Raw genomic sequence first — 72,089 nt, 5'->3', positions numbered from 1 at the left:
TTCCCAGAGCGAAAGGGGCTAGGAAGCTGCCTAAAGGCCGCTCCACCCCCAGGAATGCCCCCCACACCGGCACGGGGTTTCCTTTCCAGTGTGGTGTAGTGGTTAAGAGTGGTGGTTTGGAGCAGTGAACTCTGATCTGGAGAACAGGGTTTGATTCCCCACTCCTACACATGAATCCAGATGGGTGACTTCAGGCTAGTCACATTCTCTCAGCCCCACCTACCTCACAAGGGTGTCTGTTGTGGAGAGGGAAGGTGATTGTGAGCTGGTTTGATTCTTCCTTAAGTGGTAGAGAAAGTCGGCCAATAAAAACCAACTCTTCTTCTTCCCTGCTGGTGTAGCTGCTTTGGTGGCGGGGCTGGCACAGTTCTGTGGCTCACCGGTGCTGGCGGTCCCCCTCCCCCGATTTTGCCTGTTATCATGGGATAAATGGGCACTTATGCTGGTGTGGGTTCACACTGGCTCCTAAGGAGCTTCAGCCTCCTTTCAGGAATGCAACCTTAACTTTCTGTGAGACCCTTGGGATTCCTTCAGCAAACATAGACTGTGTGTGGATTTCACTCTTGACTTGCAAACAAACCAGGATATGTGGAAGCAAAATCAGGACAATGCAAGTGTACTCTAGGGCTGGTATTAAGCCACCGTAGGCTCTCCATGGAAAGAATTAATGTGCTCTTTTGTTGACTGTAACCTTGTTTGAACTCAAGTGGATGAAAGCAGGATTTTATCCTCTGTTAGCGGCCCTTCATAACAATGAGACTCTGCATACCTGTTAATTGCTTTTTGAAAGCAACATGTTCATATTACCTGTAACCCAAGCCACAAATTTAAACGTTGTTTTCAAAAGAAGTTGTGTAATGGAACTCTTGTCATGCCAACCTCAGTCACATCAAATTCCTTTTAACCTACAATGATAAAAACATAAGAACATAAGAAAGGCCATGCTGGATCAGACTAAAGCCCATGAAGTCCAGCAGTCTGTTCACACAGTGGCCAACCAGGTGCCTCTAGGAAGCCCACAAACAAGACGACTGCAGCAGCATTGTCCTGCCTGTGTTCCACAGCAACTAATATAATAGGCATGCTCCTCTGATCCTGGAGAGAATAGGTAATGCATCATGACTAGTATCCATTTTGACTAGGAGCCATGGATAGCCCTCTCCTCCATGAACATGTCCACTCCCCTCTTAAAGCCTTCCAAGTTGGCAGCCATAACCTCATCCTGGAGCAGGGAGTTTCACAACTGAACTATGCCTCGCCATCTGCATCTATCATGTCTGCTGTACTTGCTCTGTGTTATGAGTGCTTCCATTTTGTCTGAACTTCTGATTGTCGCACAAGAGAGATAAAGGTAGAAGGGGAGTGCAGAAGTTTTGTCTTGCCTTAAGAGACAACTGACAGCTAATTGTAATTTTCCCCCTTCCCAACCTTGGTGAAGTGTCCTTTTACCACAACGGCATTTGGTCTTACTTAGATATGATGATTTCTGTCTTCTTGAGCATGCACAGGCCTTCAAAATATCATGACTAATGTACAGACAGAAACGGAGACCCAAAAAATGCATGCATGCCATGGGTTCAGCAAGGAATGGAATATTTACTTGTTTATTTTATTTCACTTATATCCCACCCTCCCCAGCAAAGAAGCCGGGCTCAGGGCAGGTCACACAAGTACAAATCGTACAGTAAAAACACAGTAAAATCAATAAAACCATGATTAAAAACCTGTCCCATAAACGAATAAATAAAGGAGTATAGCTTATATTAGATGGCACCCTTGGTGAAATATCCGCCCCAGTAGGGCCTGCCATATTCCAACCCTGATAAGAAAATAATTTTGAAAAAAGGGGTAGGGAGGTCAGCAGGTGGTGGAAAAGGAACCGTAGCTGCCCTCAACCATAGGCCTGGTGGAATAGCTCTGTCTTGCAGGCCCTGCAGAAACCCGTAAGGTCCCGCAGGGCCCTGGTCTCATTAGAGAGACTATTCCATCAGACCGGGGCCAAAGCAGAGAAAGCCCTGGACCTGCTCGAGCCAGCTGGATACTCCATGGGGCTCCATTAGCAAAGGCAGGGTGGTCTTCCCTACCGTGACACCTGCCTTTGATTTTGCGAAGGATGTTGAATGCTGAGCATGTAAAAAAAAAAGCTTCAACATGATAGTTGGAGTCCAGGCTACATAAACTTTGGATCTCTGACCACATGCACATGGTTGTGCAACCCCAGGCCCCTTAACATCCACACCCTTGAGTGTCGTGTGAGATGCTTCTTCATGCGGCAATCCCATGCTGCTGAGGAGACAGTGTAAATGAAGCAGCCACAGGGGTGGGGCCAATTGCAGGGTGCCTTCCACACATAATCAGCTGGGAGAGGGGTTGCTAACTGGGTGGAGAATGCCCAGGGACCTTGTGCTGCCCCATTCATATGATTGCTCCATTCATATACACTCTCCAGGGTAGGGTTGCCAACCTCCAGGTACTAGCAGGAGATCTTTTGCTATTACAACGGCTCTCCAGCCAATAGAGATCAGTTCACCTGGAGAAAATGGCCGCTTTGGCAATAGGACTCTATGGCATTTAAGTCCACCAAACCCCGCCCTCCTCAGGCCCTGCCCCAAAAACCTCCCACCAGTGGCGAAGAGGGACCTGGCAACCCTACTCCAGGGGCATGGGATTGCAGCATGGGGAAGTGGAACCCAATGACTGGATGCCCATACAAAGGGTGGGGGGAGGTTAGTCCATTTCAAGTGTGATCTACAAGCCACACTGGAGCATGCATACCTTTGTGACCAAATCCATCCTCCGCACAAACCATTGCCTTTCCTTATATCACCTGAACTGTTTAAAGGAAGTTGTTGGCAATGAACTGTCAGTTCAGCTAAGATAAATGGGTTAGAGCACTTATAACTATGCCACAAACTAGTCTGCGGGTATCCTTGCTTCTGTAGTGTTAGCCATTAATCTGACTACCCTGTGGCAGAACCGTGATTTGTTTCTTAATTTGCAAACCTGTTTGAGACAAGCTGCAGCTGAGACATAACCCGAAAAACATGCAGCACAGCAAACCCAAAACTGGTCAGATAAGACCAGATCACTCGATAAGACATACTAATGAGCGAAGGAGGCTGCTGCAGGCAGCTCAGACTATAATTATACTGATGTGATCTATGAATCTGACAAGGAGAGGAGATGTGCAAGGAATGCGAGAAGATGCAAGAAATGCATTCTGAGATTAAGCCTAGAGCTGCATGATACCAAAGTGCGCCCTTTGGCTCAGCTGTCTGAACTTCAGAATCGTTCTTAATGGATGCCAGTGACACGACATTTCAGTTTGTTCATACACGCCAATATGGGCTGCAATTCTACATTTTCTGTGGTGACCTTTTAAAAATCTCTCATGCCTGTTGCAGTTTTCCTTCCATTTTAGACTATGCAGGCAACATTTCAGTACAATCAATCAGTAACTTAAGAAGAAGGAGAAGAAGAGGAGGAGGAGTTGGTTTTCATTTGCTGACTTTCTCTACCTTTTTAAAAAAAGAGAATTAAACTGGCTTACAATCACCTTCCTTTCCTCTCCCCACAACAGACACCTTGTGTGGTAGGTGGGGCTGAGAGAGTTCGGAGAGAGCTGTGACTAGCCCAAGGTCATCCAGCTGGCTTCATGTGTTTGAGTGGGGAAGCAAATCCAGTTAACCAAATTAGAGTCCACCGCTCATGTGGAGGAGTGGGGAATAGGGCTGTGCATATAGATAAACCCGAGCCGAAAATAAACAACAACAAAAAGGCCTTTTTGGCTTCTTTCGGGTTTAATTTAACCCGAATATTAAAACTGGGAATAAAGCCGAAGTTGGATGAATCAGCTGAATAGGTATTCGGCTTTTTTTGCCTTTGGCTTTCCCCTATGGAAATTTTTTATGAGCTCTGCCTCTGGGGGAGGCATTTTTAGAGGCAGTGTTCCCAAATTTTCAGGGTAGACTCAAGGGACTCTCCTTGCATGAACCCCAAAGGTTGGTGAAGATTGGGTCATGGGGTCCAATTTTACGGGGTCCCAAAAGGGCGGGGCCCCCTCCTCCATAGAAAAGCATAGTAAAGTGCTTATGTGGCTCCATTTGTTGGACCAGGGTCAGTGCGGTCCAAACTATTGAGTTGTTCTACCATGATATAGGTCAGATGGGATACGACAGTGACCTGGACCTCTTTCTTTTCTCCTTGCAGCTCCTTACACCCCCCTTCCCCGAAAAACCTGCTCCTGGGATTCAGGTGCCCCTCGAGAACAGAGTGAGCTGCCGTACAGGGGGACACTGCTCCCGAGGAAAGTAGCAGAAAGCACACTTCCAGAGAGCATGAGATGATTTCTCCCAATACTGTTCTGCAGGTCCCCCCCCCTTCCGTCGCTGTTTGCAAAGGGCTGTAATTCTGAAGGAATAGCTTGCTGTGGGTGGTGTATGTGAGGGACTTTGCGCTGTCTCTTACCTCAGACTCCAGAATGGAACACGACTAGTGAGTCAGCAAGATAGAGGGGACAAGACACTGGGGCATCCTTTCTCTACTGCTCTGAACTGTCCCTCTGATGTGTAGACTGCTACTCTTAGGGAAACTGCCTTCCTCCCTGCTTCTTCCTCACCTCCTCACACAGGCACTCTTCTTAGGGTTGCCAGCTCCGGGTTGGGAAATACCTGGAGATGAGGGTGGGGTTTGGAGTGGGGAGGGACTTCAATTCCATAGAGTCCAGTTGCCAAAGCGGCCGTTTTCTCCAGGTGAACTGATCTCTATCGGCTGGAGATCAGTTATAATAGCAGTAGATCTCGAGCCACCACCTGGAGGTTGGCAACCCTAACTCTTCTCCATCTTGCCATCATGAGGGGAGGACTCAAGTCCTAGGTCTCCCTCCATCTTAGTCAGAATAGATAGGGAACTATATTTTACTCTATCTTATCCAGAAATGGATTTCCAACAATCAATGAAGTATATTAGTTGAATAGACAAAAGGCTCTGAGCAATTTTGTTCCCGGCACACACAGAGGTTTGGATGGGCTCCTCTGTGCACAACAGCCATTTTTGTACTCTGCTAAATTAACAAGGATTTGGGCATAACGAAGCCCTCAACAGTGGGATGCATTCACCTGCATAGAGCTGGATGAGAAATTAGGGAAGGATCTGTTCTTCAATCCCATTCTGTCCACAGTCTATCAAATCCAACCAGTTGCTGAATTATCCTGGTTTGCCATCCAGTTATTAATCAAAATAACAATCACACATAATTATTCACTAAAATTAACACTGAAGCAATGTTGACTCTAGCATACACTTTTCTTATATACATTTACTGTATTGGAAAAAGAAAAGTCGTGTCTCAAATTGCAAAGGAAAGGTACAATACTTAGGCTTTGTGTTGACTTGCAAGATCAGCCATCCCCATAGAGACACATTCATTCAAAAGCAGAATGGCAGGCTACCGGATTGATAGTCCTTTAAATTATTCAGACAGATAGAATGTTACAGTTACTAGTATCAATAATGAGGTTCTTTCCATCACACCTCATTCCAAACAGTACAAGCAAAGTTAACAATAGCTATTTGCTCATTTAAACCAGGGGTCCTCAAACTTCACAAACATGTACATTAAAAAAACAAACAAACAAACCTTCCTTTCCCCAGCATCTACCCAATATTCTTCTTTTCTAACTCAGAGGAGTCCAATCCATGTATTTGTTTGTGTGTTCTTTTAGCTCATCCTAGCCATTCATATTCAAGGAATAAATGGAAGAAGGATGAATGCATGCCCATGCTCCCCATGCCAGCACTGACACCCTCCTTGTGGCTGGGGCAAGTGCCCCTGCCAGAACTCCCCCCCAAGAGGAGGAGGAGGAGCAGAAGCAGGAGGAGAAGAAGACGTTTTTATATCCCAGTTTACGTTTAAGGAGTCTCAAAGCGGCTTACAAACACCTTCCCTTCCCCTCCCCACAACAGACATCTTGTGAGGTAAATGGGGCTGAGAGAGTTCTGAGAGAGCTGTGACTAGCCCAAGGTCACCCAGCTGGCTCCATGTGGAGGAGTGGGGACTCAAACGCGGTTCTCCAGATTAGAGTCCATCACTCTTAACCACTACACCATGCTGGCTGGTTGCACATACCTGGTTGCACATCTCTATATATTGTTGCAGCAGAGTCACCTTTGCATTAGCATTTGACATGGTCTGTGAGGACACAAATCCAGCGTTGTGCATCATCTTTCCCCATCCTTTCCCATTTAGGTGTTGAAGTTGCAGATGGACAGCAGAGGGCAACGGAGAGCTAAGTAAGACTAGGCCACCGCCAGCCTACTGCAGGATGAAGGATTAGCAATTGCTTGGTTTAAAATGAGAAGAGATCTGTGTGGGGAAGTGTGAGGGACAGAAGGCTGTCCTGCCCCTGAGAGGTAAAACAACCACTCAGCAATTTCACACCTGAGCCTATGGGAGTGCTGCCCTAGCATCCTTTCAGAGGGGGGATGGAAGGGGTGTGGGGGGCACAGGGTCTGGAAGTTGAGGGCTGCCTGAGCGAGAGGGCAGACAGTTGGAAGTTGGGAATCGTCTCAGCAAGGGAGCAGACAATTTTAAGTGTCGCTCTGCCTGGTAGTGTGGCAGAGTGGATTAGTTCCACCTCACGGAAAGGATAGAGCTGTGGGGTCTTTTCCTGATGGTAAGCAGACCCGGTAAATACAAGCTTTAAAGAGAATTCACGAAATAACCTATACATCAATTCTTGATTGTTTTATTAAACCTCCTGCTTCAATGATCTCTGTATTCTGGCTCAATACAAAACCTCACAATAGTGACTCAAAGCTTACCCTAAAAACATCACATTAACTGAGGGGGAGGCTTATATCTCAAAACTAACCAGGTGTCCCAAATTCATCAGGGAGGCTGTGTGTCCCCTTGGGTTCATGAAAGGACCTGTCACAGGAAGAAATGCCTGTAGTGGATACGCCACCCAGAACATTTCTACCTGGAAAGAACAGAAAGAAAGCAGAAGGAGCAGCAATTAAACATGATGCAGCAATTAAACAGTTTCCGGTGCCGAGGAGACAGCGGAGGGCATGACAAGAAGCAGAGGAAGGCGAAATGATGCACAAATCAATTAAGAGGAGAAGACGAAGCTAGCCCACAGCCATGGGAAGAAATGTTGGCTTTTTGGTGTTAAAGAAGCCTCATTTGCAACAGAAATGAGACATATGAGGGGAATACCTAGAACTACAAGGGGACTGAGGGAACATTGGACAGCATGAGAAGGAAATTTTTACAGTGATTTCCAGAACTGGTCTGATCTGAGCCTGTTGCTACTGGATGGGAGGAGTCTGGTTGTGTGACTGTATATATCCCTATATACATGCTGGATGGTAGAATGAATACAGTTCTTGATTGCATCATACTAGGTAATTAATCACTAGAACAGAATCTATGAAGTCTCAGGATTTGGATCTGAAGTCTAGCCCTCCTCAGCTATAGGATGCTCATTAATAGTGCAATCCTAAACAGAGTGACACTCTTCTGATCCCATTGCCTGTGATAGACCTTAGAAGAGTGTAAATCTGTTTAGGATTGGACTACAAATGTCCTGCCCTGACCTGGGAGGCCCAGGCTAGCCTGATGTTGTCAGATCTTAGATGCTAAGCAGGGTCAGCCCTGGATAGTATTTGGATGGGCAACCTCCAGGGAAGTTCAGGGTTGCTACACAGAGGCAGGCAATAGCAACCACCTCTGAAGGTCGCTATGCAGAGGCAAGCAATAGCAAACCACCTCTGAATGTATCTTGCCTTGAAAACCCTATGGGGTCGCCGTAAGTTAACTGTAACTTGATGGCACTTTCCACCACCACCACAAATGTCCTTAATTTACAAAAGCAACCTTTTCCTGTTACCTTTTGAAATGAGGGGTCTTCAAAACATGCTGATTTTAAGAGTGATAGTAAAGTCTCAGTCAGTATTTAAGAAAGATAACACTGATTCCTCCGAATCTTTACAAATACCAATAATCTTGGGAGTTCTGGGCCTCAGGCTCAAGGCCATTGGTTGCTCATTCACATGTGTAGTGTTATTTATAATCCAGGAAAACTCTTCTGATTATTTTTTCCCCATCAAGTCACAGCTGACTTATGGTGACCCTACGGAGTTTTCAAGGCAAGAGACTTTGGAGGTGGTTTGCCATTGCCTGCCGCCACATCACAACCCTGATATTCCTTGGAGGTTTCCAAATACTAGCTAGGGTCAGGGGAACCAGCTTCCAGGATCAGGTGACCAGCTTATACACAAAGACAATTAATTGAGCTGGTGTACATGTTGAAAAAGTTGTCCTGTCGTTGTACAAATCTGCTGTCACTGAGTTTCTCCAGATATGTGAGTTTCCCCTTTTTAGATAGTCAGCTATGTTGCAACACACAGTTCTGTCTGTTATTGAGAAAATCTTGGAGTTTTGTTTCAGAGCAAATCTTGGGTAATCAGAGATAGAATAAGATGAAGACGAAGAAGAAGAATTGGTTTTTATATCCCACTTTACTTTTAAGGAGAATCAAATTGGCTTCTACTTTTTCTTCATCTATGGAATCAGATTATTGGTCTCAGTCAGCCGTTTACGTATCCCACACGTCTGAAGTCAGAATTTGGCTCCTTGGATGGTTATCTCCCGAGAAGAGCCTGTGAGAAGGAAAACATAACATTCTTCAGATCTTCTGGGAAAGGTTGACAGAATAGGGACAATATACTGAGATCCAGTATCGTTGTAAAAAGGGCAGTGCAGCAAGACATGGTCTATGGTTTCCACTTTCCCTTTTCTGCATGGACAAAGTCGTTGTGAAAGAGGAATGCGGTGATATCTGCCATCCAGGAGGGCTGAAGGCAGAACATTGAAAAGTGCCAGGTATTCAAGCCCTCTTTCAAGCTCAAAGGTCCTTGACATTCATTCTTAAATTTTCAAGTGAGGTTACAACATTATGAAATGATTCGATTACCAGACCTTCTAAACCGCCCTAATTTTTTTTAAAAATAATTCAATTTATACCCACTCTTTCCCATATCAAGTTGAGATAAAGCCGTGCATCCTGCTAATATCCTTGTGTACCAACAGGGTACAGTAGAGCATTAAGAGTGGGCTATAGAAATCTCAGCACAAATTTCTGCTCTCATGAAGCACGTATGTTTTTGGGTCACCAAAAACGTATCCTTTTTCTCATGTTCTAAGAGGGGAATTTTTTGGAAAAGACTGCCAGTTTCCTTCCTTGTTGCTTTTGCTGTTGGTTGGAAAGTCTACCGTAAAAAGGCCTCACGAGGAGACGGGTATTCATGGTTATTAGTTAGAATGGATACTGGTCATGCTGCATACCTATTCTCTCTAGTATCAGAGGAGCATGCCTATTATTTTGGGTGCGGTGGAACACAGGCAGGATGGTGCTGCTGCACTCGCCTTGTTTGTGGCTTCCTAAAGGCACCTGGTTGGCCACTGTGTGAACAGACTGGTGGACTTGATGGGCCTTGGTCTGATCCAACAGGGCCTTTCTTATGTTCTTATGACTATGGCATATAATCTCAGATTCGGGCTCTTGTGTCAATGACCTACTGAAAACTATCAGGATTACAAATGAGCAGTGTTTTCATACAGCTCTCCAAACAGGACAGTTGACTTCTCTTTGGAAAGAGCCAACTGGTAGAGATTAAGGGATTACGATAAACAAACCGTCTGCGAGGCAGCTTTTAGTGTCTGGTCTTAGAGTTTACTATGGGTTGCCTTCAGCTGTGTGTTTTGTGTATTTTTCGGCTGTTGAGATAAAGCCGTGTGTCCTGCGAATATCCTTGTGTGCCAACATGGTACAGTAAGAGTGGGCTATAGAAATCTACGCACAAATTCCTGCTCACATGAAGCACACGAAGCTTTGGGGGGGGGGTCACCCACTAGTCTTTGTCACATGTTCTAAGAGGGGAATAACAAACAGGAGCAGGAAGGAATTGGGATCATGGCAGCCTATTGATTGGAATACTTTATACAGCCTACACATATACGAGTGAATGTGCAGCCTGCTCTCTCTACATGATTGGGAACCGTGAAAGAGCAGAACTGCTGGTCATATGTACAGAGGGTGTTCCAACGGATGCGCACATATTGGTATCACTGTTTGTCAATAAAGCAAATATTGCAAAGACTTCAGGGCTTTTTCATTTAAACCAAACCAAACCTAGATAAATTCTGCCTTTCCACCTGGACGTAAAGAAGGTACAGAAGACTTCCTGAAGGTTTTCATTGCTACGGATAATCTGCACATCTGCTTATTCGATCACCAGTCTGTCTCAAAACAGAAAAGAGCCAAGATAGGTCACAAAAAGCAGGTACTTAATTTGCAACGTAGGTAGCAAAAACAAAGTTGCAACACCTTAAAGACTAACAACATTTTATTCCAGCATAAGCGGTTGTGAGCCAGTGCCTATTTTTTTAGCTGCAGTTAGTAGACTTCCACTCTGCACTCATTTTTTTTGTCAAGGAGTCATGAAATGCAGGCGCCCCATGATGCAGTGTGGTAAGCTGCTGTACTGCAGTCAAAGCTCTGTTCACGACCCGAGTTCGATCCCGACAGAAGACAGGTTCAGGTTGCTGGCTCATGGTTGACTCAGCCTTCCATCCTTCCGAGGTCAGTAAAATGCGTACCTAGCTTGCTGGGGGGGGGGGGGATTAGGTGCTGTGGAACACAGGCAGGATGGTGCTGCTGCAGTCGTCTGGTTTGTGGCTTCCTAGAGGCACCTGGTTGGCCACTGTGTGAACAGACTGCTGGACGTGATGGGCCTTGGTCTGATCCAGCAGGGCCATTCTTATGTAAAGCGTAGATGACTGGGGAAGGCTGTGGCAACCCACCCCATAAAGAAAAAGAGTTGGTTTTTATATGCCAACTTTCTCTACCACTTAAGGAAGAATCAAACCAGCTTACAATCGCCTTCCCTTCCCCTCCCCACAACAGACACCCTCTGTGGTAGTTGGGGCTGAGAGAGCTCAGCTGTTACTAGCCCAAGGTCACCCAGCTAGCTTAATGTGTAGGAGTGGGGAAACCAACCCAGTTCACCAGATTAGTGTCTGCCACTCAAGTGGAGGAGTGGGGAATCAAACCCAGTTCTCCAGATTAGACCCCATCGCTCCAAACCACTGCTCTTAACCACTACACCCTGCAGACTGTCATGTCTGTTTAGTAAATGTTGTGATATGACATTACCCCATGGGTCAGTATTGACCTGGTGCTTTTACAGGGTACTACCTTTACCAAGGGAAACGTGAGAGTTGAGGCCAGTAGCACTTCAAAGATCTACTAGATTTCCAGGGTATGATAAGCTTTCAAGAGCCAAGTACGTAAAATCCAACCACAAAAAGATGCAGAGACCTTCACTAGTTTATGATACGCTAATTAACACCTGCAATGGGTGGGAAGTTCCGGGTTATGCTGCAGCAGAGTATTATTAACCTACATGACAGTACATGGCTTGAGGGCCATAAATGAATGAGTCAATTCATGTAGCTTAATAAATGTGAGGCCTTGACCTGTATAGCCCAGTCTAGCTCGATGTCATCAGATCTTGGATACTAACCAGGGTCAGTCCTGTTTAGTATTTGCATGGGAGACCACCAAGGAAGTCCAGGGTCTCTAGGCAGAGGTAGGCAATGGCAAAACACCTCTGAATGTCTCCTGCCTTGAAAACCCTATGGGGTCACCATAAGTCAAAAAAGTACATGCGAGAGCATCAGTTAACTGTCCAGCTAACTGTCCAGCTCTGGGAGCCAATGGGGTGTAGTGGTTAAGAGCGGTGGACTCTGATCTGGAGAATTGGGTTTGATTCCCCACTCCTCCACGAGTGGTGGATGCTAATCTGGTGAACTGCATCGGTTTCTTCACTCCTACCAGCTGGGTGACCTTGGGCTAGGGGAGGGGCCGTGGCTCAGTGGTAGAGCATCTGCTTGGCATGCAGAAGGTCCCAGGTTCAATCCCCAGCATCTTCAGTTAAAGGGACTAGGCAAGTGGGTGATGTGAAAGACCTCAGCCTGAGACCCTGGAGAGCTGCTGCCGGTCTGCGTAGACAATACTGACTTTGATGGACCAAGGGGCTGATTCAGTTGAAGGCAGCTCCATGTGTTCCAGCATTGAAGAGATACAAGTGCAAATCTCCATTCTACCATGAAGCTCACCGGGTAAACTTGGGTTAGTTCTTTTTGGCCTAATCTACTTCATATGAGGAGAAAGGCTCATGAGGCAGATCATGAGAGGGAGGGCTTCTTGGCCATCTTCTGGACATGGAATATGGGTCACTGGCAGTGCCGGATTTACGTATAAGCTAAACAAGCTATAGCTTAGGGCCCCACTCTCTTGGGGCCCCCAAAAAAATTTAAAGGAAAAAATATATAAGATAATATTTTGTTATGTGCAAATGGCTTTAGATACCTATTAGGCCCATAAATTACCATATAGCATATATTCAACACAAAAAACAGCGACAATTTGTTGTTGACAAAGGACAGCGGGACATATAAAGGGCCCCATTGCCTTCAATAGCTTGGGGCCTCATCAAACCTAAATCCGGCCCTGGTCACTGGGTGTGTGTGTGGGGGGAGGTAGTTATGAATTTCCTGCATTGTGCAGGGGGTTGGACTAGATGACCCTGGTAGCCCCTTCCAACTCTTATGATTCTATGCCCACGCATGCCATTCTGAGCTCTGTGAAAGAAGGGGTGAGGGTTAAAAAGGTGTGGGATGGGTAGACCGATGGGATGAGGTGTGTGTGTGTAAAGTGCTATCACGTTGCAGCCGACTTATGGCGACCCCTTTTTGGGGTTTTCACAGCAACAGACGAACAGAGGTGGCTTGCCAGTGCCTTCCTCTGCACAGCAACCCTGGACTTCCTTGGTGGCCTCCCATCCAAATACTAACCAGGGCTGACCCTGCTTAGCTTCTGAGATCTGACGAGATCAGGCTAGCCTGGGCCATCCAGGTCAGGGCATGGGATGAGGACCAAGCTAAAAATCGGGAGACGTTTCCTGGTGCAACTTCACCACCCAGCGTGGTTTCAATCATGACACCTCTCAAGGGAAGTATGATGGGAAGAGCCGAAAGCATCCTAGAGGAGCGACGCCGATTAGTCACGGGTTAACGTGCCGGCAGCCGGGAGGCCCTAATTGCACATAAAGATTAACGAGGCCCCGCCCCCCCGGTCCCTCATCCAATCGCTGAGAAGCTCAGCCACACGCCGCGTTCCATGCAAAGGAGGTGCTGTTTTGCCACCCTCTCCAGCCAACCCGGAGCTCGCAGCCAAGCGTCGGGCTTGGTGGGCGTGGTCTCGAGCGCTGCAACCGCTGCACGGAGCCGCTGGTCAAAACCGCGTCGGCGGTCTCGGCTCCGGAGGCCATTTATTCATGGAAGGTTTTGCCTTGGATTTGCCACTCTTTAGATGCACTTTCCCCCCATCCATATTCTCAAAACTCAACAATAAGCCGCCATGCAGAGTTTTGAGAATTCAGATGGGGGAACTGTGCATCTATAGAGTGACAAATCCATGGCAAAGCCTTCCATGAACACAGCCCAATGCAAAACCTTCCATGAATAAATGGCCACAGCCCAATGCAAAACCTTCCATGAATAAATGGCCTCTTCTGGGATCTGCTTCCGAAGCACCGGATCCTTGCAAAAGATTCCCGCCGCCGGTTCGCGTTCTGCGGCAGGCCGGGTCCGCGCTCGCTCTCCTCTTCGCTCTGCAAGAGAAGGGGGCGTGGCGCGAGCCGAACCGGCAGCCAGTCCGGGCGCTCGTTTTCCCCCCCTCCCGCTGACGTCACAATGCTTAGCCGCGTTCCCTGGAACCCGCAGCGGCAACAATCACAATAACAGACGCGCTCGCGCCCTGGGGCCGATCAGCTGGGCGCGAGCGGCCGGAGCCAGCGTTAAGGAGCAGCTGCTGCTGTCGGCCGCGTCGGAGGGGGAGAGGAGGCGCCCAGCGACCTAAGAGGGACTCGAAAATAGAAACGCTGCTTCCCAGAAGCAATGTCATCGAGCGAGGCGCCCGGGGTGCAAGAGGAGAATCTGCAGGGTAGGAGATCTTCATGGTTTTCATGGGGTGGGGTGGGGTGGGGAATGGTTACCTTTTGGGGTCTCTTTATCGGGCCTCTGTTGCAGGACTGCTCGTTCAAACTCGCGCTTACCTTTGCTACTCAGCAACTGGGGCTGGAGATCGCTTTTGTTTTGCGCGCCTGAGGATCTTCCCAACCCAGGTCCTGTTGTTGTTGTTTTCCCCATTGGTGGTTACAGTTATAGCATTTCTGGAGAAAAGGCAGTGGTCGAAACTGAGTGGTGAGAGATCAGTTGCCACGTCTTCGATCCGCCACTGCTCGCCAGCAAGCACTCTAGGCCCTGGCTTCACTGGGCTATTAATAACCTGGATTTTCTAGGAATTGGAGAAACCTGGGTTTCTTCTGCCTTCCACGGACAGCGGACCATTACTGGGAAACTCAGCTCCAGTATGGAAATTAAAACGAACAACAACCCTTTGCCTGGAATTCGATGTACACAACAGGCAGCTCTGAGGGGCAATATTGTCATTTTCATAGTCGCTTGTGTTCCCCATCTGTGCCCATTAAACCTCCTGCCTATGTGAGTCATCAGGACTTGTGCAACAGTTCTGGTGGTAAACAATAACCCTTGTAACTACCCTGGGATTTATAACGGGGGTATACCAAAACCAAGGAAGTAGACTGCGGCATAAAAAGGGGACTTTCCTCATTCATTTAATGAGATGATTATCGGGTCTTCACAATCAGATAAATATGATTGTTACAACGTGGTATCCAGTGCTGTGGTTTCGCCCGATCGTGCCTGTCGATTTCAAGCTGGCTGTGCAGTGAGCAGTTCAGATTTGTTTCTGGTATTCTCGTGTTAGCAAAATGTTGATTTTTTGCGTTGAACCTGAAAGCACTTTAGTTACCCAATCTCTTGATGTTGCCAAAAGATAATATGTCTGCTTCATTTAGGTTCAGTGAACATACACAGGCTGAAAGACACATAGAGCTGTTAGATACAGACTGGGTTGGTTCATTACCATGTGACCTGTCTGAAGGGGTAATTGGAAGGTTTGGGGGTTTCTTTATTTCTGTTGCAATCTATACTGTTTTGCTCTTGATAACATATCTTCCGTAGTCTTGTTTGGACTATCATTTCACCCACCTACTACAGCATAAAAGATTCTCCAAGAAAAGTTTAAGGGAAGTGAAACAGGCTCAGTTAATCTTGTGATTATAATGCAGAACTTGTGAAATCGATTGCAACATTTGCAACCAGAGATCTCACCTCAGCTGCTTATTTTGTATTTGTTAACCTTGTCTCTTAAATGCAGAGAAGGACTGGCAGAATCCTAGCTAGGTGGAAACAAGAAAGACTTGGGAAATGCACCTAAGCTTGTAGCTTACATTCTTTGCTACTCTCCATTTCATATATTCAGTCTGACTTTTAGGTGGCTTCTCTCCCCCCCCCCCCCCCCGCAAGACAACTATGCCTTTAAATATCTGGCATATCTGAAGTATGGCAAGGGAGTCCTTTGGAGGGGGCAGTGATAGGGAAACTGGCAGCCCTCTCCTTCTGCCTGACAGGGCGGTGCTGCTGCTGCTTTGTGAATAGCCTCCCTTTCGGTTGTTTTGCAAGAGGCATTTCATAACTCTTGGAGACTTTTATTTCTCAAAGTGACGCAGAGGGACTCTTGGTATCTGGGGATATTTATTTATGCATTGTTTGATGACATATGTAACTTGTACACCGTGTATTATCGTGAATCTAGTAATGAAGGTGTCACAGGCTGCTTAACAAGATTTCTCTGGCTCTCTGTGTATCTGTCTTACATTTCCTTTCTCACCCTGTCTCCTCTCCTTGCTTACTTTCCTCTGGGTTTTTTTCTGCTGCTAAGCATCCTGGGAATTGTAGTTCCAAGAGCTGAGCCACAGAACCGAGAGAAGGAACATCCTTGTAAAAATGCTTGTTTAAGTGGAAGCAGGCACTTAGAGGGTGGTCTGTGAGCTAGCAAATGGGCTGCTTTGTTAAGCAAGCTTGTTCCTGGTTAAGTCATAAAGCAAAAGGTCCCAAGAGATACAATAAGTCATATTAGTAGCACTCTCTCCCCAGTGTAACTTTTCAAATAGCAACAGCTTGCGGTACAAAAGTTCAGTATTTTTCTTCTCCCACAGAAATGGAAGAGGCCATTACTCACTTGCATTAATTCAGTTCGGCATCGTTAAACTTCTAATTGCCTGTTGCCTCACAGTCGGGCTTAGCTAAGGGCTAAACCACAACCTGGCTGCAAAATGAATCAGGTCACTAGAAATGACTTTCCAAACTCCACTATCCCTCGGGTCAAAGTTTCTGATGCTGTCACTAATGGACATGAATGAGTTGGCACCCAAAACAGAAACTGCATGAAGCTGGCCAGGGCTTGTGGTGCTTAAAAAAGAAGGGAGGGGGATCTTGTTGAAAAAGTTTTCCCACCCAGGAAGCCCTTCCTTCTTGGCAATATTGACGGTACTGTGGCGTTAGATGGTTTGGCTCACCTGGATCACTTTTCTCTCCTGTATAGGGTTGCCAACCTCCAGGTACTAGCTGGAGATCTCTTGCTATTACAACTGATCTCCAGCCGATCGAGATCAGTTTGTTGTGACCCAATTATCCGTAGAGTCCAATGAAGACAATGGGGAGGAGGTTAGTATAAAAGAACAACAGCTCTTTATCTGGTCAAGCAGAGAACTGGGTGGACAGACCCAATAGACAAAGTGGGAAGCTGCCACCCTGAACAAAGGAAAAGGAAAGCTTTTATACTTTATTCAAAGAGGTATACTTTATTCCCATGTAAGGAGGTAGATTCATAGGCCATATAAGGCAGAACAGTGAATGCACTACCAAAGAATGCAGAGTAAGCAGAGCGCCTTGTGGCAAGCGCAGGCTGCACGGGGAGGTGCAGATGCGCAGACGCACAGAGAATAGGATCTCTATTCAGCTGAGATAACGGACTCAAGGCCAGGGGAGATTTTATCTATTTCACTGAGGGGCCCGCCAGGGGCATATGCGATGGTGGTACAATCGTATAATGGCGATTGTGTTCCAGGGGGATATTTACAGGCACAACAAGTTCACCAGAAGAAAACGGCTGCTTTGGCCATTGGACTCTATGGCATTGAAGTCCCTCCCCAAACTCTGTCCTCCTCAGGCTCTGCCCCAAAAACCTCCCACTGGTGGTGAAGAGGGACCTAGCAACCCTACTCCTGTATTCTTCCCTTTGGGAAAGGAAGCCAGGTAGACCGAGACCTCCATAGACCTAGATTGTATTTATTTATTTATTTGTGAGAGGGAACAGGATAAAACTTGAAAATATGTGGGTTGCTTTCTTTAAATCAGAAGATTTCTTTAAAAAAAATAGAAGTGACAAATGGTTGCTGCAGTTTGTGGTTTGGACCTTTTTGTCCCTTGCTGGTGACTGTTACCTTAGAGCATTCATAATAATTGATCCCAGTGCAAAAAAAGGATGATGGATTTGGTTGTACAATGGCTGTCTTTGTCTGTGATTTAATCTGTTTAGATGTGCTCTGGACTGCAACTGTCATCTCCCTCAAGGTACTAGTAAAAACAGCCCAGAAATCAAAAACAGAATGACACATCGCTAGTGCATTGGTGCTACAAGATAAGATCATTCAGAACTCCCAAATCTGTGAAACTATTTCGGTGATCAGATTCAGTGATGAGATTCTTCACACAACACATAGTTAAACTGTGGCGCTCCCTGCCCCAGGATGTGGTGATGGCTGCCAACTTGGAAGGCTTTAAGAGGGGAGTGGACATGTTCTTGGAGGAGAGGGCTATCCATGGCTACTAGTCAAAATGGATACTAGTCATGATGCATACCTATTCTCTCCAGGATCAGAGGAGCATGCCTATTCTATTAGGTGCCGTGGAACACAGGCAGGACAATGCTGCTGCAGTCATCTTGTTTGTGGGCTTCCTAGAGGCACCTGGTTGGCCACTGTGTGAACAGACCGCTGGACTTGATGGGCCTTGGTCTGATCCAGCATGGCTTTTCTTATCTTATGTACTTATTGCCATAAGCATTCCTATACAGAAGCACGTCATATGTTGGAAAAGAACCCACAAGTAAGGTCACCGCATGAAAATCCACACACATTTCTTCTCCTATATGCAAGCGCCTTCCCTATAGGAATGTTGTAATGTGTGAAAGTTTCCATCTTGGTTGGCCTCCTTCCCTCCCCCCTCTTTCCTCTTACCCTGGCTTTTTAGCTTATTAATGTTTGGCTGGCACCCATCGCTGTAACTTAATGATTAAGGGGTGCAGCCAGAATTTTAAAATTTTAAGATGTTGAGATTTTTACTATGGTTGTGATGTGAGCTTCCCCAAGCCCAGCATTGCCAGGGAGGGGTGGGATAGAACTCAAAAATAGGTTTTAACCAGACATAAAGGGCCACATCATTCCAGTTTACTATTAGAGCAGAGTTTTAATATTAACTTGCAATAAGCTATGTCCTCTGCATGCTCCCTTCCTGGAATGCAAGAAGGAAGCAGTTTAGCTGGGCTTCAGAAGAGAATGTCAAGAAAATTGATGTGTTCCTTTTTAACACCCAGTTTTGCTGCTTCTTCTTTTGTCTGGTTCCCCTGAAACCCATGCCGAGCAGGTTCCTGGGTGGAACTCCACTTCAGCAGCAACGGGAATGGTAACGCTGCTCCGCCAGCCGCCCAGGAGCAAGTCCCGGCTTCAATTTCCATTTACAATGGCGACATGGAGAAGATTCTTCTCGATGCCCAGCACGAGTCTGGAAGAAGCAGTTCGCGAGAGAGCTCGCACTGTGACAGGTACCTATCCCGACATAGACAGCAATGGACATTTTTTTGATTAATTTTTTATTGTTGATATTGTACTGAATTAGAGGGTGACGAACCGGTTAGATTATGCAGTTGGTCCCTTTTAAATCAACATGCTGTCTTTTTATGAGAACCAAAACCATCTTGTAACTCTTGACGACACGCTTCCACCACCAGCTTCATTCCTATTTCATATAAACCTGGTTGGAACTGGTGATAGAGGTGAGCAAAGCTCCTTTTTCTGCATGCTACTCTCTGAACAGAACTCCTTTAAGTCTACTGTTGGCTCCTCGTGATCTACTGCTGTTGAAGCTAAGCAGGTGTAGACTTGGTCAGTGCCTGAAAGGGAGAGTTGCTCTGAGACTTCTAAAGGAAGAACAGGTTATGAGTGTAATCTGTGTTATAATGCACTAAGTAAATTTGAGATGAGGATGCCTCCAGCGGCGATTGACTCTGTGGCCCCCATGGGGAGTTTGGCTGGCAGTCAGAACAGACTCTTGACTGTCCGTGGCTCAGCTGTTCGTATCTGGGTTTTTGCCCTAAAGAAGGGCACGTCAAACAGAAGAGTCCAGAAAAGGAGGGATAGAAGCGAGGGGGCAGTAATAATCAGCCAAATCTGGGGCTTGCAGAAACAAGAAATGGGCGCAGGCCTAATTTCACATACTGAACACAATTCCCTGCTTCCCCTAGTTTTCAAAGCTCATTAACCTTTCTTCATCAACTAGATGTGGACCAGAACGAATGAGCTTTGGGGTCCCATCCAGAGCAGCTCTGTGTAGTGGAGTGGGTGGTTTCCTAACTGACATACAAACCTGGTCCAGTTTCTGAAGAATGGAAATGAAGTCATTGTTGCTGTTAGCAGTACAATCGTAGCTTCAACTTAGTGAGTGCTCTAAACCAAAGCTTCTTAAACTGGGTTGCGAATGTGGGGGTCGTGAAAAATTTGGCAACAGTATAAATTTCTTTATGGTTGATTATCAGTAAATGTTTGATTTGATCTATTTTATATACCTATATATCCCCTCCTCGCTACTATATGGTAGATTCCATCATACTCCCCCTCCATGAGACGCTGTCCCTGCTCAAGTGTCTCCATAGAGACAGTTTCTCATATATTATTTCATTGTGTTTGGTATGCCTCTGAAAGAAAGTGGTTAATTGAACCTTTTTTACAGCGATTTAACCTAACCGGAAGCCCCATACATCAATCTGAGGGCTTTTTATTAAGAGGACATAAATGTGGAGGTCTCACGTTCAGTAGCAAAAATTTTGCTTATCGCATTTACCAAATGTAAGGCAATCACAAACGATCTAGATCCCCCATCGACTGATAGTCACTGAGACCTTTGATGTACAAACTCTATGTATGGACTCTAACTGTCCTATAGAATGACGGTTATAAATGTTCAGGATACTTGTTGTGGATTTTATATATTCCTTTTAATCTTAAATGTGTCTGTATTTGTATATATCCTGTCTGGTCGTTGGCCGTTTTAATAAACTGTCTATACCTATATATCTGGCGTCATGTAAAAATTTCTCGGATGGAAAGTGGTCGCGAGTGGAAAAAAGTTTTAAGAAGCCCTGCTCTAAACCCATCATTCCCCTGCATCAGGGAGTGTGATGTGGGCTGCATTACTCGTGCATGTGGAGGTAATTCTTTCCAATTTGCTTGGAGAGCAGGGCTGTTGGCCTGATCTACCAATACATCATGACAGGTCTTTCTCTTTAACCTTTTTTAAATTCTATTATTATTATAGAATGTGAATAAGAACTAAGGATAAAAGACAAATATAACCGAGATTTCTACAAATGGAATAGATGGACTCATGCCAAAGAATCTTTTAGAGATAACACAGTAAACATATAATAGGAAACATATCATTTCTTGGATAGCGTTAAAAAACCCAACAGTAAATACAAGAGTAATCATTCTTTGATAAGATAAGCAATTAGATTATACCAAACGTCTTTGACATTTTTGGTTAACTCCATGTATCTTTCTTTACAAAGCCCTCCTCGTTCCCAAACGCCTCAGGACATTCTCAGAGCTTCTGAGGTAGAGAGCCGTGGCAGTGGAGAAAAGAATAGTTCTCAGGTAAAAGTTACCTTCATTGGTTTATCCAGCGCAAAACACACATTTGCCTTCCTTTAAGGAAGCACTTCTATTCCAGGAATCACATAAGCACAAGATGTTGAGCTATACCAGTTCAGACCATTGGCCTGTCTAGATCAATATTACCCAATCTGACAGGCAGTAGTTTTCCAGGGCTTCAGAAAGAGGGAGGGCCTTCCATACCTCCTGCTAGCTGGAAATGTTGGGGGACTGAACCTGCGACCTCGTGGCTGCAGAGCATGCTCTCTAACAGCGAGCTTCAGCTCCTTCCACAGTTCCTCCAACTGCTTTGCGTAGCGCTATGTACTGACTGGGAAATGCAGTTCTTTCCTTAGCTGATGGGCTCATCTTAACTTGGAGTGCTGCTGGGAATGTCATGGTGAGTGTCACAGATAACTGTTTGATAGTCCTTGTACATTGAAGATGATTGAAACCCACGCCTCTGCCATTTTGTGATCCTTTTATAAAGGTTTTTTTAAAAAAATTCTTTTGAAGTTGTGTGATCCCTACACTTCAGCATTTGTAACACTTGAAAAGGGTGAGACTTCTGGGGCTGGATTGGGACGAGAATTAAAGTGACCGCTAAGTGGAAAGTTTGGTTGTTTTTTTTAAAAAAAATTGTCCAGATGTGTCCTCACATTTTCAAGAGGGGCTGAGAAAACTGTTTGGGAAGGCGAGTGCATTTCCAGTGAAGGATTGGTTTTAGAGAGCGACCCTAAACAAGTGTACTCAGAATCTTGATCGGGTCTATTCATTGGGGCTTACTCTGTGGAAATTGTTCTTAGGATTGCACTGCGAAGAATTTAATTCTTATAATAACTTTTAGAACTCTGCAAGCATTCATATGAATACAGTTATTCACAGTGATGTTGTCGCTGAATGCCCTGCTACCTTGTTGAGTGCCATTCAGCTTTGGGCCCTTCAATGCCCTCCAAGAGGTCGAGATACTCCGTGGCTGTCCCTGGTCCCCACCCAGTGGTGCACTATTCTCTGGGGGCCTGAGGAGAAGAAGAGTTGATTTTATATGCCGACTTTCTCTGCCTTTTAAAGAGAATCAAACCGGCTTACAACCCTTCCTCTCCCCACAACAGACACCTTGTGAGGTAGGTGAGACAGAGAGTTCTGAGAGAGCTGTGACTAGCCCAAGGTCTCCCAGCTGGCTTCATGTGTAGGAGTGGGGAAACCAATCCAGTTTGCCAGATTAGAGTCTGCCACTCATAACCACTACACCACACAGGTGTAGAGTAGCAATTAACCACTCTTCTGTTTCCTGTCCTTGTAGCAATTCAGAACAAATATAGGATTTTGTAGCCCCAATTCTCAGTAGTGTAGCCCCATAATGGAGTTCATTTCTCTAGAGATGACATTGTTTGGAGATTGACGTTTTGTCAGAGGGGATGGGCGCAAAATGATTAGACTACCACTAAACCAATGAAAGTTAATAGAATCCCTATGCAAGAGTCAGTTGTCATTTTAATCTTTTGTACTTGGGTAAATTTATAAAATACATGAGTGACCTGTAAAAGGTTCACCTGCTAGGTTGGATTCAGTGAATCATGAAGAAATCAATTGTGGCTCTTTCCCACCTTCTCTTTCCTCCAGTAGCCTAATACCCCTGACAAGCTGGTGCTGGAAGGCACATGGACAAAACATCATGAGAATTGTGCACTGCTGTGAGGAAGGGAATCCAGCAACTTTGTTCCCGTTTTCTTCTTGCACTGATGGGGCCTCTTGCATCAGTGAGACGTGTCACCCGATTCCACTCTTCCCAGAAGTCATATTTTGTTTTTGGAGCTCCCGTGATGCTGACCATCAGCTTTTTGGAGACCTCAGAAGACTCCTTGGGGGGAAGGGGTGGGATGGGAAAGATCCATGGTGTGATCTGTAGGATCCAACCTACCTCCAATGCAAATAGTAGTTATTTATCTGATTGACAGCTCGCCATGCAGATGCGTCCCTAAACAGACTTCAGTGCCATTTGGAGAATTGTACCCCTAGTTTATCCAGATGGATCTGCTGAGACTCCTCACAAGTCCTTGGGAAAAGATTCCCTCTGGTAGCCCCTTCTTGCACATTTAAAAGACAGATTGTTGGTGAGGGAACTCGTATGAGGGAGGGGAAGCCTTTTAGAAGAAGAGTTGGTTTTTTATATGCTGACTTTCTCTACCACTTAAGGAAGAATCAAACCAGCTTACAATCACCTTCCCTTCCCCACAACAGACACCTTGTGAGGTACGTGGGGCTGAGAGAGCTCTAAGAGAGCTGTGACTAGCCCAGGGTCACCCAGCTGGCTTCATGTGGAGTAGTGAGGAAACCCACCCGGTTCACCAGATTAGTGTCCACCGCTCATGTGGAGGAGTGAGGAATTGAACCGGTTCTACAGATTAGAGTCTGCCACTCCAAACCACCGCTCTTAACCGCTACACCATGCTGTCTGTCTGACATGCTGAGTCTTTTAAGGTCTCAGTAACTGTTTACTTCAGCATTTGCTTATCTGAAAACCATAGCTAGTAATCCCTTGCTGTGGGAGAGCACTCACAAAGATTTCAGGTCAAGGAGATGGTTAAAATGAGCAATTATGAATTCCTGGAAGGGCTTCTAGTTATTGTTGAAGCTCTGATATTGCGGACAACATGCTGGTGGGAGCATGAAAACATAATGAGGCAGGCAGGTTGTCTGGTTTCTTGCCCTCCCTTTGTGCTAATTGAGCTTGGGGAATTTTGTACCCCTGATCTTTCCCTTTTTGGTGGTCTTGGATTCAGAGGTTGAGTACCTGAAGTGTGAGATAAGGATTCCCCACTATTAACTACGGCACAGATTATGCTTGTCGATCTGTGCCTTAGATGCTGACATCCTCCCTCCTTTGAGTGCGGATATTTTAAACAGGTTCAATTAGTACTTTTTATCTGATAATAATTTTGGTGCCGTGTGATTATATCTCCTCTTAGTCTGAAGAAGATTTTCTGGAAAGACGGAAAGAAGTTGAACGACTTTTGAAGAAGAATTCCGACTGGATGTGGGATTGGTCCAGCAGGCCAGAGAACATTCCACCCAAGTAAGTCTGCAGAATGGTAAGCTGCAGTACTTCAGTCCAAGCTCTGCTCACGACCTGCGTTCGATCCCGAAGGTAGCCGGCTCAAGGTTGACTCAGCCTTCCATCCTTCCGAGGTCGGTAAAATGAGTACCCAGTTTGCTGGGGGTAAAGGGAAGATGACTGGGGAAGGCACTGGCAAACCACCCTGTAAACAAGGTCTGCCTAGGAAACGTTGGGATGTGACGTCACCCCATGGGTCAGGAAAGACCTGGTGTTTGCACAGGGGACCTTTACCTTTAAGTCTTACTAGGAACAATGAAAATTGGTTATGCAGATCTGTTATGAATTGGTTTCCACACATTTGCTGATATGGTTCTCTTTTCTTCTGATGCACCAGGGAGTTTCTCTTTAAACACCCTAAGCGCACTGCGACCCTCAGCATGAGAAACACAAGTGTGATGAAGAAAGGAGGCATATTTTCTGCAGAATTTTTGAAGGTCTTTCTGCCATCTCTGCTGCTTTCCCATATTCTTGCCATTGGACTAGGGTAAGAATTGACTGTGCCGAATCTACATTTTTTTGGAAGGGGCCAAAAGAACAAAATGATGCCCCCCCATATGTTATATATACATATTTTTCTTGATGTATGCGAATATAATCAACGTATATAATATAAATATATCATCAATAACTCTTTTAAACTATAGAACAAATTGTGTTGACGTCTATGAATTGTTAATGATGACACCTTTACATGATGACAGCGTGGGTGGGGACAACTGCCAATTGTCTTTCTAATAGAGCTGTGAGCTTTCCCAATGCAGACATAAGCAAACAAATGGGCGGTGCTATCTGTGGCTCCTCAGCCCTTTTATCTCTGAGAGAGTAAGCTACATAGAGTGGGCAGTAAACCGCCAGAGTAATCGTAGAGGATTTTTTCTTTTAAACACGTGAAAGCCCTAAAGTCCATTGAAATCAGTGAGATTTAGCTATATTTAGAATGAAGAAGAAGAGTTGGTTTTAATATGCTGACTTTTTCTACCACTTAAAGCAACATAATTCAGGCTTACAATCCCCTCCCCTCCCCCACCCTGTGAGGAAGATGGGGCTGAGAGAGTGTGACTAGCCCAAGGTCACCCAGCTGGCTTCGTGTGTAGGAGTGGGGAAACAAATCCAGTTCACCAGATTAGCATCCGCCGCTCATGTGTAGGAGTGGGGAATCAAATCCGGTTCTTCAGATCAGAGTCCACCGCTCCAAACCACCACTCTTAACTACTATACCATGCTGGTACCTTAAAAATTAATCCGCCCATTGCGGGAGGCATAAATACTGGGGGGAGTCCCAGCATGGTGTAGTGGTGAAAAAATAGCCTTGAAATATCAGAATAAGCACCGCACTTATTGTTTGTTGTTTGTGTGCCTAAAGGATTTATATTGGAAGACGATTGACGACCACGCCTTCCAGCAGCTCACTGTAAGAGCGGGAGGGGCTCTTGTCTCCTGCGCCACCGTGACAGCACCTGCCTAGGCATGCAAGCCCGTGAAGAAAAGGAACTCCTGAGTGTGCAATAGCGACCTGGTTCTGTACGTTTTCAGTTTTTATAAATGTTGTTCTCATGGTTCAATTGTAGATGGGGAGGATGGGAACCAAAGCCAAACTCTGTGTAAACCCCCCTTTTTTTGCTCGATTCGACAACACTCGTTTTAGATTCAGCATCTGAAGAGGTGCTGGAGAAATGAATTAATCCTTTTGTAAGCAGTGGTACTAGTGTGTTTCCGGGGTGGGGGGGAAGAATGTAACTTTCTTATATTCAAGGTAACATAGCTGTTCTTTCTACTGTGTGGCTGTTCTCTATACTGTGTGAAGGCTTCACCAGGATTGCTCTCGGTAGCACTGCGAGTAAAGGCTGGGACAGAATCAGATGTGACCTTGCCTTACATTTTTAAAGAGTAGACTCTTTTTTGCTTGATTTGAAGCAATTAAACCATTTGCTTTTAACCAAATAGTGAATTTTAAAACACTTTTAATACAGGTCTGTATGAATGTGATGGGATACTTCCCTTTCTCTTTAAATCACTGCTAATGTGCTCTTCAGCTGTTCATAACGATGTGCATAGGCATGACTTCAGTGTCGTAAGGCAGTTTATACTAATGCTGAATCGAAGATGGAAATGATGTCATGGAGTGGATATAGCTTGAAAGGAGTTGTGTTCGAGGAAACGCCGCTTTCCTGCTTCCTCCCTCCCACTGCAGCCTCCTGTGTTCCCTGAAATTCTGTTCCTGAGGCTCAGTGGATCCCAGAAGCAGCATGCAGGGCAAAATGGGGATCTGTGGTAGGAGGAGAAATGGGTGGAAGTCCCCCGTCCTTCCTCCAGTGACAAGTGTCCTTCTGCTGGCAGGACAGCCAGCTATTCTAATGGAATGGCAGTTAGGAGCCAACCCTATATTACCAGTCCAGATATTTAAGAAGAATGGGCATGGCTGGTCAGACCAATGGTCCATTCAAAGACTTTTTCTGACAAGCTCAGAAATTGGGCAAGTCGCGACAGCAGTTCCCAGCTATTTGTGCATCTGGTAATTGGAGAGAGACTGCTTCTTAACATGGCATTTCTGTTGCTATCGTGGCTACAGTGCCATTGATAAATCTGCCCTCTGTATATTTGTTTGAAGATATAGCAACAACAAAAAGGGGGAAAAAACCTTAACCCTAAAAAACTAGAATAAGGTACCCAAAAGGTAGGGGATCAACCCAAACAATGATCCATTTTTTCAATATATCTTGATGACTGAGTTCTGTGAAAGGAATACTTATATAGGAGTCTAAGATTATAAAGGCAACTCTGGATGAAATATATATAAACAAATTTTAGACTTTACAATTTACAATTGTCAGCTTACTTATTCTAAGGATTGCAATTTTCCTATACATTCATGCACTTTCAAAATGGCATAGAATTGTATTATTTAGACCACTGAAGAAGGCTTCACAGCCGAAACACATATGACCTGAGCTGTGATATTGCTTGGGTATATTGTCACACTGTTGTAATTTTGTGTTTTTATGTTTATTTGGCATGCTCAGCACAGATATGTAGAGGCTAGAACAGGGCTACATACACGTTATTTATATTAATTTTGTGTTTGTATTAAATTTATTATATGTTATTCACAGAATCACTTGTATCAATATTAGCCCATGATTTCATGTTGATTCCTTACATTTTGGGTATCTTATTTGTTTGAAGACACAGTTGCTTGAGAATATCCCGAAGGGCCAAGTGCAGATTTGGTGATAGATGGCTTTATCAGAAAACGAAATAAAATTTCACCACCCGCTCTGCACATTCTAACCTACACATTATAATACCATAGCACACACATCTGCAAATCCAACATTTTGCTTTTTTTTCATAAGGGCCTGCCGGACTGATGCCCTGCTAAGTGTTTTCCATTGAGGTTCAGTGGGACTCGTTGCTGGGTAATGGTGCATAAGACTGCAGCCTTGATTTTAGACTGGAGAAGAGTAAAGGCTTCCCCTCCCCTGTCACAACTTCAGCCTTAAGTGACCTCAAATAATTGCTTCCTGGTTAGAAAGAACAGTGGAGTACTGCCTGACATCCACCCACATTAGTGTTGTGTACTTATGATCATATCCATCTGAAAACAAGTTTGCTTTTCTCATTGGCTTTGGCCTTATCGTTGGTCAAACACTTTTTTTGTTTTGTTTTTGTCCTTCTGGAACAGGACTGAAATTAATATAGCTGCGTTACTGTGTACAGTGTACATCTCATACCATCCAGCTGTGTAAGCGGTTTGCATAACAGGGCGCCACCTACTAAGATTTTCCCTCTTTAGGGTATTAATTGAAAGGGTAGGTTGGGGAGCAGGGTAGAACCTTAGCTTTATAGCATAGCATCCTCTCTGCATGCAGAAAGTCCCAGGTTCATTTCCGAGTAGCTCCAGTTTAATGACACGGATAGTAGGGAACATGAAAGACCTCTGTCTGAGAACATGGAGAGCTGCTGCCAGTCACGGTAGACCAGGGGTGTGAAACATAAGGCCCGTTGGCCGAATCTAGCCTGCGAGCCAAACCATGGCATCCACCCCACCCCGGCGAGACATGGCTCGACCTGACCAAGTGACATTTTTGTCATATCTGGCCCTCTTAACATATGAGTTTGGCACCCCTGGGGTAGATCATACTGACTTTGATAGAGCATCTTCATGTGAGGGAAGAGGCTTCAATTTGTATATGAAGATTTTTGGTGGGAAAGAATTTCTCTATCTCCTTTGCAGGAAAGAACAGTTACGTGAGTGTAAAAGGTTACACAGAGAGCTTTCCTCTGCAGAGAAGGGAGTGTGCCGAACTGCTCATGCAGAGCTTCACAAATGCATGGTTGTCTGTGCGGATTCCTAGCATAGTTTTTGCTGGGATCCAACGACACACACCACTAGTTCATGGGGTTGGATCTAGTGTTGTCTTCTGCTGAAGGGAGGGATTTTTGCCCGCAGGACACAACATGTTGGCCTCCTATGTTGTACTACAGCCTGAATGATCCCCCCCAAAGGTGCTTCTGGGGGACAGGCTACCTACAGGGAATAGCTTGAGCAAAAAAGGAATTTGCGCTGGTTGGGATGGAGTGGGAAATGGGCAGATTCCATTAGCAGAAGTCCACTGCTAAGCCAGTTCATGAATTACAATCTTTGAGTGAATGGGTGGCTGAAGAAAAACGCTCCGTGTGTTTAGTTGTTGTCACTGACAGTTTTATGTACATCTGAAGAGATAATTTGATCTGTTCTGAATTGTCTGTAGTCCACAAGACAATATCCTTGAATCTGGCTTTTCCTCCATCAGCCACAGAGTTGTAAATACATACTGCATTTTATGTAACCGTTTGTACCACCAACTTTAAAAAAATTGTGTTAGAATAGTATTACATCAAGGAAAATGAAAAAAAAAACATCAGGAGCTTGATCTTCTTGATCTTCATAAAGATGACAAGCTGTGAAGTACTTTCTTACTCATTGAATGTATACGGCAAGTGAATTATACGAAGATAATAAAATGAGTAAACATCTCATGCTTCTTTTAAATTGAACGGAAGTGGAGAAATATGTGAATCATTTAAAAATGCTGTAGTGGGGTCATACTACTGTGGAATATGTTTGAGGGTGAAGGGCGTTGACTGGGCCAGGTGCAAGACTGGTGTACAGAACAGACCCCTTTGGTGAAACATCTCAAATTATGCCATCCCACTCCTGTTATAAGCAGGTATCAGTACCAAAATTCACAAGCTGTGGGGAAAAGATCTGCATGCATTTATGCTCTCCTCTATCCTACCATACTTTAAAATGGCCAGAACACCATTAAGAAAAATTGTTCTAATGGTAAATCAAAATACTGGACTATACATTTCCCACTGCTGTATATGAATCACAAAGTACATGCAATCTACATTTATCAAACTGGAATCGTTACCCTGAGTAGGATCTTTTTAGCCAGATTTTATGGGGATAAATTCCTTTGAGAAACTCTGAATAAAGAATTGTTTGTTTCCAAAACAAAAGTTTTTATGGTAAAAATAGTTTAAGCACACACACAGCAAAATCATACACCCTAATCACACAAGACTTAAGAAAATAACAGGGAAGGGTGGTAAGGATATGAGTATTGAGGTGATATTTACCAGTCCAGAAAGAGATATCCATTGAAAGCAGCACTATGGAGAGAAATGAACCAGCATCTCTCAGAAATAAAAGGACCTTACCTGAAAATAAGGGGTTGGTGTCGGATCTAGAAACATGCAAACTATGAATGGCACAAGGGCCAATATTTGTAGTAAAAAATGAGCCCTGAGGCTTCATGAAGTAACTGGCAAACAAAAGGTTTGCTAAGGACAAAGATCTAATTGCTTCTCCGATAGCCTGGACAAAGGTTGTGATGGGTATGAGGTCCTGTCAGGATGTAGCAGAATTATCTGTGATTGCTAAGTGAAGATGTGAAATGTGTCTGAGATGTTTCCCATGAAGGGTATGAATGATACAGGAGATGGCTGACTTAATCTCTTCTGCATTGATGGCTAAGGCTTGATGGTGAATCAGATATGCTAAAGGATTAGTCATACCTTTCTGAATAGCCCGATTGCTGATGGGATTAAAGGTTCTTCATATCAGTTCTAGGTGTGTGCATCCCTTAGAATGTGAGGGAGGCTGCTTACTCCCTATTCTCAGCCTTTCACACCTCAAGGACAGGGGAAATGCAAAGGACCCGTTGCTGCCTGACAGCTTCCAAGGTTTCACACAGGTCACAAAGATGGAGTTCATCATTCCCTGAAAATATGGTTCACCTTTTACGATCTTCAATGAGGATTGGTCCTTAGTGTTTTAAGAACGCAAATAGTAAATGCTCACCTCCCTTCTCCCAGATACCCTTCAACAGAACTTTCCCCTTGCCAGACCATTTCCGCTGGTTAGAAATTCCTAAGTTCAGATGAGCTTTCTTATTGGCGAGATGTAATGCCCTAAGCTGAGACACAAGAGCGATACAATAAAATTACTGCAGAACGAAAATGCCCATTTTGTCCGGATCAAATAGACTCCCTAGCCCACATTGTTTTAGCATGTCCACAAATTAATATTGCACGAAATAAATATATCACTCCCTGTATAAAACAGCTAAAGATACTTTCTGAGAAGCGGATACTGCATTGTGTGTGTAAAGTGCCGTCAAGTCGCAGCCGACTTATGGCGACCCCTTTTGGGGTTTTCATGGCAGCTAAAGATACTTTCTGAGAAGCGGATACTGCATTATCTGCTGTCAAATAGATCGGTCAATTGTGTGAGAGATGTGGCAACTTTTCTCTTTATAGTGTCAAGGAAAAATTAAATTTCATTTCCCCTTTTTAAAGTGTGAAGCGGTTGATGGATAGCCAGTGGCTGTTAAATCTAGGGAAAGGAAAGGTTCACCTTTATGAAGAAGTGCCCTGTATAGGTAGCCCTATACACCTCGATGGTGTACCAGGTTGCTGGGGCAGTTGGGGGCCAACAGACTGAGTGGTATTCTCGAGGCCTGATCATAAATCATGTGAAGCTAGCAATAGAGGTTCCTCATATGACTTTAGATAGGGTCAGCATCTGCTGACACAAGAGGAAGGATCCCAGTTGACACCTCACAAGGCTATGATGGGATCACAGAGGCTGCATGAACTAAGGCAACACAGGACTCAGCACCAGGGAGGAAGATGGGGGAGATTGTCTCTTGGCCCTCTTGCGGCCTTAAAAAAAACAACTGGTAGAACCCAACTAGTGTTATGGAACCAAGAATTGTGCCAGCCTAGCAGAAGTCAACAGTGTACATAAATGCTTATATTCCCCCATTCCCCCCCGCCTTTGCCTAACTCGATTGAAACGTCCTGAGCAGAGTACAGTAACTGTACAGTAACAGAGTACAGATCACTTGTGGTCAAGCAGGACAACTGCCATGCATTCAACAACATGGTCACAGCTATTCACACATGTATGCCAATTCTGAACAATGTAGGTCACCTTCTGCCTAAGTCAGATCTGCAGAATTCATGACTAGGCTAGCTTGGGTGCTCTTCATCCAGACTAATTTATTGCAAGCATCAGTGAAGGCAAGATGCACTGGCTGGTACACACCAGGTTTAGGAATTCAAAGATCAAGATAGCTTTCAAGAATCACTAAATGAAGAAGAGTTGGTTTTTATACGCCGACTTTCTCTACCACTTAAGGAAGAATCAAACTGGCTTACAATCACCTCCTCTTCCCCTCCCCACAACAGACACCCTGTGAGGTAGGTAAGGCTGAGAGAGCTCTAAGAGAGCTGTGACTAGCCCAAAATCACCCAGCTGGCTTCATGTGAAGGAGTGGGGAAACAAATCGAGTTCACCAGATTAGCACCCACTGCTCATGTAGAGGAGTGGGGAATCAAACCTGGTTCTCCAGATCAGTCCACCACTCCAAACTGGTAAATATTAATATGGAGACAATGGTAACACTGTGCTGTATACAATCCCACCTATTTTTCCATGCACTTTCTTTATAACTAGATGCTGAAAACCAAAATAATAAAAACCTAGTTTTGAATCAAGCTTTACCATAGTCAGACTCTACAATCTAGCCATTACATACAAAAACTATATTGCAGGGGTGGGATTACATGAAAGCGACAACTCCATAGCCTCTATTACATCGGTAGCAGGAATAAACAAAATCTTCATGACTACTGCACACATTGAGCATTAATTTGCTGAGTTTTAGGGACCAATTAAAGGTCCCGGTACTTACTTTTAAAACCCCAAACAGCTTAGGTCCCCCACAAGTATCTTATTGACATATCCTGCCCACAAAATAGGTTTTCCAGCCATTACTCTGTTATGAAGCTCCCTTTACTGGAGGTGAGGTTGACACCATTCTTTCAAAACGTGATGAAACATTCCCTTCTTGTCAGGCATTTGATCTAGATTAGGCACAGCACATGGTTAGCCTACCCCATATGGTTGTTATGCATGATAGAGACAGCGTGTCTGGTGATCTTACATCTTCCCTCAAGTCTTACATTAACTCAGAATTCACACAGCCACACCACACTAATAGCTCCAAATGGAATGTGGGTAACATTTACTCTGAAAAGTAAATACTGAATTACTTGTTGGTTCCACTGAGGAAACACATTATGATGACAGCCTAGCATTATTATTTTTTAATTTGTTCTTAGGTTATTGAAACAGACTTGTGATCCTTTGAAGACCAATAAATGCTTTGGTGTAAGATTGAGAGCTGGAACTAGGGTTACCAACCTCCAGGTGGTAGCTGGAGATCTGCTGTTACATCTCCAGCCAATAGAGATCAGTTCACCTGGAGATCTCCTGCTATTACATCTTCATCCGATAGAAATCAGTTCACCTGGAGAAAATGGCCGCTTTGGCAATTGGACTCCATGGCACTGAAGTCCCTCCTTTCCAAACCCCGCCCTCCTCAGGATCCACTGCCAAAATCTCCAGGTATTGCCCAACCCTAGCTAGAACCTAATTTGTCAGATGTTGTAGATTGTTAACTCAGCATGGCCATATACCAAGAGTGCAAAGGTTTTTGTTGTTTAAATGGAGGCTAAAGGGCCAAACAATGCAAGAGACAGCAGCTGTCAAGATACAGAGCATAAACAGAATCATAGGATGAATAGAAGATCAGAGTAGATGTGACCTGTTGGCCACTAATGATGAGTTGGCATAGCAAAATGAATAGTATCAACAAACGAAGTCAGCGTTTCAGACAACTTAGATGAAATTTTAGGGAGAAATGTATTGAAAAAGTTGTCAAAGTACACAGAGCAAGTTCAGGTAAACATTTAAAATTTATTAAACTTTTTGGTCAAAATAATTGAACAATTATGTACAATCCCATTGTATTAGCTTTCATGTATTTTTTTAGGAACAAAGTCAATCTAATGGTTAAATGACCTATCCGTTCCACATTTTCAAGATTTGCAAATAGTGTCACAACTGATATACAGTATATGATTTTTCTTTAAACTTTATCTTTAGAATCCCCAAATTAGTATTTATTTGCTTATCGCGAACAAGAGTGGCACTCTATGGACGTTAATTGACAGGATAAGAACAGAGGCGTCGCTCTTGCATATTCACAGCCGACTTTTAGCAATCATAATAAACCTTCATTAAAAATGGAGTGTGAACCATACACCTGTACTTTATCCAGGAAGCGCAAAGGGCCTGAAATTCAAGGGGGAAATTGTAGGCACATTTAGTAGCAAGCTCAGACAAAGTGGTAGTACCTAGATACTTAATGCTATTAAAGTGGTGCCTGTAAGTCTTTGCGTGTAGACATTTATACCCAGAGAAGTTTACAATGAAACACTGGGAGCTGACCATATGCCCTTTAGGAGAGAGACGTTCCAAAATCCACATAAGCTTTTTTCTTAGCCCCCTACTGCCAGTTGAAGCCCAGATTCTGACAAATGTATTTTCACATCAGCATTCAGCCTCAGCCTGATCTCGTGTGTCAGACTCACCTTAAAGAGTTACAACGCGTTTTAAGTTGTGCTCCTGTTTGGCATAATCAAGTTTTTTTTAAAAAACAACAACATACAAGCTTTTAACTGCATCGGGAAATTTTCTATGCTTATGCCCAGTTGAAAGTAAAAAGAATATGCTTTGAAACAAAGAACTTAAAAGGTTAAAAAAGTAATGCACGTTAAGGTATGTGTCTCTCACGTGAGGCATATTGACTGTTAACCAGAGCAGTGATTCCATTGAAGGTTTTGATGTACGAAGACAATCTTGCTCCTTTAAGGCTGTATATGAACTTTAAACCAAATCATTTCCGTTTCTTCTTTCGTGCACACAGTACAGAAAACCAATACAAGTTAAGGTCATGAGGAAAAATTAAGTTTAGAGTTTGAAGCAGCAGATATCACAAGAAACTGCTTATACTGTCAAAAATCAATATTTTCGGGACAAACTATTTTCAAATCTTTCCATTAGAGATATTTTGCACAATCTCAATACATGCAATAAAAAAGACTGAATACATACTTTCAGATTTAAAAACACTTTTTATAGTTTGTTATTTTTATTAAGTGGTTTACACCAGAAGGTGTGGTTATAGATACAGTTGGTGAGTAATATACATGAAAAACCTGTCTATGCACCCAATTCTAGACTTACCTATATTGCTCAAAGGTAGAAACACCTAAAGCTTAGATGAAGGCCAGAGAAAGAATGTTTACAGGCATAAAGCACAAATATATGTTTTGAAAGGCCCAAATATTACAGCAGATAAAGAGCACGTGAGATAGAAATTACATGTTATGACAATTTGTTTCTTGGGTGTTAGATTTTCTTTTTCTTTTTGGTCTATCAACTGGAAAGGAAGGCTCAGACTTAAATAAATACATTTGTTTTGAATATTGGCCTTTATTGAGTATTGTCCATCAATTCTGCTTCTAGTGGGCTTATTTCGTTTACAAAAATTAAATTCCACGTTCTCCCTCACTGAAGGCAGAAATACACCATGAACTCAAATCCAGGCCAGCTGCTCTCCTTTACCTATAAAGGGAAATAAGTGCATCAATGTTCTTTACTGGGAGGACAACAAGGCCATCTCTCTGACAGATAAACAACTGGGCTTAACTATGCAAGGCGACAAGTTTGTCCTCGAATAAGCCGTCTTTAATTAATTTTGTCCTGGAATATATACAAGTTATTGGTGGCGGCCACGGCAATGATGTTTTCTGCAGGGTGCCACGCTGTATGGAGGATCTTCTTGTTGAAGTCCAGACTGTCAACACTTATTTCATCCTTCTTCCTCTTTCCGCCTGTGCACACCTTTCGAGGTTTCAAGATGGCACGGGGTTTGCTGCTCTCTCTCGACGCCTCCAAGGTAATGTCTCGCCGGGTGTTCCGATCAAACATCCTGAAGAAATTGTTGTAGGAGCCCGTCATAATAGCGCTGCATAAAACCAGCAAGAGATAAAGTGTCACGATCATCTTTGTCTCCCAGGTAATGTATCAGTGACTGGGCCTGCCGGCACCTTTGTAAGTGTGAGAGGGAGTGATGAGCGCTGCCCTAAAATGGCTGCCCCAAGAGGCGGGGCAAAACCCCAAAAGGCAACTGTAGGAAGCACAGCCAAATGGGATACCCTCCCTCCTCACACCCTGTGAAGAAGGGAAGCCTGAAGGGAGCATGGAACCACAAATTGAGTAAGGAAAGCTCAGGTGCTTACCAATCTTCTTGATCCTCCAATGGAAAAAAACCCTTTCATTTGAATTAGGGCAGCCAATAACAAGCTCTGCCTTACAATGGCCCCACACACTTCCTGAAAAACTTGGCTGGCGCCAAGGGAAGTACTATAGCATTGAGGAACTGTGGATTATGATGATTAGGGCCGTATTTATCATTCTCTGAAATGCCCCATATATATTACCACATCCTATCCTCCTCCTTTCCTTAACACCAGCAGTAGAAAAGAGCAATAGTCCAGTAGCACCTTAAAGACTAACAAATTTCTGGCAGGGTATAAGTATCTGAAGAAGTGAGTTGGCTCACAAAAGCTCATACTCTGCCAGACCTTTTGTTAAGTCTTTAAGGTGCTCTTTTCTACTGCTAGTGACAGACTAATACGGCTACTCATCGTGATTTAACCCTAGCAGTCATACAAATCTATTCTTCATTTACTAGTCAACTACCACTCCGGCTGAATTTGGCTCTCACAGGAGAAGGCTTTATCTCTAACAGCACCAAGAAAGGTACAGTCTGATTTTCATACTGGTGCTACTGTGCTATTTTTCATCCTCACCCCCTCCTCTCACCAAAGGAGTCAATGCAAGGGTATTAGTGGGTGATGAGAAAGTAGAAAATAGTTTGTCCAGGCAATACTGCTACATAATATTCCAAAAGCCTTTCGGTCCAATGGCAGCCTCAGCTGATGGCACAGTACCACACCCACATTTGGAAAGAAGAGGTTTTTGGCGGTGGAAGTTTAAAACACAAAATTAAAGCATGAGCAGCAGTAGATTTTAATCTTTACAAAACAGATTACTATGAACGTGGTGCTTTAGAATAGCAAGGGGTAAGTACTTGGGACAAATTAGTTCCTCAGTGTCTGGCTTGTTTCTCCCTGCATGCTAAAGAATAACATTATGCCAATGGATCATCCAGACTAGCACTGCACAGTTTTGACAGGCGACAACTTTTCAGGATATCAAATGAGAGGGTTTCCCTAGCTAACTGAGACGCTTTTCATCAGCAGGAAAGTACAGCAAGATTTTATGCACATTCAGTTCATGTATAGAACTTGCTTCAGTCAGTGGATCAGCTGCCCCCCCCCCTTTTAAACCAGAGATGTCAGGATTGGGCTTCACAATTTCTACAAGCAAAACACACATTCAGTCTCTCAGCTATGACTTCTCCTGCAGCAGTATATACCAATACTTGCAGCTAAACTGAAAGAAAAAGATTAAACTGCCTATTTGTTGTTAAAGAGCTAACAGATTCAGAATAATCTGATTATGGGATTAATCGGACTGTACAGTATTTTTAATTAATTCTTTACTGCAATCATTTGTTGATACCTCCAGATATTATGCCTGAAGTAGCCTGCAAATTCTGGAACCACAGAATGAACTTATCCCTTTTTCTTCAATCAAGAACACAAGCAGTTCTAGAATTCAGGCAAGTCTTTAATGTGAGCATCAGAGCATACGTTAGGCCTTACCTATCAGAACCATTCCAGCAGCATTCAAACTTGTCAAAGATGCAGTCATTCTCATACAGTGAACAAAGTTTGCTTCGGAGATACTCGTGAACCTTTAAAACACAAAGGTTGAACGACATGAGAACAGTCACCATTTCAGGAAAAACTCCCTTTATGATAAAGAACAAATACTGTACCTGATATGTCTCCACAGGCCTATTTTCCATGTTGAGATCCCATACTTTAACTGAAAGGTAGTCTCTGGTCATCATGTATCGACCACTGTGACTGAATTTTACATCTGATATTGAGGAAATTATTTCTGAAAAGAACGATCTGCTGCTGGGATCTTCTGGCTCCTCAAAGACTGAAAATGTAGAAGATAGAAAGGAAAAACGGTCAGAAGCAGAGAAGAACCATTCAACATTTTCAGAAAAATCATCACTTTCCTAGACCAGTGATTTCCAAGATCTGTGCCATGGAAGGGGCTAAAGAGTAACTTTAAAAATTAATTTGAGTGGGTAGCCATGTTGGTCTGCAGTAGAAGAGCTAGATTCGAGTCCAGCAGCACCTTAGAGACCAACCAGAGTTTTGGGGAGAGTCAAAGCTCTGATGAAGACAGCTTTGACTCTCGAAAGCTTATACCCCCAAAATCTTGTTGATCTCTAAGGTGCTACTGGTCTTGACTCTGCTCTATGTCCCTTGAAGAAGAAGAGTTGGTTTTTATATGCTGATTTTCTCTACCTTTTAAGGAGAATCCCTTCCTCTCCCCACAACAGACACCTCTGTGAGGAAGGTGGGGCTGAGAGAGCTAGAAGAGAACTGTGACTACCCCAAGGTCACCCAGCTGGTTTCATGTAACACAACACAAGCCTTTATTGGCATAGCTGGTATGTGTAGGGGAGGGAAATCAAACCGGGTTTTCCAGATTAGAGCCTGCTGCTCCTAGCCACTACACCACGCTGGCTCTTGGACTGGTAGGACCCTATATATCACTGACTCCCCACTCTCACTGAGAATATATGGGCATCAGCATCACTCTGAGGAAAAGAATACTGTACAAATTCAGTGAGTCAGCTTACAGATGTGCCTTGAGCCTCTGAAGTATCATCCTTGCCCAGTGGAGAGGTGGCATCTTGAGTGACTAGGCAAGGAGCGGGGAGAAATGGCAGAAGGCAACACCAACTAGATCAACTGCTGTAGTCAACAGGATGCTCATCAACGTATTCTCTTTTTGAATACAAAATGAAGTGTGTTTCTAATTATGTGCTGGAATCCAGACAACCCATCATGCATAAGCACAAAACATGAGTGTGTGTGTGTGTGTGTGGGGGGTGTCAACTCTTCCTCCCAGTTGTATACCCATGTGCCATGTTAACTCATACTCTGGAGGCTTCTGAGCCTTCATACCTGGTTTTCTGAAGTGGTGGAGGGGCTAGAATGGGAAAACAGTAGATTCTAACCTGTGGACTCTAATCTGTAGAACCAGGTTTGATTCCCCACTCCTCCACATGAGTGGCGGACGCTAATCTGGTGAACTGGGTTGGTTTTGCCATTCCTACACTTGAAGCCTGCTGGGTGACCTTGGGCTAGTCACAGCTCCCTTCGAACTCTCTCAGCCCCACCTACCTTACAGGGTGCTTGTCGTGGGGAGGGGAAGGGAAGGTGATTGTAAGCCAGTTTGAGTCTTCCTTAAGTGGTAAAGAAAGTCGGCATATAAAAACCAACTCTTCTTCTTCTCCCAAAAAAAGGCCCAGCATGTTTTATATATGGCTTTTGGATCCCATCCTTCATCTAGCAAAGGGCTCTATCTAGAGAAGCTCATGGGATATCCAATTTTCTCCAGGCTATACCAAAAGTATACATGGTGAGCACTGAAAGGTTCTGAACAAAAGCTTGCCACAGCAAGAACCTCCCAACCAGTCGACTATATAAGCAACAGCTACACAGCTGCTTTGACTGTATGATTTGATTAAAAGAATACACCAAAGCACTATCTTTTATAAATGAACTAACTCATACAAGAACCACCATTACACGTTGCTGGTTGGCAACGTAATCTCCATTTGGATGTAACAAATAAAATGGAACCACTATAATCAGAATATCACACACACTTAATCACCATGTTTCTCTCTGGTCTTACATTTATTCTGAATGTTTATCACAAACCACATTAAGAATTTTTAACGTGCATCTGCTAGATGCGCCTCCATTTAAACAACAGCAACAGCAACACTAAGGTTCTTTTAAGAATTCCCAGTACTTGGAAGACACATACAACAGTAATATTTTATTTATGGAAGCCTACACTGTCCCACCTGCAGAGAGCATGATTAAAACTGTAGGTTTTTATTTGCATTTTAATTATGAATACAGCCTCTACAGGCATTCATAAACAGAATTATCTAATTAGTAGCTTAAGATGCTTCAAGATATTATCCCACATGTAAAGGTAAGAAAGTGGAAAACAGTTTTAATGGCACACCAGCAGCTAAGCCTTACTGTGCCAAACACCCATGTATGCTTTAACCAGCTGTCTTCGGCTTTCTATTCTAGTAAATCATAACTTTCTTAGAAGTGTTAGATTTGTACTCCAAAGCTTATGCTGCTTGCAGGCACATGAAAAAAAAGGAATAAACTGGCAGCCACAAACCATTCACTTGTTCAATGGTGGACCAGGGGATTAACGTACAGGATGGACAACACAGCGCAAGTGAAAGAAAAGCATGCAAACACCAGAATGAACGAGTTAAAAAAAAGGAACAGTTTTAAATAAGTCAGATTATAATGACCATCAACACAACTTGGCTCAGACTCAGAACATCAAGACAAACTAATAGAATTACAGCAAGCGAGGTTTCTAATTCTGGGAAGGAGACAACCAGAACAAGACGAAAACCATCACCCCATGATAACCTTCTCACCTATGAGGAAGCTCAGGGGATTAAAACACCGACCTTTCAGTTTTGGAAACCAGTGCAGTTGGTTCTGCTGCAACGTAGTTGTCATGCTCCCGAAGATTGCTGCATGACAGAAAACTGCTTTGTTGCAGTGTAACTGCCCCAGACGAAATACTGGGTCAGCAGCAAGAAGCATCTTTGCCCAACTGTATGTTTACAGCACAATACCCACACAATGCACCAGAAGGTGCACACAAATCACAGATCTTGCCTTCTGTTTCCAATGTATAAGGGTGAACATGAGAAAAGTGCATACTACATATGTGCTTGAAGATGGTTTGGAAGGCAATTTTGATTTGCTACTCTAGCAACTGCACACTTCTTTATTTATTGTCTAAAACGTGTATAAACTCACCTTTCTCCCAGATATCTGGGGCCCAAGGCAATTAACATAGAATTCAACACAATAAAACATAATTAAAACTTAACAAAACTAGCAGAGTAATACACAAAATCCAAATGCCATTACAATTCCAGTCTGATTCCCTTAAGTACTACACCAGTGTCAAATGAATATGCCTCAGTCTACCAGTCTGTGCAAGCAAAATGAGACATAAACCAAAAATATGTACTTCCTTTTGAGCAATGGCGTGCAGAATTGCTTACACAAGAACTTCTACAGAATCTAATATAGTAGAGCACACATTCATGAACCAAGGATTTGCGGAAGAGCACTAATGATGATTTTCCTTTTCTTGTCAGTTCTTGAAGCCAATCTTTAAAAAAAAAATCCTTCTTGCTGCAAGAAAGTAGAACATCTCTCCTAGAATGATGCCTACTAAACCAAATGGATGCTTACCTTAAAAAGTTTGTCTTTGCACTAAAGAAAATACCAGCGAATTTAGTCACTATATTTCTTTCATCAGGTGAGACCGTACAGAAAACATACTTAATGCATTTCTGACAATGGTGTATAAAACCCAGAAGCCACTTACATTTAGAATGTCTATCGCAGAGGGCTGAAGAGCGCATATCACAAAGCCGTATAGTTCCTTTGCTACTGCTGTAGACAAACACGTTACAATGATGGGGGTGGAACTCTGCCGCAGTTATCACCTCTGTCAATTCCTCCATGTTAGCAGGCTTTATATCTACAATGTCTGAAATTTGCTCGTAAAGGTCAATAACGATCTAGTTGTAGAATAATGCATCTAGGCATTACTGGATGAGAGTCCTTCTAAAACAGCGACTCTCACCCTGCCGCTTGCAGAGAGTCTAATTTGCAGTTACCATCAACCAGGAGTCATATGACCACTACATGCCCCATGTATCAACCCTACGAAACTCAGTGTTTTAACTATTAATATTAAATATACAGCTATAACAATTTGTTTAATTACCAGATTCTTCTGAGCATGTATGGGGTCTTCTCCCCAACACTGCTGAACCTCAGCCAGCCCTTGTGTATCTGGAATGAGAGGAAGGGCTTCCTTCTCTGCTTTCTCCCTCTCTCCTCACAATGAGGGATGAGGATCCCAGAGAAGACACTGGCTGTGGATAAATGGGGAATAAAACTATCACCGCCCCACTATGGCCAGCTTGCTCTTTTCCTCGGTGGCTGCTGCGGTGGTGGATGTACTTGTCTCTTCTCTGTGACCAGCTCGTTCTCTCCTGGCAGCCGCCCAGGTGCCGGGAGGAGTGCGTAGAGGCTGTGGAGAAAGGTGTGTGGGTTGTTGAAGAAGACGGGCCCTGTTCCTCCATCCCTGGCATGAGACCTGCAGCTCAGGGAGGCTGACAGCTTACCCATCCTATGGCAGCAGGTATTTCATGGTGGGAACAACCTGCCAACCACAATGGCCTTCCTCATTTTTTGGGAAGATGGGGTGAGTGCAACATTGTGGAACTGAGCCGAGAAGAGCCAAAGGAAGCATGTTCTAGGAGCTGAATGTCCTGTTTTTACTAAGACCCTCTAAAACAACATTTCAGAATGGGTCCACAAAAAAAGCGCATAATTTATCAAACTGTTCAGAAATATAGTATAGAAAGGCTAGCACATGGTTATGGCCTGCTCTGCACATGGAACAGAGTGAAGGTGGCAAAATGGGCCCTGTCTCTCTTCGGGCAGCCGGACATAGAAGCAATTTAGCTGTAAGTCACGTTCCCACAGGCTAAAAATTCCCTGCAAACATAACATTAGCACACTGGGGGAGAGGTTCTAGCCTAGCTCTTTAGATGCTGTGCTAGTTGGGCAAGTAAAGGCAATTATTAATACAGGAGAACTGTGAAAAAGTGTAACCCACTTATCTCCAATCTGAAGTATTCCATCAACTCCCATTAGCCTCATTACTAGTTCATTGTGCTTCATACGTAGACAGACCAGGCCTAAAACAATACACTGGCTGATGTCTCCAACCTCCTCCATGAGCAATTAAATTACAGGTACTGTGGATATGAAGCTACCTCTTTCAACAAGTCGCCGGCGGGAACTTCAGGGGCTAAGCTGTCCAACCTATAGGCAGGTAGGGGTATGCGTTCGCATATGTGGCTGATTATCCAAATGCTCAGTAACACACTGGACTGCTAACCAAGAGCCTTGGATATGGCATTGGCTATAACAGGATTTTTACAAAAAGTTACAAAACAAACTAGAGAAAAACAGTTGACTTCAAAGGACATTAAATTAGTTTCCTAAGGAAGCCAGAGGAAAAGAAGCTGGTTTTTATAAGCCGACTTTCTCTACCACTTAAGGAAGAATCAAACCGGCTTACAATCACCTTCCCTTTCCCTCCCTACAACAGGCACCCTGTGAGGTAGGTGGGGCTGAGTTTGATTAGCCCAAGGTCACCCAGCTGGCTTCGTGTGTAGGAGTGGGGGAAACGAACCTGGTTCACCAGATTAGCGTCCGCCGCTCATGTGGAGGAGTGGGGAATCAAACCCGGTTCTCCAGATCAGAGTCCACCACTTCCAACCACCACTCTTAACCACTAAACTAGACTCCATTACTATTCATTATTTTGACAGGTGAAAACAGGACAGCTGTGAACTCTGCTCTCCCTCGTTTCAGAAAATATCACCTGCTTGGCTAAAGTTTTGTGTCTTTAAAAATCAGAACTCCAGCAGCCTAATGAATATCAGATAACCTGTACAGAATAATATAGGCCCTTCGCCATTTTCAAAACAATCAAGAGACCAATGATCGTTACCATAGACGCAATCAGCAGCAAACATTTCTTATAATCAAAATGTTTTAATTATATTGTAACAAAAGGGTAACATAACAAAAAGGATACTGAAACTTCTATCTGTGATTTCTAAATGCCACAGGTTGATTCTTAGGTCATCTGCAGAAAGGTATGTTTCATGATCACTATTAACTGAAATAGAGTTTATGTGGTATGTGTGTGCATTTGCAAATATCCTTCGGGGACTTGCTTCTACCATTAAGTCCATGGGTTTCAAGATTGGCACCTAGAAACGGAGAAAACAACAGGTTTGCAGCACTTATTTAATAAAATAATAATATAATTAAAAAGTTATAGTAGTTGCTGATAATGTATTTACTCCTGCAATATAATTTAAATATAGTGTAAAATTGTACTATGGGCATCCCAAGTTTGCAGGATTCCAAAATTGTTAATGCAGCAGTGAATAATAAAAGTGTATTTTTCAGTTTAGCCTTAATTTGTTAATCAAATATATATGTATCAAAGACTTCAGCAGTGGACTAAGCAGATTTTACCCATAAGAAAGCTTTCTCCAAAGCATGATTAGTCGTTTACAAGTTCTCCCACATCTTTCTCATGAAAAATGAACCAGCTTTCACTGCTTTTGGTATACACCAAAAATGTATAAATCCAACATTCTCCAGTGAAACTGCTTATTCCCCCGCCCCAAATAGCATGTAAGTACTCCAGGACACCTAGCAAAGGGTACTATTAAACATAACAAATAACCTGTTTGTTCTGAAGTTGTCTTTAGACTTTTAAAGTGACAACTATTTTAAAAGCTTTAAATTTTAAAGCTTTTCAGCAGGTCATCAGAAGCTTTCTAACATTCAGACATCTACTACATTTTCCAATCCACATGATGCAACAGCAGAATAACAGGGTTACTTAGTTTTCATTGGTTCTAAATTAGGATAGCAAGATACCCTCAATGCTGTGATTCTAAATGGATCCCGAAGTCTTCCATCTTCATCTTTCAAGTTATAACCTTCAGCTCTCTTATCCCTTTCACTGATTTTCCATAATTTAATAGTTTTATCTGCAAGGAAAAAGACATTTTGAAATTGTTCACGTCAAATAGTACTCAAAAATAAATATAATGAACACTTGTTATTTATAATTATTTGCAAATGAAACGATGCTAGTGTTTCAACTGGACAGAGCATTTTGATGTAGGAAAGGCTGTGAGGAATATACACTGCTTTACCTTCTTCCTCCCAGTCTTTTAACATGCGCAGAACACTTGGGGAGAAGAAAGAGAGAGGGGATTTCTTTTCACCTCTTGTGGGTCCTTCAATAAGGAAAGAGACCAAGTCTATTCTCCTGTATCTGTTTGAGGGGCTAGTCTTCTTGAAACTCCAGCAGTTCTCTCCTCTCTCACTGCTTCTACCTTCTGTGAAGCCAGAGAAGATGGAAGAAAGGCTGCTTTTCTTCCCTTGCATTCTGTGTAATTCACAGGAAGCTTCAGGCAAAGTATTCACTACTGGTGAGCTGGCCAAAGGATCTGGGGAGCCCTGAGCATAGATCGTTCTGGTTTGCTAGTAATGGGGATGGGCAAGAAACTAGTACGCAATACACTGAAGCGCTCTGCTCAGAAAAACTGAAAATGTAAACCAGTCAGCACTCTGACTTCTGAGGTTTCAATAGGCATTGTTCTTAAAATTGAAAACACTGCAGCAGTTAAGGACTGCGAGGTATTTCTTTTTTAAGTAAAAGTTGAGATTCTGTGCCCAAGGACACATTTTGCTCTCCAGTAGACTCATCATACTCTTGCAACATACCAGGCATAGGTTATTTTTGAAGAAAGAAAATTTAGGTTGCCTTTTTCAGTAATGATTTGCAAATAAAACACACAGTTCAAAGAACCTTGTTATCTTCTAAAAAGCCTTAGCTTCTGTGAAGAATATGTAACAGCTTCCATGGAACTAGACTTACAAATGCATTTACCCACTAGTATTTATGAAGGAAAAGCCACTAAGAGCATCAATAGTAAACTTGTGTTTCAGCATTTTAAAATATACATTTTTTGTAAGGGACTAAAACCTCTTTTTCATGAGAACTACAAAACATGTTCTATGGAATCCGATCTTTAACAAAAATTTGATACATATCACAGTTAAAGTCGGCATAAAGAATTCTGAAAAACACACTAAATCAGACAGATAAAGGGCAAGGAACCTATAAATTTTGAAAATTTGTGCATATTCTGAAAATGTGCTCTCCAAATTATGTGCCACTTGTACTGAAATGTGGCTCATAAAGATGAGCTTTGTATGTTTGTTTTCTTTTAGCAAATATTTTTTTAAAAATTGCATAGACCAATAGCCACAAAATAACAGACAGAAAACTAGTTTTTCTAGGTAAATACTCAAATTGCCCCTACTGTTAGATAAGCTCGTGGGGGACTTCTTATATTAACCAAGATCAGGAAAGAAACAGAAGATTGTTTAGAACAATAATGAGGGGAGCTGAGAAACACAGGTAATGATCCTAAAAAAAGTCTACTCAGAAATAAGCCCCGCTTTATTCAGTGGGGCTTACTCCCACAAAAGGATTGTAGACAAAATAAACTTGCAGTTTCTCTAGTACTATAACGTTATCTTGTTAGGGTGAAAGTGTCAGTTCAGCAAAACACATTATCGGCTCTTAAATAATTAATGTTAACTTATGTACTACTCAAGCATATAGAAAACTGGCATCTTCAGCTACTTGGGCCTTATTCGGGAATGACTCTACAGGATAAATAACTCCTGAACAAGCAACAACACTTTTGATATAAGTAATAATAGCAGACAGTAAACTGTAGGAAGGGGACACAAGAAAACCTGAGTCAGGACCAGTGAGTACTGAATGAACCACTATTTTCTAACTTCATTTCTTAAGAATTTTTTTTTTTTTTTTAAAGAAACCTGTTAGGAATAGTGCCAGCTAAACGGCCCATGCCAACAACTGTTATCTTTGTATGATGCTGCCAACTGATGCCCGATTAAGCATGTGGCTAGGCAATTTTTAATGCTGGTCCTCTAGCAATTACCATAACTGTGAGCAATCATGATCTGAAACAACAGTTTAATATGAATAATATCAGAAGTCACCAACTTAAGTACTAAATCAAGGCAGGGCTGTTTCCAGGAGTTTTGTTTTTGCCCAAGGCAAGACCTTACATGGGAAAATAGACCCTCTGATTTATTTTACTTCCCTATCACTCCCACACACAGCACCTGCTCTACCTGCTGAATCTCCATGACTGGGAGAGCAGAGATCATAAGAAAAGCCATGCTGGATCAGACCAAGGTCCATCAAGTCCAGCAGTCTGTTCACACAGTGGCCAACCAGGTGCCTTTAGGAAGCCCACAAGCAAGACGACTGCAGCAACATCCTGCCTGCTAATAATATAATAGGCATGCTCCTCTGATCCTGGAGAGAATAGGTATGCATCATGACTAGTATCCCTTTTTACTAGGGAGCCATGAATAGCCCTTTCCTCCATGAACATGTCCACTCCCCTCTTAAAGCCTTCCAAGTTAGCAGCCATCACCACGTCCAGGGGCAGGGAATTCCACAATTTAACCACACGTTGTGTGAAGAAATACTTCCAGAGTAGACTAATTCATTAAGATCAGAGGACAGGTGAAGGGAGGACTGGAGACCTTTCACGGAAAAGCACTGCACAACAGTGTGGTCACACATAGCTAGCTAGCAACAGTGACGGGTACTTTAGAAGGAGTCCTTCTCCCATTCACCTGTATGTAAGAGGACAAGAGGAGCCAGCAAGCAGAACAAGGCAGCCAGGCAAGTTGCCCGAGTTTTGCATCTCTGCATGAACACAGGGAGAACAGAGTGGCAGTCAAACTGCACTGGATCAGTTGTTGAGGTCTATGCCAGGGTGTGTGTGTGTGTGTCTTGGCAGATGCCCAACTTTGCCAACATAGAGCATTGGGCCTGGAAGAAACTGGAGGTCTCAACACCATTTAAGTAGCCTTACTTCATCACTGCCGCTATACACTTTTTACCACCCTCCCCCCTTGCCCCAGTGAAACAGACAGTAGCTTGTGGACATGCAACTTGCCAGTTGTACCACTCCAGAACCCTATGACAATGTAAATAGGCAGGCTGGTAACATAAGAACATAAGGAAGGCCCTGCTGGATCAGACCAAGGCCCATCAAGTCCAGCAGTCTGTTCACACAGTGGCCAACCAGGTGCCTCTAGGAAGCCACTAACAAGACGAGTGCAGCAGCACCATCTTGCCTGTGCTCCACCGCACCCAAAACAATAGGCATGCTCCTCTGATACTAGAGAGAATAGGTATGCAGCATGACTAGTATCCATTCTAACTAACAGCCATGAATACCCCTCTCCTCCATGAATATGTTCACTCGCCTCTTAAAGCCCTCCAAGCTGGCAGCCATCACCACATCCTGGGGCAGGGAGTTCAACAATTTAACTATGCGTTGTGTGAAAAAAAATACTTCCTTTTATCTGTTTTGAATCTCTCGCCCTCCAGCTTCAGCAGATGACCCCACGTTCTAGTATTATGGGAGAGGGAGAAAAATGTCTCCCTGTCCACTCTCTCCAAACTATGTATAATTTTATAGACCTCTATCATGTCTCCCCTCAGCCGCCTTCTTTCCAAGCTAAACAGCCCTAAGCGTCTTAACCGCTCCCAATAGGACAGTTGCTCTAGTTCCCTAATCATTTTGGTTGCTCTTTTCTGCACCTTCTCAAGCGCTGTAAAATCCTTTTTTAGGTGCGGTGACCAGAACTGTACACAGTATTCCAAGTGTGGTCTCACCATAGATTTGTACAAGGGCAGTATGATATCAGCAGTTTTATTCTCTATTCCTCGTCTAATTATGGCCAGCATGGAATTTGCCATTTTTACAGCAGCCGCACACTGGGTTGACATCTTCATTGAGCTATCCACTACCTCCCCAAGATCCCTTTCTTAGTCTGCTGCTGCCAGCACAGATCCCATCACTGTATATGTGAAGTTGGGATTTTTTGTCCCAATATGCATCACTTTACACTTACTCACATTGAATCTCATTTGCCATTCTAATGCCCATTCTTCCAGTATGCAGAGATCCTTCTGGAGCTCTTCACAGTCCGATTTTGTTTTAACCACCCTAAATAATTTGGTGTCATCTGCAAACTTGGCTACTTCACTGTTTAACCCCAACTCCAGGTCACTGATGAACAGGCTGAAAAGCTCCGGTCCCAACACAGATCCCTGAGGCACCCCACTGCTCACATCCCGCCATCAGGAGAACTGACCATTGATTCCTACTCTCTGCTTCCTATTTTTCAGCCAGCTCTCAATCCATAAGAGGACTTGTTTTCTTATCCTGTGACTATGAAGTTGGCTTAGCAGTCTTTGGTGGGGGACTTTGTCAAAAGCTTTTTGGAAATCCAAATACACAATATCCACAGGCTCATTCCTGGCCACATGCTTACTGACGCTTTCAAAAAACTCTAATAGGTTAGTGAGACAGGACCTACCCTTACAGAAGCCATATTGGGTTTCGCCCAGCAAACCTTGCCCTTCTATATGCTTGACAATTCTATCTTTAATAATGCTTTCCACTAATTTACCCGGAACAGGCGTTAAGCTAACTGGCCAGTAATTTCCTGGGTCCCCCCTGGAACCTTTTTTTTTATAAAGGGTGTTACATTGGCCATTCTACAGTTCTCTGGTACAGAGGCTGATCAAAGGGACATATTACATATCTTTGTTAGAAGTTCAGCAATTTCCCATTTGAGTTCTTGAAGAACTCTAGGATTAATACCGTCTGTGACTTGTTAGTTTGCAGTTTGTCTAGACGTTCTAGGACTTCCTGCCTTGTTACCACTATTTGCCTCAGTTCCTCATTTTCCCCTCTCCAAAATCTCTGTTCAGGAGAACGAATCTGCCCTGTATCTTCAACAGTGAAGACAGATGAGAAGAATTCATTTCGTTTTTCAGCAATCGCTTTATCCTCCCTTTACTCCCATTGTCATCCAATGGTCCAACCGCTTCCCTAGCTGGTTTCCTACTCCTAATATACTTAAAGAATTTCTTATTGTTTGTTTTGATGTGTTTAGCAATATGCCCCTCAAAATCTTTTTTTGCATCTCTAATTTTCTGCTTGCATTTCCTTTGTGCAAGTTTGTGTTTGCTTCGGTTCACCTCGTTTGGGCAAACCTTCCAGTCTCTGAAGGAAGACTTTTTTTCTCTAATTGCTTCCTTCACCTTACCCGTTAGCCATGGTGGTGACCTCTTGGATTTATTACTACCTTTCCTGACCTGCGGTATACAAGCTAGCTGAGCCTCTAGTAATGTGGACTTGAGTAACCCCCAAGCCTTTTCAAGAGATTTAACCCTCCTAACTGTTCCTTTCAACTTCCTCTTTACCAGTTTTCTCATTTTAGAGAAGTTCCCTCTTTTAAAGTCAAAGGTAATTGTCTGAGATTTCCCAGTCACTTTCTTGCATATAAATTAAATTTGATGCCATTGTGATCACTGTTGCCAACTGGCTCAACTACATCCACATCCCACACTAAATCACTGGCAGCACCACAGAGTATTAAATCCAGGATCACCTCCCCTCTGGTTGGGTCTATGACCAACTGTTCAAGGGCACAGTCATTTAGGATGTCTAAAATTTTTAGTAGTACTGTACAAGCCTGCTTCTATTATAGAAGGCAAGATTCTGCTCTTCACTAGGGTCATTTATGCATGGGAGTTTTACCTGAGGTTCGTTCCTCACTGGACCCACACTTTCCTGTTGGGAATCTGTGCACCAGCAGTCTCCAAGCTCAAATCAAGTCCCCACCCCTTTAAATGCTGCATTGTAATTGGCTTATTTTGTAAAGCTTACTGTGAGAGAAAATTCCCAACCCAATTGCTGCATAAAAAAGCATTTTAAGAACAAAAAATGGAGCAATCTGAAGGGGGTGGGGAGAAATCCAAGCCTCGGTTTTAAAAAGCCTTTCTTCTGCTCAGAAAGAGCTCCCCGGAAGCAGGAAGCATTTGAATCCCGCCTCTTTACACGCTGCATTGACTGCGAGAGAAACCAAGCTTGTCTATCCTACGCTTTGCCTTATGCATGGGGATTTCACCCTGGCTGAACTTAGGGGAGAGGGAAGAATTGAGTTAACAGAGGAACAGGAAGTCCCAGGATTTGTGAGGGCTGGCAGCAAGGTCACCTCTAATGGATGGAAAACTCATGCATAACTCCAAGGAACAAGCGAGACAGACTGGGGGTGAACGTGAGTGAAAGTATCCATGCATATATGACCATAGTAATTTTTTTTCCAATTTGATAGTATACAACAGCCTCCTTGCAAGGTATCAGAACATGTAGTAAAGTATACAATCAGTAACTTCGTGATATGTAATGCAAAAGATCATGAACTAAAGAGACGTCACTTTCTCTTGCTTATGTTCTGCAGTTATCAATTTCTACAAAAACAAAGTAAAAATGGAAGACGTGCTGAAGCATTATATTAGAAATCATGTAATACATATAAAGTACTAAAAAACCTACATGTATCTAATCATTTCATTTCTAGAACACCTACAGCAAATTTCCTTACCGTTTGTAGATAATAAGAAGTGAGCAGCATTCTGTTGTGGTAACCACCTAATTTTATTAATCTTTTCCTCAATTTCTAGACTTTTCAAGTAGTCAAACTCAGGTTCATGACTTTGAAAGGTACTGTAAACATTATACTCTCCCCTTGAATGAGGACGGCTTTTATTCTGCAAGGAAGCAAAAAAAGCAATATGAGCAGAAAGTGGTTTAAAGCAGTGTGCCCATACCAACAAGATATGTTAAGAAGTTATCAATCAAGAATACAGTGTAATTGATCGCTTCTCGGCCTTTTGGCTAAGATCAAGTGTAGTGTAATTTTCAAATGTACCATGTGTCCATAGCAAAGGTAAGATTTGAACTGGGGACCTCCTAGATAACAGCTCATTCTCTTAGCCAATGAGTACAATGTAAAGGAGGTGGACCACAGCATTCTATTAGAAGGACTCACAAGACACTCTGGGCACGTGCAATTATTTAAAATGTTTACACCTCACCTTCCAACCATACAGTCTTCAAGATAATCTGAACAGTTCTTTTGGCTTTGGTTGATATGTCCTCTAGATTTTATTAAAAAAAATAAATCAAAGGTAACTACTTCTACTGTCTTTGTACCTGCTGCTCCAACTAAAGGAGTTCTAGTATTTCCTAGAAGTCTGCATTTCTCTCCCTTTATAAAGGCTATTTCACGTGATATATTCCCTACACAAATAACCAGTTATGAATAGGAAAAAGTACACACAGTGTTGCATGTCATGTCTGTTCTCACAGCATGTACATATCTGCCTATTTCACACAATGATATAATGTAGTTCTACCCATGGCTGATATACCGTATATACTCGCGTATAAGCCGAGTTTTTCAGCCCAAAAAAAGGGCTGAAAAAGCCGGCCTCGGCTTATACGCGGGTCAATACGGTAGAGGGGGGAGGGAGGAGGGAGGGGGGAACTTACCGCCGCCATTTTTTCTCTGCCGGGAGCGGCCTCTAAAGGCCCTTTGCGGCCGCGGGCGCCGGCTTCTCCCAGCCGGGAGAGGCCTTCAGAGGCCCCCTGCGGCCGCGGGGAGGGCGCTCCGCCTCCCCCCCGCCGGCTTCTCCCGGCCGGGAGAGGCCTTCAGAGGCCCCCTGCGGCCGCGGGGAGGGCGCTCCGCCGCCCCCGCCGGCTTCTCCCGGCCGGGAGAGGCCTTCAGAGGCCCCCTGCGGCCGCGGGGAGGGCGCTCCGCCGCCCCCGCCGGCTTCTCCCGGCCGGGAGAGGCCTTCAGAGGCCCCCTGCGGCCGCGGGGAGGGCGCTCGGCCCCCCCCGCCGGCTTCTCCCGGCCGGGAGAGGCCTTCAGAGGCCCCCTGCGGCCGCAGGGAGGGCGCTCCGCCGCCCCCGCCGGCTTCTCCCGGCCGGGAGAGGCCTCTAAAGGACCTCTGCGGCCGCGGGGAGGGCGCTCCGCCTCCCCCCCGCCGGCTTCTCCCGGCCGGGAGAGGCCTTTAAAGGACCTCTGCGGCCGCGGGGAGGGCGCTCCGCCCCCCCCCCCCCGCCGGCTTCTCCCGGCCGGGAGAGGCCTTTAAAGGCGGCCGCGGAGAGGGCGCTCCGCCGCCCCCGCCGGCTTCTCCCGGCCGGGAGAGGCCTCTAAAGGACCTCTGCGGCCGCGGGGAGGGCGCGCCGCCCCCCCCCCCGCCGGCTTCTCCCGGCCGGGAGAGGCCTCTAAAGGACCTCTGCGGCCGCGGGGAGGGCGCTCCGCCGCCCCCGCCGGCTTCTCCCGGCCGGGAGAGCCCTTCAGAGGCCCCCTGCGGCCGCAGGGAGGGCGCTCCGCCCCCCCCCCCCCGCCGGCTTCTCCCGGCCGGGAGAGGCCTTCAGAGACACCTCGGCTTATACGCGGGTCGGCTTATACACGGGTATATACGGTAGTACTTTGCGTATAAAAAGGGTAAAACATCCTCCTTGCCCCACCATTCAACACTAAGGATTCATACTCAAGATTACCTAAGAATAAGTTATTTGTTAACATCTCTTAATCATTAGTTACATGATTTATCAGAAAGGTTAAAAGATTAAGGGAAATATTTTTCTCTACATGCTCTAAGCTTGTTTGTGAATGAAGCAGGTGTCGTCTTTTATAGATACTATCAGTTTAAAAGGTGAATGCTCACAGTAGCCTGAAAAGTGATTGTGACAGAATGGCTTCTGGGGGAAAAAATCATTACCTGCCTTGCCAAGTGCTTCAGGTATGGATTAAATTCAATAAAACAGAACAGACTAAGAATTATGCAAGAACACATCATGGATCTAGTTAAACTTGGTGATGTGAAGGTGTAACGTCACTTTATTTAAACAAACACTTAGCAAAGCAGTTTTAATAACCCACTTTCATTGTTCTGAATGAGACTGACCTCTGGTTCCCTTTGAAATATAACCACTCTGCCACCTTTGTCTCCTGTTGCAAGAAGATCGCCAGAGTAATTAAATTCAACTGTTGAGATAATGTCAGCTGTAAACATAAAACAGAGACAATCAGTATTAGCATTAGAATGTGAAAGGTGAGCTCAGCACCTTTAAGATTTATCATAATTGAACAATCATCCCCCATTAAAATGCAAGCTGATTCTTAAAACTGCAGCCTTTATCTTCAGCACTGGTCACTATTTTTAAAACAAAAGGACAGCAGTTGAAAAATAAAAGACAAAAGGTTATTAAAATATCAAAATTATTGTAGTTCTTAGTCTCTAATATTCAGAAACATTTCTTGGGCTGTAGTCCTATGCCTACTTTCCTGGGAGTAAGTTCCACTGAACACAATGGTACTTACTATGTAGTAAATACGCACTGTACTGTTAATTTCGGTGCTACTGTGAAATCCAGAATTGATGGGGAAAAATCTTGCAGAAATCTCTCCCCTGGAGACTTTCCATTTCATCATAGACACATAAATGAAGATGCAATTCTTTCTTGCATTTCCTATCTAAATATGCTATAAATATCACTTGAAAGAGTAATTGAGTAAAGGGTCTTCCCAGATCATGAAGTCCACTAAATAACTTTGCAGGGAGTGATCAGTTTATTTAAAATATTTATATGCTGCCTTTCTACCCAAATAGGTTCTCCAAGGTGGCGAACATCATTAACATTAAAACAGCACTTAAAATAAATATTTAACAATACAGTAAAAACACACACACACAAACAACACCAGGGAAGATGGCCAACAGAAGTTTATTGGAGGTATGCCAAACAAAGTAAAAATGCCTTCACTCACCGGTGGAATACAATGACAGAGGGAGACAAATGACTCTCCCTGGGGAGGGAGTTCCAAAGTTTTGGACCCATGACTGAGAAGGCCATTTCTAGGGTTGCCACCTATCTAGCCTCAGATGGCAACTGCAACCGAAGCAAGGCCTCTAAAGATGAACTGCATATGGGAGAAGGCGGTCCTTAAGGCACGCTCACCTCAAGCCATATAAGGCTTTAAAAGGTCTACCAGCAGCTTGAATTGGGCCTGGAAGTAAACTGGGAGCCGGAGTACATGGAAAAAGACTGGAGCTATATGGTCCCTGCAGCCCACTCCAGTCAACCTTTTGGCTGCAGCATAGAACAATTTTATATGCCAATTAAGTTATAAGACCATTCATCTGTCTTTGCTACCTAAGCAAAATGACAACTATTACTACAAAAAGAATATTTTATTGTAATAGCTGAAATGGGACTTAAGAAAAGAGCAGATTGTAAGCAAGGTGGAGCCCAAGTCAATCCAACGATTTACGTGATTCATTTAAACGTGATAAGCAAAGGAGCCAAGAACAGCAAGTCGCTGCAATCCACTAATACAGCCATGGGCTTACTGGTGCTTCTGAAGCAGCTCTACGCTGGACATTTTTATCACATGAAACAGCTATTGAAAAATAATGTAGGCCCCGTAAATCCTGTTTAATATGCCGCTAGGGGTTTACCCCTTGCTTTTACCCATTGTTATCTAGACAACTGCCTCTATTCCTGCCACACAGATGCTGCCAATCTTTATCATCTAATTTTGTAGTTGTTCTCGCATGAAATTCCTGGTCACAGCTGAATCTGATAAGAAATTATACAAAGCTTAATAAATACAACCTCCCTGCTTAAACTTCTAGAACTTATCAATCACTCAATATTTATTTTGATACAGAACCAGCTCCATGTATAAGTAAATAGCAATGAAATTAATGTTAGCATTACCTCCCCATTGTAATCTATCTATGGAATAGGATTATTGATCTCAGTCAGCCATTTACGTATCCCACTTGTCCAAAGACAGAATTTGGCTACTTGGATGGTTATCTCCCGGGAAGAGTCTGCGAGGAGAACGGAAGCATAAAATTGTTCAGATCTTCCAGGAAAGATTGATAGAATGGGGACAATACGCTAAGATCTGATTTCATTGTAAAAAGGGCAGTGCAACAAAACATGTTCTATAGTTTCCTCCTTCCCTGTTTGCATGGGCAAAGTCATTGGGAAAGAGGTATGCGGTGATATCTATCATCTAGGCGGGCTGGAGGTAGAACATTGAAACATGCAAGGGTATAAGTCCTCCAGTATTTGGCAATTTCAAGGGATCTGAGATAGTCGGCAGATTGAAAATGTTTAGTGTATTGCAGGATGGATGAATATTTGCGTGTCTGAGCCCTATCTGATTAAAGGGCATGATCCCAAATCCATTGTTTTATCTTTTTTTTTTCTTATCACTCTAGATGTCTTCGTATCATAAACAGGGAGAGGTAATGGGAGACTTACATGGAGATGAGTGCAAAATATTCAGGTGCCCCTGACCTCACACACTTACCATGCAAAAATGCAAGCTGAGGACTAAAGCAGTTGGCTAGGGAAATCAGGGCCAAGCTACAATTTACACTGCAGCTGCATGCAACGAAAGCTCAGTGGCTCCTGCTCCATTGTAGACAGTCTGCTCAGTCAGCCAGCTTATTAAAATGGGTCGATAAGGATGCCTTAAGGTAGAATGGACCACTGGTGTTTCACATCACCCACTTTTCTAACTGGAGTTATCAAGGACTGAGCTTGGGGCCCTCTGCACAGCAGGAAGCTGCTCTATCCCTACATTGGCCCTGAGCATATTGTAGGAATAGCAGGGTCTTTCCAGAAGGAAGATTATTCTTGGAGTGACCAGGACCTGGCATTTCCTACTTAACCAATGAATGCTGTACTAACCATACTGGCTGTCCTGATGATCCTGCTGGGAGTGTTCCATGCTCAGATGTGGATGCAGGGGATCCTGAGAATATAGCTCCCCACTCAGTCAAAGAGGTTGGGAGCTATAACAAACTGTTATGAGGGTCCCTTGGGGAGGTGGGCTATAGTACTTGTTCTGTGACAAGTAGTTGAAGTATAGAGTTTGTTAAGCAGTACTTCCTAACCCTCCCTTTTTAAGGTAGAGGAAGGATTAGTGGGCAAGAAAGTACAGGTTACCCTAAGTCCTCCCCCTGTCTGATAGGTAGACAGCTTCTACCTGCTGCAAGCATACAGATCACATCTGGTAGAAGACTGGACCAGTGGAATATTTTTAAAACTAATGGACTAGAGAATTTCCATGGCATGTCTTCAGGGAGTGTGTGTGATGCTGCTTACAAGGGACTCTGATTAAGGTTCAGAGATTATTCTAGATAAGAAAAAGGGGCAACTTAAGGCATTCAATGCATAAATTATTTCTAGTGTTTACATTCTGCAAGTAAGTGACCAAGGTGGCCATCAGTAGAGAAACAGATGAGTCTACCATGATGAGGAAATGAAGGCCATCAATCCTGAGAATGTTCTGGCAAAAGAGAGAACCATGGTAGTAGTAATTGTCTGTAAAGGCAAGCTTCCACTATCCACAAAAGCATTGATGGACAGAATACCTAAAAAGTAACAACTTTGGGACATGGTATGAGATGGATCTGGAACCATTAGTGATATGAATCATTAAAGTTTTTATGGGGGGGAAGTGACAGAAAACTTCAAAACTGGCGGTCTAATGTCTGCTTGAAATAACTTGTGACTCCTTCAAATGAAATTACGCATCAGCTTTACAACCCCATCTTCTTTTCAACACATGGACTTTTAGAATTGGCTAAAACATGATCTTTCTTTTAAGGTTATTTTAACCTTTTAAAGTGATTAGCTGTTTTAAATCACTTACGGCTCAAGGGAAGCAAACAACACCTATAGGGACATTTAAAATACTGCCCAGGAAGAAAATGTTTTTTGCAACTGATTTTGTTTGCTTGCTTTCTCTGAACCAAAGTTTTGCTTGCTTTCTTGGTAAATCTATTTGTCAAATGTGACTGCATTTAATCCCCCCACCCCGTTCCTCACACTGTTATGCATTTCATGTGGACAGCCACAGCCACACTATTAGAGATCAAAAATAATGATTTGACTGATTCAAATCAGTTAACATTTTGCGAGCAGAAGCATTCTTGAACTCTACTGAAAAAATGGAAAGGTATTTGAATGTACCTGTTGATAGTATTTTATATGTGGCAGCAAATTATGGCTATCTCCTACCAGACACCAGTGAGGTAAATGCCACTGGCAGGGGTGGGGATAAGAAGAGATCTTAAAATTCAAAGTGACTGAAGAAGATCCAACATGCAATGGCTAATAAATCATGCAATAAACAAAACTCAGAGCAAAAAAATTCTCAGATTTCACTTGTACATGTGGCTCATCTGGTGCAAACATTACGCTTGGCTTGCTATCACAAACTATGTAATGAACAATCTTTATCACTGCTGAAACAAGGTTCACAGGCAAAATATTACCCAGCTTTCTTCTGATGCCTGTCAGCGCTGGTGTTCATGGTTCCTTGCAAGTATGTGAGCACTACATGCTAATACCATGCAAAGTAGACAGAGAGCAAATGCCCAAGTATTTACAATAATTATTGTGAAATAATCACTGTAGTTTTCATAGAAAAACAGGTATTCAGCTTAGTGGCAACATTAGAGAGAAACAGAGTATACAATGTGTCTATGGGTTATGCGTCTACATGAACAGTGCCTACCAAGGTCCAAAGAAAAGAAAGGAAAATATCTGCTTGTTTCTGACTTAATCTACTGTATATACTCGGGTATAAGCTGACCTGAGTATAAGCCGAGGTGCCTAATTTCACCCCCAAAATGGGGAAAAATTAGGCACCCACGTATAAGCTGAGGGGGAAATGCACCCCCCCCCCCGCAGGCTTACCTGACCGGGCTCCAGGCGCGCAGGCAGGCGGTGGCGGCGGCCCCCTCCCTGCACGCAGGAGGCCCCGCAGAGTCAGCTGGCAAGCGGGAGGACCGGCCCAGGTGAGGTGGGGTGTGTGTGGGGGGGTGAAGAAACCGCCGCCGCGCAGAAGGCACAATCGCGTAAAAGGCGCAGTGATCGCGCAAAAGGTGTGGTGGGAAGAAGCCCCGCCGCGCAGAAGACGCGATCGGGTGGGGTGGATGAAGGCGGGACAGCCCGCCCATCAGCTGGCCGGCGGGAGCGCGCTGGGAGAGGGCCCGGCAGGCGAATTACCGTATTGACCCGAGTATAAGCCAAGGTGAGTTTTTTAAGCCAAAAATCATGGCTAAAAAACTCGGCTTATACTCGAGTATATACGGTAGTAAGTGAGATTTTCAAGGCTTCTCCTACATCCATGTAATTTGGCATAAGAGTTCAGGAGTCCTTTAGTTGAAAGTGTTTATTTTACAAGGCAAGAATAGAGTGTCTAGGTAATTCTTTACCTGGCTGAGGCAATAAAAAAAGAATTCCCATATACACTGGAGGTGGTGGTGAAATAAAGCTGGGGAGGTGAATGCATCATTAGGGTCTACCAACTTGACATGGGGCAACCGAATAAATTCTACCTCCCCTGTGGTAGAATGAAACTCAAAACTGCCTGAAATCATCACAACAGACACATAAAATTAGTACCTTAAGGTCATAAAAATAAAGCCATTTGTTTCACCATTTCTAATAGATTATCATGAATATGAGAATAGAAAACAAAGAATCTGCTAAGTTAAGGAACCAAACTCTTATTTTATAGTTCACAGACATCAAAGTAATTAAAATCCTTATGCCTCGTCAGAGCAGTGTTTTTGAACTATCAAGTTCAGAATGCTATACTTCTTGCATTACATTCCCATGAATTCTATCAACTACCTCCCATAACCCATAATATGATAAAGAACGGTTTTTGAAGACAGTATACAGAGTCAAAATAAGCAGTTTTCTACTGGGTCCTAGAAACGGGCAATGAAAGGGCCAGGTATAGAGGAGCGGCCAACAAATAATATGCTGTTTATTTTAGCCACCCACCTGACTTCTCAATTTGCATGGGGACATGCAGTCTCTCTCATTTAAATAGCTGGGTATGATAATCAATGAAGCAGGAATGATTCCAAATGTGAATGATTTTTACAGTACCTAAGAAAAGAGGTCACAATGCACATTCTGTTCATTACTGAAAGAATGATTACTTCAATGAGCCTCAAAATGGTCTTTTAAGTTCACATTTGCACATAAGCACAGTGGCAAATTATTCTCTGCTTAATGAGAGGGTAAAATCCCTTCATGGAGCTCATGAACCAGTAACCGCTTTCTGCTACTCTGAAAAATTTCTTCCCCAACTAAAGCTAAAACTTAAAAAACAACACAATCAATTTTTGGAACACAAAAACAACACAATCAATTATTGTGAATCCTATCCTCTGCTATCAACAGGAACACCTCCCTGCCCTCCTCTAAGTGACAGCCTTTCAAATACTTAAAGCAAGCAATCATGTCTCCCCTCAACCTCTCTTCCAGACGGAACATTCCCAAGTCCCTCAGCCTTTCCTCGTAGGGCGTGGTCTACAGGCCCCTGATCATCCTCATTGCTCTCCTCTGCACCTGCTCCATTCTGTCCACATCCTTTTTGAAGTGAGGCCTTCAGAACTGCACACAGAACTCCAGGTGTGGCCTGGCCAATGCAGTATACAGCAGACTATGACATCTTGCAATGTGGATGTTATGCCCCTGTTGATACACGCCAAGACTGCATTAGCTGTTTTCCGCTGCATCACACTGACTACTCATATACAGTTTACAGTCCACCCATACCCCTAGATCATGTTCACACAGAAGTGTATCCCCCAACCAGTATATGTGCTTCTCAATTTTGTTACCAAGATGTAGAACTCTGCACTTGTCCTTGCTAAATTGCATCTTGTTCATATCAACCCACTTTTCCAGTGTGTTCAGATCTCGTTGAATTCTATACTTATCTTCCGGGGTATTCACTACTCCTCCCAATTTGGTATCTTCTGCAAATTTAATGAGTAGTCCCTCTACCCCCTCATCCACGTAATTTATAAAAATATTGAAAAGTAGTGGGCCCAGAACTGTAGCACACTACTGGACACCTCCCTCCACTCAGATAAAAGGCCACTGACAACTACTCTTTGGGTGTGGTTCTCCAACCAGTTCCCTGTCCACCTAATTATCCAAGAGTCTAGTCTCCAGGGCTATAGCTTACCTATCAGAACATCATGTGGGACCCTGTCAAAAGCTCTGCTGAAATCAAGGTAAACAATGTTGACAGCGTTCCCATGATCCAGTAAGCTTGTCACTCAATCAAAGAGGGAAACGAGGTTGGTCTGGCAGGACCAGTTAGGGACAAATCCAAGCTGGCTTGCCTGGATCACCAAGTTGTCCTTCATATGCTCGCAGATTGACCCCTTTAAAATCTGCTCCAATATCTTCAGTGGGACAGAGGTCAGACTGACTGGCCTGTAGTTTCCTGGGTCATCCCTCCTCCCCTTTTTTGAAGACTGGAATAACATTTGCGTTCCTCCAGTCCTGTGGCACATCTCTCGTCCTCCAAGAGGTCTTGAAGTCAAGTGCCATGTAATATCAAAGATTATGAAAATACCATTTACATGGAAAAGCTGCAGTCGTGGGTGATAGTCTCTTTTGACATCATCCATTTCCTAGAACTCCATGCTAGAACTGCTTCTCACACACACCCTGCAGCCCAGAATTATTCCCAGTGCTGCTCATGGGAGAGAGGAGAGCCCCAGGAAGAATATAAGGGGAGTGAAAATCACACCCTTACCGTTAGCAGACATTTACTGCAGGATTCAGGTTAATAGATTATTTCTTACACTGTTCGCATTCTTTCACTGCAGTTTGATTATTCTGGAATGCAAAGGTGTAATCACACACCTTACCTTGCTAATTTAGAGAAAATAATGTACTGATTTTGCTAACACCTCCAATTTTGTTTCAGTGAGTTGCTTGTCCAACGCAACTTCAGCAATAGGACTTCAGTCCTATAATATCTGCATAAAAACAGTGAATATCTTCCCAGATAAAGTCTAAGTAGCTCCCCACAACAAGTGGCAAGATGATAGCACTATATTTTGTTTCTAGTGCACAATATAGCGTGAAAGAATTAATCAATAACGTGCCAAACCTGAGACAGATGAAATGCAAGGATCCTTCAGATTAGCAGTGTTGTTAATTCTTCTGCTCTCTATTGGGAGAGTCAGTCAGCAACGCTGCTTTGACCTTCAATGCCCCCTGTCTATAGTTTGACATGTATGGGAGGCTCAGTACTATGAACCAAGCATCTCACATGAAAACACATACTTGATCTCGCTGCAAAATAAGATCATCTAAAGATGGGCACTAGTGAGTTTTCCACTGTGGCCACAGGAGTATGCCCTTCTACCAGTTCTTGTTTACTTGCGGAGTACAATGGGGTGAACTGAGGGCTAGTCAACACTTTATGCTTCAGACACAGAAACTCACGCAGCCCAAAAGTGCGCTGTACTTTTGCTCCTATACTTACAACTATCATCCGAGAACATTTCCAGTATTCACAAAATCACCTGAAAAAGTTTTTGATCAGATTAGATTAACCTGTAGGAATACACAGAGTGCGTTGCAGAAAAACATGGTAACACAGAATTACTGAGAAATTGCCCTGTGAACAGTTCCCAAATTGCTTTTTGAATGCTTGGGTTTTAAAAAGCAATTGGTTTGACATGAAAACTGCTAAAAGGTCAACTCAAGAATAACAAAAAAAAAAAAAAAAAAGAGAATAGCATGAGCACACTGGGAAGCTATTTCCTTTTCAGGAACTCTTGGGTGAAACGGGACTATGCCTCTAAATTACACCTACTAAGCATAATTCAGGATATCGCAAATACAATGCCTACATGTACAGCGATTCACTTAGGATGAGCCGACCCCTACTGCACACTAGGAGCTATTTAAGTGAATGAGATACTCACAAATCTCATATTCACCTTTCCAATTCTTAGTACTGCCTCTGTGCACATCGGCAGGCATAGGAGGGATGGGAGGGAAACCTGGACTCTTCAGACCCTATGGCAATCCTTGGCACTTAGCCCACGGGGGACGGGATTGTTCCCATACTGTTTTAAAGAGGAGCAAACAACTGTTGTCAGAAGATAGGGTGGTGAGTCAAAGCCCTTCAAGTACATTTCATGACTAGTTTCCAGTGTGCCTACAAGGAAAGAACATTTATTGCAGGCCAGACGAGAGGCTACCTTACATAAGCTACGCTCCTGTCAACAACTTTGGCAGTGCCCGTGAAGTGTAGGATCCTTTGTTGTCAACTGTGCTCATTTAGACAGACATAAGCCACTCTAAAAGTATTTCAGTGTTCTTCATTAAAGGAAAAGCCTGCAATAAGAGTCTGTTTCTCTTTTTTATGTACATGCACTTAGCTTATTTTTGTTCTACAAGAGTGCAAACACTGAAGCCACTGAACAATTATTCAAATATTAGACACTCATCAGCCATCTACAGATCACCTTGCCTTAGTTCTAGGAACAAAGGCCTCAGGTCATCTGAAAAGCAGGTCTATTTATATACTAACCCTTTCCCATTTGTACTATGATTTAGAATAAATAAGTCAGACAGAATCCCACTTGTTTCATACCTTTTCCATTTCCAGAACAAATGACAGAAATCAACTGCCTCCCCCTGCAATAGATGCACTTCTTTTCCAAGCCCTCCAGCATGCGCCGGATGACTAAGGTGACAAGGGGGGGGGTAGGGAGGACTACAAATAACGGCTGAGTAGTATGCTGAAATCTGCAGACTCTTGATGTCATAGAAACCTGAAGAATGAGCAGTCAAGTGGTTTGCATCATACTAGAAGATTAAAGCTCATGTTTAAGTAGCTCATATTTGCTTAGGTGTAAATGAAGACCTGACTGATTCGTTGATAATTCTAAGGTACTCTCAAATGGAATTTCTTACCCTTGGATTGGCAAACCAGAACTTGTCACCAGGAAAGAGATGGCTTGGACTGAGTACATTAGTTACCGTGAAGAGTTATATCTGGTGGAGAATATATTCTGTGAACTTGGATAGTTTTATATAGCTCATAGAGTCAATTTCCTGCAGCAGTTTTTCCTGGTCAGGCAAATATGCAGTAGCAACTGCATCCACATTGCTACCTCCCTTCTACCACCATAACACAGTATTGACAGCCCCCAGAGGCAAGAAAAGACGGCATGTACAAACATAAGGTTGCTGCAGTGCTTTCCTGGTAGACTGGGAAAAAATCAGTCTGGGTTGTTGTTTTTTAGCTGCCTTGGCTAACTGTCATGGGCCAAGAGAAGACAGTCCTGACATACTGTTTAAGGCAGGGGGAAAGGCAAGGACAACGTAGTGGGCTACAGAAGAGGAAATGTCCACAGTGATAGCAAGACCATCGGAATATCAAGCGGAGAAGTAGTGGGCTGGGCCAGCAGGAAGGCTTTGCCAAGCCATCACAAGCGCTATACTGAAGAACAAGCCAGTTATGTACTTTGTTCATATGAAGTCTGTTTTAAAAGCTACTATGTACAGGACTAGAATATTTTTGAAGGAAATAATTGGCTATAACTAAACTTCCCCCCAGAAAAATAAAACATTGCAATTAATGTAAATTAAATGTAATTATTTAATTGAATGCATTTAAATGTGTTAACGCTTTCAAACTGACTACCCAGATAGCTCCAAATTTTTTGCAGTTAACACTAATAAGTACAAAATTACCAGTGTTTTATATTATTCTGATAAATCCAATGAAATTTTCATTTGTTTAAGGCTAAAATAAAAACACATTGTATCAGGGATGTCAAACACAAAGCCTGGGGCCCAGATTTGGCCCCTTGAGAGCCCTTATCCGGCCTGTGAACCAGCCAAGACAGCCCCCCCCACACACACACCCACTTGATCTGGGCTGGCGAGGCATGGCCCAGCCCGACCAAGTGACATTTATGTCATATCTAGCCTCCGTAACCATTGAGTTCGACACCCCTACATTATATCAATGTTATTAGAGACTGATTCACTGCCAATGGTATTTCAGCACAAGAACTGCGTTTTAAAAAAGTAAAGCATACCTAAGTTTTCTATAGGCAGGGAAAAGCTACCAAATATCAGGTATGAAGTTTAGAAACTATAATTAAATCTATGTTATGTCTCACATTACCAAACATAAGCCCTTTAAGGTTAGTTTCACACAGTATGTACACAAAATCCAGCAAATACTGAAAAGTATTTCATGTGGACCAGGATACCTGGATTCAAACCGCCATGCTTGCTGGATCACCCTAGGCCATTTATTCTCTTTCAGCCTAATCTTCTCCCAGCAACCCTGTGAGGCAAAGGGGGGGGGAGGAGAGAGGACTATGTAGGCCACCCTGAGCTCCTTGGAGGAAGGGAATGATAAAAGTTCATAAAATGAATGTTTGCTTCCTGTATGTAATCTAAAGAACTACAGACAACCAGTGATAGTCCTTTTGCTCATGTAACAGTATAATCCTCATGGATGAAAACTGTCTTTAAACACACGTCTTTCCAAGAACATATGAAATCTTTGCATTTCCATTTAGCCATAAAACTCTATAGGAAGTCGCTAATCAAAGCAAATGGCACTGCTTTCAAGCCTCATGCCAACAAATCAGAAAGAAGGATCAGGACTTATGTTAAGGGCCTCCATGGTTATGGAACTAATTCCCTCCCCATGGAGGGAATGATATAATTTATATTTATATGATTTATCAGAATGATATAAATATAAATATCTTTCCCCTTCTATCACTGTCTCCCACCAATGTGTGAAGACATTTCTGTTTTGTAGGGTGTTTCACTGATTCTCACTGACCCTTGAAATTGTTCATGTGTTTAGTTTTAATGGTTTTATCTATACTTACACAAGGTTTTTTTAACCTTGTTTTAATGTTTTTGTTGCTGCCCACCTTGGAGAGCTTAAGTTGGGTGGAAAGGCAGTTTTGAAATATTTTATAATATTTTTAGAAATATTTTAAATAAATAAAATTTAAAAAATAAAGTTGTGTCAGAGAAACAGAAGCTTCATGAAAAATAGGGAGATGACACAATTTCCCCATCTTCTCCCAGATGTTTGTAGTATCAATATTGACCTGGAATGGCAAGGAACCACATCCTGAAGCAATTAAACATACACAAGGTACAAAACAGCATATATGGGACATAAGGAACCTGTCTCTTCTACAGGATTTGACATGCATCACCATGCAAGACTGCTGAATACTTTGCGTGTGTGTGTATCTACAGGATTCTCAACTATAATTCAAAACTGATTTTGTTCTGTAAAAACAAAAAGCTGTCTGGTCATTCTGCACAAGCACACACTTGTCTATCTAGTATATTTTTATTCCACCCTCCCTCCACGGAACTCAGGTTTCCCCATCTTACATGGTTTCCCCATCGTATTCCCATCTCACATAATGCTAAGATACATTAGGCTGAGTGTGTATGACTGGCCCAAAGTTGCCCACTGAGCTTCATGGCCCTGCAGGGATTTGTATGCGGTGTCTCAGATCCTGGGCAGTTACTCCAACAGCTATATGAGCTTTGCATACTTTGTTGGCTGGAGCAAATCCTGTAAACTGAAAGTTGGCAATTCTCATCACATGCCAGAATTAAGTTGAAGATGCGGCAATAGATACTCGAGTGAATGAAAAACCTGGACCACATGTCCAAGTAATTTCACGGCCAAATACTAACCACGAATACACAGATATAAGTGCTACTGCAGCCTAAGGCACACATTTACTTGGAAGCAAGTTCCATTAAAATCCATAGTGCTTATGTCTGAATAAACTTACTTAGAATAGGGCACACAGCAAAAAGGCAAATATAAAAGGCCTAATCATTAATGCTCCATTGGGCATCCAATCACCCTAATGAATAATGCCATCATATTTATATTAATTGCAGGATTATATGCATTGCCTCTTAGTGTGTGAAGCATTAATTGCATTATGCCCAGGTTTATATGCATTGCCTCTGAAGTCTACAAACTGGAGAAACCTTGGAGCCCTACCACCAGAATGTGGATGCTTAACGAAGCCTTAAAAATGTTTTGAAAAACAGTGATAAAATAGCAATTGTGCTATTTATTTCTAAGTATTTATAAACAAAATTTAAGACTGAGACGCTAGCCAGCTGATGGGTCAAATATTGTCAAATGACCACATGCTATCTGACCAAAGCCCAATACTCCTTGAAATCAAGTATGCCCTTCTACAAGTTGCATTCTACCAACCACATCTTGGTTTATCTGGTAGAAAGGCAAGAGTGACAGCTTCCATTCACCCTAGGCCTGCTGGAGTTAGGGTAGTCCATGTACACAACCATAAAAGAGAAGCAAACGTGGCTAATGTTGCAATTCTCTCCAGGGACCTTCTAGATGCTCCCTTCCCAATAATACCAACCTGCTTAGCTTCTACTGGCCACCGGCTGTAATAGTAGGCTTTCTTAACAGGAACAGAAGCTTCAGGTAGATGCAAACATAGACAAGCAGTTATTACATAGGCAATGTTCTCATGAATCAGGAATGGCAAAAATCCAAAGGTGGTGGAAAAAGGCATTGCACTTTCTACAACTTCTGAGAAGACTGGACTGTGTAGTCTTCCAGAAGGCAGTATTTGTAGTTAGCATAATTCTCTCTGTTCTTTGGCACTGTTCTATAAAATTAATGCAGACTACATTTGACAAGAAATTTGTCCATTTTTTAACAAAATGCCAATTCTTAACAGTTCATCAGGAAACAGCTAGTAATTTGTTTACACTAACTTGTTTGTAACAAAAGATCAAACAGGTTACATTGAATTTTTCAAAACAAAATGAACTCCTACATCCCAGCACTTTGTTGGTAAAAAGTACTGTATTTATATCTCCAAATTCAACTTGCTAGTAAGACTAAATAAACAACCAAACACAGAAATTGTCGGTGCACCTTTACACATGGCTATTACAGAATGCAGAACAGGAAGACCAGATGATTACCCATGCAACACCCACCCCTTAAACAACATAGCTCCAGTTGGACAAGTGTGGTGTGGGTGTGACACTGTAAGCACAACTTCAAATACCATCTCCACATAACGGTTGGACATCAATATTAACTATCCTGAATGTAGCATGCAGACATCTTGTTATCAGTGTTGTGGCTGTCCCACAGATACAGAATTGTATGAAAACAGTATCACTACCGAGGCTGAAAAACAATACTAAGATTATTCTACATATAGAGATTTGTTAGTTCTAACGACTCTAATAATAGTTCTATCTTACCAAGGAATACTTTGAGGAAACCTTTCTTCTACCTTTGTAAGTGTGTGTGTAAAGTGCTGTCAAGTCACAGCCAACTTATGGCAACCCCTTTTGATGTTTTCACGGCAAGAGACTAATAGAGGTGGTTTGCCAAGTCCTTTCCTCTGCACAGCAACCCTGGTATTCCTTGGTGGTCTCCCATCCAAATACTAACCAGGGCTGACCCTGCTTAGCTTCTGAGATCTGATGAGATCAGGCTAGCCTGGGCCATCCAGGTCAGGGCTCTACCTTTGTATAGTATTACAAAATTATGATCTCACATTAGAAACACACACACACACACAATTCAGAAAGCAGGTATTTTTTGTTTACAATCTGCAGTAAATAAAGGAATTTCAGAAGATTCATCCAGGCCACACCCCAAGTCCATCTTTCCAGGCCACCCATTCTATCAGAGCATGATTGTTAAAAAAATTTCTCTTCAGTGTCCTAAAATTACAACTGCAGTCAAACAACTAATCTCACTTAAAAAGGGGGGAATAGCATTAACAAAAACACACACTCGCATAAACAAAAATGAAGTACCAGAACAACACAAATAAATATTATTGAACAGAGTTGAACACATGAAGCTGCTTTATACTGAATCAGACCCTTGGTCCATCAAAGTCAGTATTGTCTTTGCAGACTGGCAGCAGCTCTCCAGGGTCTCAGGTAGAGGCCTTTCACATCATCTACTTGCCTGGTCCCTTTAACTGGAGATGCCGGGGATTGAATTAAATTAAAGAGTTATGAATGAAATTCTTTTGCACAAGTAGAATTCCAAGAAAGGGTAAAAAGAAGGCTCACTAGAGCTTAGGGGGTTCACGATACCATCTACTTATGAAGTTATCAACAGTTAAAAGTTTTTATGGCTAAAGGTCATTTTTGCTCTGAACAGCCTGGACTAAATGAACATTAGTGAAGACAACAAGAACAACCAAACTTGGTGACACCATAACCTTGCACTGCGAAGAGAAAAGGTCGCACCTCTTGACTTTTTAAACTTATGTCAGATGCGAGAACCTCCCTCCTTATAGCACCGAAACTGACATTTCTGACAAGGCTACTCCCTTTTCTTTTGTCATCATCCTGTTCCCACTGTCATCCCTCCAGAACACGACTCCCAATGAAGAACAAGAGAAAGCTGTCTCTGCCTTGTGCGTGATAGCAGGAGTGGCAGCCGCTTAGTCAGACTCCGCAACTCCCCTTCTTCCCCACCCACCCCCATACATTTGCAGAGAAGGTGGGAGAAAGCAAGGAAGAAAAAGCGGCGCTCGAATCATCCGACTGCAACGGCATCGCTAGGAGGCTGAGCAAGGGCACCGTCCCTTAATTTCCCGGCTGGGCTTAGGGGTGCCACCCCTCCATCCCATGCTTGGGAAGGGTTGCCAGGTCCCTCTTCGCCACCAGCGGGAGGTCTTGGGGGCGGAGCCTGAGAAGGGGAGGGTTTGGGGAGGGACTGCACTGCCATAGAGTCCAATGGCCAAGGCGGTCATTTTCTCCAGGTGGACGGATCCCTATCGGCTGGAGATTGGTGGTCATTAGCAGATCTCCAGCTACCAACGGGAGGTTGGCCACCCTACGCTTGGGGGAACTAAAGCATCCTGCAGGGAGGAAACAGGACTTGGTACACAAGGCCCAAAGGAAAAGGCTATTTGGGGGGGGGGGGAAGGAGAGAGGAAAAGCGCGAGCCGCAGCCTTCACTCAAGCGCCGCTCCCAGACAGACCCCCACGCTGCAGGGAGGCCGGAAGCCACCGAGGAGGCCTCCGAGCAGCCCAGGGTCACCCCGACCCCCTCGTATTTACCTTCCGCCACGTCTTCGTCGATCGCCCCCTTCACCTGGGAGAAGCACCACTGGAAATCGTTGCCGCCGCCTCCGCCGGCCACCCCTGCTGGAGACGGGAAAGCGCCGTGAGCCGGACCGCGGGGACGCCAGGCGGGCCCCCCCTCCCTCCGTCCCCCACCCGCTCTGCAGCCGCGCGCCGCCCCTCCCCCCAGCCAGCCAGCCAGCCAGGCCCAGGCGGCCCCCCGCTCACGCCCCGAGCCGGCCCAGGCCCGGCCCGAGAGGCGCCCCTCTCACCTGCCATGGCGCGACGCGCGTGCCGGGCGGGCCCCGCGAGGGAGAGGAGCCGGCCGGGAAGGGACGGGATCCCGCTACGGGCGCCGCCGCCGCTGCTGCTCCTGCCGCTGCTGTGGCGGCCGCCACCGCCAGCGCCGCCGCCGCCGCCGGAGGTTCGGGGGTTTCAAAATGGCGCCCATTGCCGGCCAGCCTGATCCGGTGACGTCATCCCCCCAGCCAGCCTCCGCCGGGCGGAGGGAGGAGGGGGGGGCGTCGTGCGAGGGGCTGAGGGGGCGAGCCCCGGATGCTCCGCTCGGCGAATAGCCCGCGCGCGGGTGTGTGTGTGTGTGTGTGTGTGAGAGAGAGAGAGAGAGTGAGGGGTCGGCCCTCGCGCAGCCGCCCTCCCTCCCGGCGGCGAATCCGGGCTCGAACAGGAAACGGGGCTTTGGGAGCGGCCGGGCTGGGCGACGCTGGGCCCCGAAGGGCGGGCTGCCGCCCCGCTGCCCGGAAAGAGGCGGGGGACGAGAGGCCGCTGCCCGGTTTCTCCCCTCCAGGCCCTTTACGCACGGCCTTGGCTTTAGATGCGCGTTTTCCCCATTTGTTCATGGGAGGTTTTGCCACTTGGAGTTGCCCCTCTTTCGAGGCACTTTTCCCCCACCCGGATCCTCCAAACTCAACAATAAGCCGCCGTGCAGAGTTTTGAGAATTCGGTTGGGGGGAAATGTGCATCTAGAGAGCGGCAAATCCAAGGCAAAACCTCCCAGGCATAAATGGCCAAGGCTCAAAACTCTGCATGGGAGGGGGGGGGGGATGGGAGGCTTGGAGAACCTACTGTGAAAATCAATTTTCAATGGGACCGTTTAAAGGATACTCTTTGATCTAACCCCTTATTTATACTTTGTATCAATTTCATATTAGGTTTTGATGTAATAATGTTGGATAGGATAAGAACAGGTTAATTAAAATAATGTTGGGACCATTTAAAGGGTAATTCACAGTGGGTAGCCGTGTTAGTCTGTTTGCAGTAGTCAAAAAGGGCAAGAGTCCAGTAGCACCTTAAAGATTTTTATTTTTGTTAGTCTTTAAGGTGCTACTGGACTCTTGCCCTTTTTGACTACATTTAAAGGATACTCTGATCTAACCCCTTATTTATACTTTGTATCAATTTCATATTAGGTTTTGATGTAATAATGTTGGATAGGATAAGAACAGGTTAATTAAAATAATATTGGAACCATTTAATGGGACCATTTAAAGGATACTCTTTGATCTAACCCCTTATTTATACTTTGTATCAATTTCATATTAGGTTTTGATTTAATAATGTTGGATAGGATAAGAACAGGTTAATTAAAATAATATTGGGACCATTTTATGGGACCATTTAAAGGATACTCTTTGATCTAACCCCTTATTTATACTTTGTATCAATTTCATGTTAGGTTTTGATTTGATAATGTTGGATAGGATAAGAACAGGTTAATTAAAATAATATTGGGACCATTTTATGGGACCATTTAAAGGATACTCTTTGATCTAACCCCTTATTTATACTTTGTATCAATTTCATATTAGGTTTTGATTTAATAATGTTGGATAGGATAAGAACAGGTTAATTAAAATAATATTGGGGTTAGCTCCGTTAGCAAAAGTTTATACAATTCGTTTTTAGATGGAAGAGAGAGAGGGGGAAGTCGTTTTATTGTTAAATGAGTGATACTACTTGTTTTTCTTTTTATTATTACTATTATTTTTAGTATTGGATATTGTTTCTGTTGATATGTTAAATGAAGAAAATAAAAATATATATATAAAAAAATTGATACTTTGTATCAATTTCATATTAGGTCTTATTTTAATAATGTTGGATAGGATAAGAACAGGTTAATTAAAATAATATTGGGATTAGCTCCGTTAGCAAAAGTTTATACAATTCGTTTTTAGATGAAAGAGGGAGAGGGGGAAGTCGTTTTGTTGTTAAATGAGTGATACTACTTGTTTTTCTTTTTATTATTACTATTATTTTTAGTATTGGATATTGTTTCTGTTGATATGTTAGATGAATTAAAAAATTATGAAAAAAAACTGCATGGGGGGGCTTATTAGTTTTGAGAATTTAGGTGGGGGAAACGTGCATCTTTGGAATACTGTGTTCCGTTCGGGTCACCACGCCTAAAAAAGGATATTACAGCACTTGAAAAGGTGCAGAAAAGAGCAATCAAAATGATGAGGGGACTAGAGCAACTGTCCTATGGGGAGCGGTTAAGACACTTAGAGCTGTTTAGCTTGGAAAGAAGGCGGCTGAGGGGAGACAGGATAGAGGTCTATAAAATTATGCATGGTTTGTAGAGGGTGGACAGGGAGAGGTTTTTCTCCCTCTCCCATAATACTAGAATGCGGGGTCATCTGCTGAAGCTGGAGGGCGAGAGA

The 72,089-nt window shown here is 43.7% G+C and overlaps 2 protein-coding genes across 2 annotated transcripts; one reads left to right on the top strand and one right to left on the bottom strand.

Annotated features, from left to right (window-relative positions):
• The first annotated feature begins 13,974 nt into the window (after nt 1-13,974).
• Nucleotides 13,975-25,526, top strand: BNIP3 (BCL2 interacting protein 3). The gene is made up of 6 exons (XM_056849981.1): nt 13,975-14,072; nt 18,701-18,878; nt 20,901-20,985; nt 23,952-24,058; nt 24,435-24,584; nt 25,464-25,526. Exons 1-6 carry the CDS (start codon nt 14,027-14,029, stop codon nt 25,513-25,515), a joined length of 618 nt encoding a protein of 205 aa, XP_056705959.1. The 5' UTR covers nt 13,975-14,026; the 3' UTR covers nt 25,516-25,526.
• An 8,926-nt stretch (nt 25,527-34,452) lies between these two features.
• PPP2R2D (protein phosphatase 2 regulatory subunit Bdelta) lies at nt 34,453-53,459 on the bottom strand. The gene is made up of 8 exons (XM_056849532.1): nt 53,352-53,459; nt 50,978-51,143; nt 44,327-44,439; nt 43,467-43,644; nt 41,172-41,336; nt 37,471-37,640; nt 37,295-37,386; nt 34,453-35,529 (listed from the first exon to the last, which is right to left on the bottom strand). The coding sequence occupies exons 1-8, from the start codon at nt 53,457-53,459 to the stop codon at nt 35,250-35,252; spliced, it is 1,272 nt and encodes a 423-aa protein (XP_056705510.1). The 3' UTR covers nt 34,453-35,249.
• Between the last annotated feature and the right edge of the window lie 18,630 nt (nt 53,460-72,089).

Source organism: Euleptes europaea, chromosome 5 (assembly GCF_029931775.1).
Source record: "Euleptes europaea isolate rEulEur1 chromosome 5, rEulEur1.hap1, whole genome shotgun sequence".
Taxonomy (NCBI): domain Eukaryota; kingdom Metazoa; phylum Chordata; class Lepidosauria; order Squamata; family Sphaerodactylidae; genus Euleptes; species Euleptes europaea.
The sequence above is the reverse complement of the archived record's forward strand: the minus strand, read 5'-3'. Positions and strand labels throughout refer to the sequence as shown.

Bases quoted from the DNA above. Each gene is read 5' to 3' on its own strand.
- BNIP3 (XM_056849981.1), top strand. From the start codon at position 14,027: ATGTCATCGAGCGAGGCGCCCGGGGTGCAAGAGGAGAATCTGCAGG. The intron at 24,059-24,434 runs GTAAGTCTGCAG...CTGATGCACCAG, and splicing joins CCAGAGAACATTCCACCCAA to GGAGTTTCTCTTTAAACACC. The intron at 24,585-25,463 runs GTAAGAATTGAC...GTGTGCCTAAAG, and splicing joins ATTCTTGCCATTGGACTAGG to GATTTATATTGGAAGACGAT.
- PPP2R2D (XM_056849532.1), bottom strand. From the start codon at position 53,459: ATGTTTACAGCTGACATTATCTCAACAGTTGAATTTAATTACTCTGGC. The intron at 41,337-43,466 runs GTATCCTTTTTG...AGCAAATTTCAG, and splicing joins AATCACAGATAGAAGTTTCA to ACATTGTAGATATAAAGCCT. The intron at 35,530-37,294 runs GTAAGGCCTAAC...GGTTTTATGCAG, and splicing joins TGCTGGAATGGTTCTGATAG to CGCTATTATGACGGGCTCCT.